This window comes from Aegilops tauschii, chromosome 2, assembly GCF_002575655.3.
Source record: "Aegilops tauschii subsp. strangulata cultivar AL8/78 chromosome 2, Aet v6.0, whole genome shotgun sequence".
Classification (NCBI taxonomy): Eukaryota; Viridiplantae; Streptophyta; class Magnoliopsida; order Poales; family Poaceae; genus Aegilops; species Aegilops tauschii.
The window spans coordinates 22,790,364-22,862,452 of record NC_053036.3 but is presented as its reverse complement, the minus strand read 5'-3'; the positions used below and the strand labels follow the sequence as shown (position 1 = coordinate 22,862,452).

Below are 72,089 nucleotides of genomic sequence, written 5' to 3'. Positions count from 1 at the left end.
CGCCTCTCCGGTCAATAACCAACAGCGGGATCTGGATACCCATGTTGGCTCCCACATGTTCCACGATGATATCATCGGATGAACCACGGTGTCGAGGATTCAATCAATCCGTATGCAATTCCCTTTGTCAATCGGTATGTTACTTGCCCGAGATTCGATCGTCGGTATCCCAATACCTTGTTCAATCTCGTTACCGGCAAGTCTCTTTACTCGTACCGCAATGCATGATCCCGTGACTAACGCCTTAGTCATATTGAGCTCATTATGATGATGCATTACCGAGTGGGCCCAGAGATACCTCTCCGTCACACGGAGTGACAAATCCCAGTCTCGATCCGTGCCAACCCAACAGACACTTTCGGAGATACCCGTAATGCACCTTTATAGTCACCCAGTTACGTTGTGACGTTTGGCACACCCAAAGCACTCCTACGGTATCCGGGAGTTGCACGATCTCATGGTCCAAGGAAAAGATACTTGACATTGGAAAAGCTCTAGCAAACGAAACTACACGATCTTTTATGCTATGCTTAGGATTGGGTCTTGTCCATCACATCATTCTCCTAATGATGTGATCCCGTTATCAATGACATCCAATGTCCATAGTCAGGAAACCATGACTATCTGTTGATCAACGAGCTAGTCAACTAGAGGCTTACTAGGGACAGGTTGTGGTCTATGTATTCACACATGTATTACGATTTCCGGACAATACAATTATAGCACGAATAATAGACTATTATCATGAACACAGAAATATAATAATAACCATTTATTATTGCCTCTAGGGCATATTTCCAACAGAAGCCTAGCAGGTTCACGCAACGGTTCTTCGTCATGTGCATCACGTCGATTGAAGAGCGGACCTCTAGCTCTTTCCAGTAGGGTAGGTCCCAAAATATAGATTTCTTCTTCCACATGGTTGCGTGTCCCTCAGCGTCATTCGGAACAGCTAGTCCGCCGGGACCCTTTCCAAAGATTATGTGTAAATCATTGACCATAGCAAGTACGTGATCACCGGTACGCATGGCGGGCTTCTTCCGGTGATCTGCCTCGCCTTTGAAATGCTTGCCTTTCTTTCGACATAGATGGTTGGTCGGAAGAAATCGACGATGGCCCAAGTACACATTCTTCCTGCATTTGTCCAGGTATATACTTTCAGTGTCATCTAAATAGTGCGTGCATGCGTGGTATCCCTTGTTTGTCTGTCCTGAAAGGTTACTGAGAGCGGGCCAATCGTTGATGGTTACAAACAGCAACGCGTGCAGGTTAAATTCCTCCTGTTTGTGCTCATCCCACGTACGTACACCGTTTCCATTCCACAGCTGTAAAAGTTCTTCAACTAATGGCCTTAGGTACACATTAATGTCGTTGCCGGGTTGCTTAGGGCCTTGGATGAGAACTGGCATCATAATGAACTTCCGCTTCATGCACATCCAAGGAGGAAGGTTATACATACATAGAGTCACGAGCCAGGTGCTGTGATTGCTGCTCTGCTCCCCGAAAGGATTAATGCCATCTGTGCTTAAACCAAACCATACGTTCCTTGGGTCAGCTGCAAACTCAGCCCAGTACTTTCTCTCGATTTTTCTCCACTTCGACCCGTCAGCAGGTGCTCTCAACTTCCCGTCTTTCTTACGGTCCTCACTGTGCCATCGCATCAACTTGGCATGCTCTTCGTTTCTGAACAGACGTTTCAACCGTGGTATTATAGGAGCATACCACATCACCTTCGCAGGAACCCTCTTCCTGGGGGGCTGGCCGTCAACATCACCAGGGTCATCTCGTCTGATCTTATACCGCAATGCAGCACATACCGGGCATGCGTTCAGATCCTTGTACGCACCACTGTAGAGGATGCAGTCATTAGGGCATGCATGTATCTTCTGCACCTCCAATCCTAGAGGGCATACGACCTTTTTTGTTGCGTATGTACTGTCGGGAAATTCGTTATCCTTTGGAAGCCTCTTCTTCAATATTTTCAATAGCTTCTCAAATCCTTTGTCAGGCACAGCATTCTCTGCCTTCCACTGCAGCAATTCCAGAACGGTACCGAGCTTTGTGTTGCCATCTTCGCAATTGGGGTACAACCCTTTTTTGTGATCCTCTAACATGCAATCGAACTTCAGCTTCTCCTTTTGACTTTCGCATTGCGTCCTTGCATCGACAATGACCCGGCGGAGATCATCATCATCGGGCACTGGTTCCTCTTAATCTTCAGCAGCTTCCCCCCTTGCAGCACCATTGGGCACATCGTCTGGTTCCTCTTGATCTTCAGCAGCTTCCCCCGTTGCAGCATCACCGTACTCAGGGGGCACATAGTTGTCATCGTCCTCTTCTTCTTCGCCGTCTTCCATCATAACCCCTATTTCTCCGTGCCTCGTCCAAACATTATAGTGTTGCATGAAACCCTTGTAAAGCAGGTGGGTGTGAAGGATTTTCCGGTCAGAGTAAGACTTCGTATTCCCACATATAGGGCATGGACAACACATAAAACCATTATGCTTGTTTGCCTCACCCACTTCGAGAAAATCATGCAAGCCCTTAATGTACTCGGAGGTGTGTCTGTCACCGTACATCCATTGCCGGTTCATCTGCGTGCATTATATATAATTAAGTGTGTCAAAAACCATTACAGAACATCATGAATAGATAATTAAGTGACCAAATTAATAGAAGTTCATCATCACATTAAAACCAAAGTACATACATAGTTCTCATCTAACAACATATATATAGCTCTCCAGAGCATCTAATTAATTAAACCATACATTGAAACTATGTAAAACATTTCAATGCGAAAACAAATGCGATCATAATCGCAACCAAGGTAACAATTGATCCAACGACATAATGATACCAAGCCTCGGTATGAATGGCATATTTTCTAATCTTTCTAATCTTCAAGCGCATTGCATCCATCTTGATCTTGTGATCATCGACGACATCCGCAACATGCAACTCCAATATCATCTTCTCCTCCTCAATTTTTTTTATTGTTTCCTTCAAGTAATTGTTTTCTTCTTCAACTAAATTTAACCTCTCTACAATAGGGTCGGTTAGAATTTCCGGTTCAACCACCTCCTACATAAATAAAATCTATGTCACGTTGGTCGGTATATTTGTCATAAACCATAAATGAACCAAATAGTTATAAAAAGATAATATATACCACATCCGAATCATAGACAGGACGAGGGCCGACGGGGGCGGATACCAAAACCATCGCACTATGTAATAAGAAGGAATAATAAAAGTAACAAAATTAGAAAAGTAACTATCTAAAGTAAGAATTTTTTTCCTTTCAGAAATAAGATAAGAACAAGAGGCTCACCACGGTGGTGCTGGCGACGAGATCGGCGCGGGCGATCAACGGCGGTGAAGACGGGGACGAGACGTGACGGACCGCTAAACCTAGACAAATCTCGGGGAAAATGGAGCTCGGAGGTCGAGTTTCGAGAGGAGAAAGATTAACTAGTGTGGCTCAGACATTTCATCGAACACCTCATGTGCATAGGAGGTGAGCTAGAGCACCCAAATGCCCTCCCCTCGCCGGCCAGAAAAAACAGAGCACTGTGGCGTGCTCTGCTGTGGCGATGGGGTATATATAGGGATTTGGTCCCGGTTGCTGCCACGAACCGGGACCAATGCCCCCTTTAGTCCCGGTTGGTGGCACCAACCGGGACCAAAGGCCTTGTGCTGCCCCGCGTCAAAAGTTTAGTCCCACCTCGCTAGTTGAGAGGGCTCGAGAGTGGTTTATAAGCGCTGTTGTGCCCACCCTCTCGAGCTCCTCTCAACTGCAGGCTTTCGGGCCTAACCGTTCTCTTTGCCTGTGGGGCCTACTGGGCCTTCTGCGGGCCTGAATCCTGGCCCACGGATGGGTTTCAAGTCGTATTCAGGCCGTGGTGGCCCAGTAGGTGGCATAATTTTTTTTCTTTGTTTTTTGTTTTCTCTTTTGCTTTATTTGTTTTGTTTTTGTTTTACTTACAACAAAAAACTTATTTATTTTATTTCTAATACTTATGCATTTTACTTTAATTATTTTATTTTTATTTATTTTACTGCTGCTATTTTTATTTATTTTACTGCTGCTATTTTTATTTAATTTATTAAGGTTTATTTATTTTAGTTACTATAGTTTATTTTATTTTATTTTATTAAGGTTTATTTATTTTATTAAGGTTTATTTATTTTATTTACTATAAAAAAATGAACATAGATACGCCTATAGAGAAAATTCAACCTAAACTCATAATAAATTTCTATGAAATTCAAAGAAATTTACTGTGAATTTAGGTCAAATTCCCTGTATAAGGGCATCTATTTTCACTTTGAGAGGAGCTCAACAAGGCAGAGAGGGACGGGCTTATAAACTGGTGTGAGCGCCCTTCGGTTGGCGAGGTGGGACTAAACACTGGTCGCAACTAGGACCAGCCCTTTAGTCCTGGTTTGTGGTATGAACCGGGACTAAAGGGTGGTGGGCCAGGAGCGTGGCCCATTGGTCCCGGTTTGTCCCACCAACCGGGTCCAAAGGGGCCGGACGAACCGGGACCAATGCCCCCACGAGGCCCGGCAGGCCCCTGGCCGCACGAACCGGGACCAATGCTCGCATTAGTCCCGGTTCGTGATTGAACCGGGACTAATGTGAATATTGCCCTGTGATCAAAGCCCAGTTTTCTACTAGTGCCTGCTGAAGGTGATGTATACGTCTTGCAAAAGGTAAAAAGGTTTTATGAGCCAAGCAAGTTGAGCCCCAGTTTTCCCTTGCTAAATATGTGGTTGTATCTCTTTTCCCTTGTTTACACTTCTCTCAATTTTTATCAGTTCACTTATCTAACATTCACAATAAACTATATATACCATATGGATAAGTTAGAGATAAAGCTTGAAGCAAGGACACATTTAGACTTGTCAAGTGTGTATTATTTCCAAGATGTACATACAGTCATTCAGGCTAGCGGAACCTTCACATGTATATTTTTTGTATGTAGTTATATGTGATGATATGTCAATATGAAGATTTATTCATCTTTTTCACCCAAATTATGGATGTAGTTCCGAATGCTCGCTGGACATAAAAAAGAGCTGCTAGCCTGCAACTTGAATGAATTAACATCCTTTAATTGTTCTTAGGTATGTGACTTGGCTCAACCAACATATTACTTATCTCTCTCTCTATATATAGAGCACTCGGATTGCATACGAGACAAATATTACATAGCAAAATTTAAATCCATTGCAAGAACCAATGAAAACTTGTCGTAGAAACATACAGGAAGAATCAACTAACTGACACAATGTGGTGGTATAACCAAACATGGAAAAATTATGAGTAATATTTCCTTATGTTTATGTACAACGTTAAAATCGCATCAAGCTTTGCATCGGCCAAGACATAAAAATTTAAGAGCAAAATTTTGTTATGTTTCGGTACAGCGGGCAGGTCACATCAACCAAGATATGAAATTTCCAAGATAAGAACAGAAAAACCAAGAAAGAAAACTACATGACGCGGTTCTAGGATTTAGAACCAAACCTGTAGCGTGGGGGCTCTGAATCAGCAGACGCCAAGAGAAAACTGGGATGAGAACCCATGGAGGGGATAGGAAGGGATGAACTCCACTGCTTAAAAGGAGAGCCACTGGGTCGATTACCCTTCAAGAGGAGGGAGCCATAAATCCATCAGTTTCTTTTGGCATGAATCCATCCATTTCTGCTGATTTAGTGCCGCGCATTTGTGGCATTGAGGTGGAAGGGATTGCGACATAAAAGCGGCAGCAGGAAGGTGAACGAATTTTATGGAATTAATGCTCATCTGTCGAGCTGCGGAAGGGCTGGTGATGCATCTCTGCAGAGGTTGCTCGCCGGGACCGAAGGCAGTTACGGCGGAAGGGTTAGCCTCAACAGCTTGGTGGGGGGCAAGCACGGGCGGTGACGGCTGCTAGTAGAGCATCATGGGCGACAACATCTGGCAGGGGAAGGGTGGGTTGTGGGCTTGTGGCACAGTCGCTGGAAGGGATCTCGACGACGGCGGCTGGATAGAAGAAGTAGGGTTCAGTTTTCTTGAGATAACGAAGGATTGGTCGTGGCACTGTCTTTTTTGGACGCTGTGAACAATGGACCTTAAGTATGGGCTTCTGATGGAATTTTGGTCGTGGCACTGTCTTTTTTTGTCGCTCGACAGCCCAACCAAAATAAATCGAGTCTAACGCAGCCAGCGAGCGGGACGACTGGAAAGCGAGCGGGGCGGCAGGAAAAGAACGAAGCCGTATCCTTCACTTAGTGGTGGCAGGTCTTTGTAATTTTGTCAAATTTTTGATCGGACGACTACAAACTACTACATCAGCGGCAATAACAATTCGATTGATGTGGCTTGATGAGAAGGCAGGAAAATCATTTAGTATGGTGCCCCTATTTAGATATAGAAGAACTTTTTGATTGAACGGCTGTAGACTACTACATCAACTGCAATAACAATTCGAGTGATGTGGCTTGATGAGAAGGCAGAAAATCATTTAGTGGGATGCCCCTATTTAGATATAGAAGAACTTTTTTGTCGGACGGCTATAGACTACTACATCAACGACAATAACAATTCGAGTGATGTGGCTTGATGAGAAGGAAGGAAAATCATCTAGTGAGGTGCCCCTATTTAGATATAAAAGATGGGTGATGCAACTTGTATGTACGGGACGAAACATGTAGCGTTGGCCTATACATACATGGCCCAATTTCGTCTGCGAATGCATGTCCCACTTGGCAAGGCTGTCTAGACAGTATGATGGTGAGACGACCTTGACCTCCGGGAGCACTTAACAATTTTTTTGAGTCTGAACACACTTTATTATTAGTCAATAATGTTCATGGGGCGGGGATCTCCTAACCGAGAGCGCCGGCTTGGCTTACTGGCACCTAAAGGCGATGGTACTAGGCCGGCCCAGAGAAATTTTAATAAAGTGCATCTATTCGTGGATCGAACTCACGCCGTGACCGCACAATTAATTATGGCTAACCACCTGACCTAACAACATGCTAGTGACCAATTCAAGGGCGAATTAATTAACAACATTTATAGCCATGCAATTTATTGCACATGTACCGATTATTGTAGAGCTTTGCTTTTTCAATTATTTGAAAACCTTTCGAAAAAAGTTCATGAATTACAAAAAAATCAGTGATTCTGAACAAAGTTCATTAAATTTTGAAAAAAAGTTCATTGAATTTCAAGAAGTTCTTGAAATTTGAAAAAAGTTCATCAAATTTGAAAAGAGTACATCGGTTTCAAAAAAAAGTTCACCAATTTTTAGATAAGTACATCGGATTTGAAAAAAGTGCATTGAATTTTAAGTTTACCGAATTTGAAGAAACATTCATAAAATTTGGTGAACTTTTTTCTATCGAACTAGAAAAAGGTTCACAAAATCGAAAAAAGTTCAATCAATTTTGAAAGAAAAGTTTAAAAACTTTTTAAAAGTTCACCGGTTTTGAAAATAGTTCATGAATCGAGAAAAAGTTCGTCTATTTTGGAAAATAAGTTCATCGGGTTTGAAGAAAGAAAGGTCTATTAAACATGAAAAATTATATAGGCTCTAAAGCTCTCGCGACCTACTGAAAAAATAAAAGAAGATAATGAATTATATATGCACAAGTGGGTTGGTGTCCTACTTGTATTGCGGTGCTCACTAAACTGAGGGATCCCGAGTTCGAATCCCCGTGTGCACACCCTGTTTTGCTTCAGATTTGAATGGAAAAAAATGCAAGATGGGCCGGCCCAACGTGGCGCGGGCTCCTATCCAGTTTGATGGACTAGCAAGTATCTGATGCCTATGAAGGAGCCCGCTAGGTGCTGGCTGGCATGAGATCCTGCTATCCCACGTTGGCGCTCAGTCCCCTCGTCGGGGAGACCCCTGGCGAGCGCGGGATAAAGAGCTACTTCGAGGAGGTCGCTGGAGAGGCTGATACGGTGTAAATCTCAAGGCGGTTTGTGGAAGATGTAAATGACTCTAGAGTGGGAGCCTGATACAGTTTATGTGTTTTTGCTTTTGTGAATGCATTTGTTTTATTTTATTGTTTTGAATGGAGCACCGTCCAGTTTTGCCTTGAGAATGACCCCCGATCAACCATGCCGTGAGCTCTGGTTTTGTGACGTAGGGAGCCCCTGTTTGAGTCTGGCTTGCGCATGCCGACCTGTGGTCAGTGTTGGCCCATATGGTTAGGGTTTGATTCCTTGCAGATTAGGATTTTGAGTTCGCAAACGCAAATGAAAGAGATGTGGTGGTTGTTAGCCCGTTTTGACACCCAAAGTCGCGCAGGTGTTGTGTACGCTAAAGTAGCCCCCGAGCAAGATTGAGTGGTCGGTGGATACAACTTCTGTGGTGACTCGGGGAGGTATGAATAACGATGTAGCCCTGAGCCCAGCCAATACAAGGATCTCTATGGCTCTCCTCTGAACCTAACGACGGAGAGGTCAGTGATACATCTCCGTCGTATCTATAATTTTTTATTGTATCATGCTAATATTATACAACTTTCACATATTTTTGGCAATTTTTTATATGATTTATTGGACTAATCTATTGATCCAATGCCCAGTGTCAGTTCCTGTTTGTTGTATGTTTTTGTATCGCAGAAAATCCATATCAAACGAAGTCCAAATGCAATAAAATTTTACGGAGAATTATTTTGGAATATATGTGATTTTTGGGACTTGGAATCAACGCAAACGGAGGCCTACACAGCCCACAAGACACCAGGGCATGCCCCAGGTGCCAGGCGCATGGTGGTGGGTTGTGCTCACCTCGTATGTAGGTTGGAGCTCTACTTCGGGCACAAGGAAGTTTATATCCGGAAAAAAATCGTGTTAAAATCTCAGCGCAATCGGAGTTACGAATCTCCGGGAATATAAGAAACGGTTTTCGGCCAGATCTGGGAAACGCGAAACAGAAGAGAACAGAGAGGGAGATCCAATCTCGGAGGGGCTCCCGCCCCTCCGCAGCCATGGAGACCATGGACCAGAGGGGGAACTCTCCTCCCATCTAGGGGAGAGGCCAAGGAAGAAGAGGAAGGAGGGCTCTCTCTCCCTCTCTCCCTATGGCGCCGGAACGCCGCCGGGGCTAGGACCGTGACGGCGATCTACATCAACAATCTTGCTACCATCAACACCAAATCTCTCCCCCTCTATGCAGCTGTGTAACACCCCTTCTCCCCGCTGTAATCTCTACTTAAACATGATGCTCAACTCCATATATTGTTTCCCAATAATATTTGGCTATCCTATGATGTTTGAGTAGATCCGTTTTGTCCTATGGGTTAATCGTGATCTTGGTTGGTATGATGGTGCGAACGTGAGGGGCCCCCGCTGTAGGGTGTTGCAATATGTTTATGATTTGCTTATTATCAGTGTTGCGGGGGTGACAGCAGCCTAAATGCGGATAAGTGGGTTCTGGCGTATGGGAGTAAAGAGAACTTGATACTTAATGCTATGGTTGGGTTTCACGACCTTAATGATCTTTAGTAGTTGCGGATGCTTGCTAGGGGTCCAATCATAAGTGCATATGATCGAAGTAGGGAAAGTATGTTAGCTCATGCCTCTCCCTCATATTCCCTCATATAAAATTACCAGAATGATTACCGGTACTTGTTATCGGTTGCCTAGGAACAAATGACTTTCTTGTTGACAAAAGCTATCCACTTTTATTGCCTTGCAATTTATCCGTAGTTTTATTCTTGCAAAGTACTCGTAGTTTTATTCTTGCAAAATAGTTTCATACTTGTTCTAGGTAAAGCAAACATCAAGTGTGCGTACAGTTGTATCGGTGGTCGATAGAACTTGAGGGGATATTTGTTCTACCTTTAGCTCCTCGTTGGGTTCGACACTCTTATTTATTGAAGAAGGCTACAAACAATCCCCTATACTTGTGGGTTATCAAGACTTTTTTCTGACGCCGTTGCCTGGGAGCAATAGCGTGGGGTGAATATTCTCGTGTGTGCTTGTTTGCTTTATCACTAAGTAGTTTTTATTTCCTGTTCTAAGTTGTTCTCTATCTTTAGTCATGGATATGGAACACGAAACACCAAAAAAATTAGTTGTACTTGCTACTTATGGAGATGGTTTACTACTATAAATTTGGTATAACTTTACAAAGTTTGACTTCAGATAAATCTAATACGCGACTAAAACAAAATGGAGGGAGTATTTCATGCGTATACATGGCCACAAGAAATGCCATGGTTCAAGAGTAAAAATTGGCAGTTAACCTACAACCCAAAAATTGGTAACTGTAAGGATGGAAATGAAATTATGAGGACCTTTCTATAAAAGTAGTAGTATACGTGAGGGGCTGAAAAGATGGCGTGCGAAATCCGAAAATTTTGGATCTCAAAATATGGAAATGAGAACTATGAGGATCTTTATATGTAAAAGCAGTAGAACTCATGAGGGGCAAATAAGTGTAATCGCCAAAAAATTGGTAGCTCCTTTCAATAAAAATAGTAGTATACGTGAGGGGCTGAAAAGATGACGCGTGAAATCCCAAAACTTTGGATCTCAAAATATGGAAATGAGAACTATGAGGATCTTTATGTAAAAGCAGTAGAACTCGTGAGGGGCAAAAAAAAGTTTAATCGCCAAAAAATTGATGGCTCCTTTCAATAAAAATAGTAGTATACGTGAGGGGCCGAAAAGATGGCGCGTGAAATCCGAAAACTTTGGATCTTAAAATATGGAAATGAGAATTGTGAGGATGTTTCTGTAAAAGCAGTAGAACTCGTAAGGGATAAAAAAAATCCAGGTTAATGTCCCGTCCCTCAATCCATCTATTTTTCTTTCGCGCTAGAACTCATGAGGGATAAAAAAAAGTGTAATCACCAAAAAATTGGTAGCTCCTTTCAATAAAAATAGTATACGTGAGGGGTTGAAAAGTTGGCGCGTGAAATCCTAAAATTTAGGATCTGAAAATAAGAACTATGAAGACCTTTATCTAAAATCAGTGGAACTCGTGAGGGGTAAAAAAAAGTGAGGCAAGGTCGCGAGGGGGTTGGGGGAGATGAGCGTGGGATGTGTGGGTAGGTGGGGGTTGTTTCTTCCTTTTCTTTCGTGTGAGGTATACGGTGGCAGAAGTAACTGCGGCGTGTAACGCGTTTTTACAAAAAAAATGTTGGCAGTGTCATCCTAATGCATGCAGCTGCAATGCTATTTTATTTATCATTCCAATTTACCGGGTGTCTCCGAAGGGACAGGTCTGGTAGGAGCGCGGGGCTTATAATTAAGCTGGTAATGCTTAACCTCGCTAGCCGATGTGGAATTAAACGAACCAGCGTTTTCTGTGGCGACTTCCCGAGACTGGCGATATGCCGTACTTTTTCCTCCTCACTGATTTATTATGCTTCTTTTCTGTTGAACATATGTACATGTATGTAGGTCTGGGTCTTGTACGCAGTACCGGTTGTGTCTATTATTCTCTATATGTACGTGTATCTTAGGAGACATGATACCGGCCACACCCCTTGTACCTATATATATATGTGCCTAGTGCACGATCAATGAGATATTGATGCACCAAACCATTCTCGACATGGTATCTATCGCACGTCGATTCTCTCCCGCTTCCGCCTAACCCTAGCCGCCGCCACGGGCCGCCGCCGCTGCCTCCCCGTGCCACACCTTCCCTCCTGCGCAGCGCCCGCCTGATCCCGCTCTCGCTCGCCCCCCGCTTCGCTCGCCGCCCACGCTCGCCTCGCTAATCGCGCCGCTGCCCAACCCGCTACTGCCCACTTCCCAACCCGCTAGCACCCGTGCGATCGCCCGGCCGCCCTGCTCGCCACCTCGCGCGCTCGCCCCAACCCGCTAGAGCCCGCGCGATCGCCCAGACGCCCTGCTCGCCACCTCGCGCGCTCCCCCCGCCGCTCGCTCGTCTGCCCGCACAATCGCTAGCTGCCACGCCTGCCCGATCGCTTCGCTCGCCGCCGCTGCTCGCTTGCATTGCTGCGCCGCACCACCGCCGAGCCACCATGTATTCCTCCGCCTCCTCCTACTCCAACCCCTTCGCCGGGCCGGACCCCGCTGACATCCGCGACATCAACATCCACGACCGCGTCCCCGTTGTCCTGGATGCCACCGACGCCACGTACTTCGCGTGGAAGACGCACTTCTCACTGCTTTTCCGCGAGAACAACCTCGTGGATCACGTTGACGGCTCCGTCGACTCCCGCACCATGGTGGGCGACTCTGAATGGACCGCGATCGACGCCGCGCTCATCCGGTGGTTTTTCACCACCATCTCGAAGGACCTGTTTCACACGGTCGTGAGCGATGGTGATGACGCTCGCGCCGTGTGGGTCAAGCTCAACGGCCTCTTCACCGACAACAAGCTTCAGCGCCTCGTCTTTTTGCAGCAGGAATTTTTTGACTGTCATCAGGATGATCAGTCTATCGATGACTACTGCCGCCGCCTGAAGACGTTGGCGGATGAGCTCCGTGACATTGGCGCCAAGGTTGATGATGACCTCCTCCTTAGCACGCTCACCACCGGCCTCAACGAGGACTTCGGTAACGCCGCCTCCAACCTCTCCCTTATACCGGAGCCCTCCTTCCTCCAGTTCGTGGCATACTTGCGGTTGGAGGAGCGCCGGATGAAGGGGGTCAAGAAGCGCGTGCAGCACCACGCCCTCGCCGCCGGCACCTCGCGTGGTGCCCCTCCACCGGCCACCCCGCCCGCGCCTGCGCCCCGTCACCAGCCGGCGCCCCGCACGCCTCTGGGGTTTTACCCCCTCCCGCCCGCGCCCCCCGCCCCACCCGCTGCCTCCCAGCAGCCGCAGCAGGGTGGCGGGCGCCGCGGCAACCACCGCGGGGAACAGGCGCAAGGGGGGCCCCTCGTCGTCAGCAGCAGCAGGCCACCCCGCCCGGGACTTACGGCACCAACCCATGGAAGGGTGTCGTACGCGCGTACTCGATGCCGGTTCCTCGGGCTCCCGCTCCGGGCATCCTTGGGCCTCGGCCGGGGAGCCACCAGGCGCTCTTCGCCGCGCAGGACGCCGCCACCTACAGCGGCTACGGCGCCGCGCCCGTGCCCGTGCCCGCGCCCGCCTACGGCGCCTTCAGCGTCGCTCCCGTGCCGGCCTACGGAGGGTTTCTCCCTCCCCATGTGCCGCCGCCGTGGGACCCGGCCCTTCTCGCTGCTCTGCACTCCGCCCCATCACCGAGATCCTACGGTGGCGGCGGTGACTGGTACATGGACTCGGGCGCCACCGCTCACTTGACTGCTCATCCCGGTAACCTCACATCCGCCACTCCTGTTCATACTCCCACTCGCCTCACCCTTGGTAACGGTTCCTCCATTCCCATTACACATGTCGGTCATATGTCTTTTCCTTCTACTACTCCCATTAACATGTCTAATGTTCTTGTGTCTCCTAACTTAGTTACCAATCTTGTTTCTGTTCGTCGCCTTGCTCGTGAGAACCCTATCACTGTTGAATTTAACAATATCGGCTTTTCTGTGAAGGACGCCCGTACACGGATGGTACCTCACCGATGTGACAGCCCGGACGAGCTTTACCTGGTGCATCCCTCACTACAGGAATCAGCTATTTTGTCGTCTGCCACAGCGGACGGCAAAGGCATGAACGGCGGACGGCAAAGGCCTTTGCCGTCAGCCGCAGACGGCAAAAGGCTCCGGCAAAGTAAGGTCCGGCAAAGAGCTACTTTGCCGTCTGCTTCCGGGCGGCTGACGGCAAAGGGCCTTTGCCGTCTGCAGCGGATGGCAAAGAGAGCAGACGGCAATAATTGTGTTGTCAGTCCGTTAAGTGGCTAACGGCAGGCCTTTGCCGTCCGCCGCTGACGGCAGGTCTTTGCCGTCTGCCACTGATGGCAAACTTTCTAGTGTCTTTGCCGTCTGCCACTGTAGGCAAACTTTCTAGTGTCTTTGCCGTCTGCCACTGTAGGCAAACTTTCTAGTGTCTTTGCCGTCTGCCACTGTAGCCAAACTTTCTAGTGTCTTTGCCGTCTGCCACTGTAGGCAAACTGACCAAATGGGTCAGCTCCCAGGAAGCACAGTTGGCTGCCACGTGGCTTCTTTGCCGTCTGCGGCTGACGGCAAAGAGCCCGTTGCCGTCAGTGGCAGACGGCAAAGAGCCTGCATATTGGCTCTTTTTCTGTTTTTTATTAAATACAACAATTTTCACAGCAAATATATATGACATATATAGATATATTTCACAGGCCTATTTAACAGCAAACATATCACATATATCCAGCACATAAGTTCCATCCATTCATACATAAGCAAGTTCCATCCATACATATTACATAAGCAAGTTCCATCCATCCATTCATACATAAGCAAGTTCCATCCATACATAAACAAGCACTCCATAGCAATCTAGCTTCCATGAAGTGAATGAAATCTGCAAAATGGCAAAATAAGAAAGTTAGAAATAGGTGACTAGAATAAGAAGACTAGAACAAGAAGAGTAGAACAAGAAGAAGACTAGAACAAGAAGTATATGTCATTTATGAGCTAGCTTACGTGAAATGGATCATATATGAGCTAACTAAGTTGAAATCGGTCGTTTATGAGCTAGCTAAGGTGAAATGGATCATTTATGAGCTAACTTAGTTGAAATTGGTCGTTTATGAGCCAACTAAGGTCAAATGGATCGTTTTTGAGGTAACTAAGGTGAAATGGATCGTTTTTTAGCTAACTTAGGTGAAATGGATCATTTATGAGCTAACTTAGTTGAAATGGATCGTTTTTGAGCTAACTTAGGTGAAATGGATCATTTATGAGCTAATTTAGTTGAAATGGATCTTTTTGAGCTAACTTAGGTGAAATGGATCATTTAAGAGCTAATTTAGGTGAAATGGATCGTTTTTTAGCTAACTTGGTGAAATGGATCGTTTATGAGCTAAATTAGTTGAAATGGATCGTTTATGAGATAACCTAGGTAAGATGGGTCATTTTGGAGCTAACCTAGGTGAAATGGGTCATTTATAGCTAACGTAGGTAAAATGGATCATTTAGGAGCTAATGTAGGTAAAATGGGTCATTTTTGAGCTAACTTGGGTGAACTGGATCATTTATAAGCTAACCAAGGTAAAATGGGTCATTTTAGAGCTAACTTAGGTAAAATGGATCGTTTATGAGCTAACTAAGCTAATTATGCGATTTTTGACATAAGTAAGCTAAGTACAGATTGTTTTAGAGCTAACTTAGGTAAAATGGATGGTTTTGGAGGTCAGTAAGCTTATTAAGTCATTTTGGAGGAGAAGAAGCTAAGTCTAGGTCATTATGGTAAGCATTGGAGGAAATAAAGCTAAGTCTAGGTCTTTATGCATGTGTTAAGCAAAACACTAGATAAACTTACCATGATCCAGGAGGTGTAGGAGCGGGCTGGCTCGTGTCGGTAGCTGGAGAAGGATCGTGCGATGCTTGTCTGGAGTTACGCTGCACCAAAGATCATTTCCAATGTCTTGTTAGCATGATGACACTCAAATGTTAAGACTAGCAAGTAATGTCCATTCAAATTAAACTCACAGTGCTCCCAGGAGCAATCACTGGCATCGGCGGAGCGGTCTGACCGATCTTCTCGCACACAGACTGCACATTTGGTTTTGACGACTCAGTCATACTAGTTAGTAATGAGACAAACACTACATGAATGTTTTGGCTAATCTGCAGAAGAAACTTACCACAAGGAGCTCGTACATGGCCCTTGCCTGCATGTCATTCCGTGCCCTCTCCTCCTCCAACATCTTTGTCGTCCTCGCCTCCAACTCCCGCTGCCTCTCCGCCGCCTCCGCCAGAAGTTTCTCCGTTCTATCTCTCTCACTCTGTATAGCAGCCTGCAACACCACTCACATGACCATTTGTAATCATTGATGGAAGCGCACACAATGTAATGGAGAAAGATAGCTGAGTACGTATCACTAACCTTGATGGCGCGTTGGACTGGCCGTTCACGAGGCCTTATCTCAGGAGCGGAGCTCGAATGGCGCGCCTTGATCTCCGGGAGAGTGCTAGGACAACGGATAAGTCCATCTCCAATGGCTATGCAGCCATGGGACCTCCCGCCACCAGATATCATCACCAGCTCTGGATCAATGGGACCCTGGCTCGGGTTAAAGTCCTCCCCTTTCCTCGCCTTCCCCTCATCTCTATATCTCACGATCTTGTTGTGGGAGGAGATGTTGGTGAAGTTGTTTGCATCATCGAGGTCAGACGGAGAGAATGTCTTGACTTTCTTGAAAGAGGCAGTGTGGGCCATGGCATACAGGTCGTACACCTCTGGCACCTTATCCACCTTATTGTAGCGTGCTTGAAAGAGAGAAACAATGTAAATTAGTAATTAAAGGGCTCAAGCTAGCATGATGAATGAATTGCATGAATCATGAAGCAAACTACATACCCAGTTCCGCCCGAACTGATATAAGTTGGAGCTGCCTTGATGGTGTGGCACACCTTCCATTTGGGCACGTTTGTCCTTGGCCTCGTTGTGGAGGGCTAGCCACTCTTTTGAGCACCACTCATTGACCAACACCTCCCACCAATCCATCCGATCCGCACACCATCTCGGAGGCGCCTAAGTTAGCAAATAGAAACTTGAGCGCTACGGCTAAGAATTACTAAATGAAGGAACTTAAGTAGATGACGATCCACCTCAGCTCGGTCACGTTGGGCAGATTCACCATGAAATGTCCACACCGTATAATCGGGCGTAAAACCACTCTTCTGCAGGTGTTTGCCCATTTCAGCCTCTGTCCTCTTTTCCCAATTGCCGCACCGTAAACAGGGGCACCAGGTTTTCCTCTGGCCATTTGCAAATGCGGCTTGCACAAACCCCTTGGTTTTTGTGAACCATTCAGTGCTCCATTTGTTCTGACCAGTGTGACCGGTGTACATCCACGCACGATCACTCATCTTGACTTTCAGAGCTACTAGACACACAACAAATATATATATATATATAATTCGCCATGTATATATTCATCAGTTGATCTACTTTGTCAATTTTATTACGTCCATGCAACCTACACTCTAATAGGTAATGATAGGTCCTAATCCCACCCGAGTATGTTTAGATTGGGTTCATTTTCCCATGCTATGCTCTCGATCCTACGCAAAATTTCTGCAGCACCTCCCCGCTGTTCTCCTGATACACGTCTCTGCAATAAACAGAGAGGATGTGTACCCGGAGAACAACAGGGGAGGCACTGACGAAACTTATGCGTCAGATCCGGAGCAAAGCATATGGGAAAACGAACCCAATCTAAACATACTCGGGCTGTCCATGGATAGCGTTGGACAATTCGAAAGAATCAAGGTTATAAATATGCAAATGCATGCATATTTATAACTATGACGCTTTCGAACGGGAGACACATATTGGTTACGCATACTGATGATTCAAGACACATATATAGCTAGCTATCAAGTTTCATCGGCACGAACACCGGAACAGAGCAAATAATTAACGGGGGAGGAGGACATGTCATTTGTGCTCACCCACGAAGGAAGGGGCAGAGCTCGTCAAACGCATGGCGAGGTCGTCGACCACCAAACCACGCAGCGATGAAACAACTACACATTTAAATCTACCCGATCAACACAATTATATATGATGTTTTCCTAACAAAATCGAAAAATATATGACCTAACTAATAATTCACAAATATATGACCCCATCGGCCTCTGCAAGGCCAAAGAACACCTTTTCGGGAGGTGTCGGGGGTCGGGGTGTCGTGTCGGTGTCGGGGTGCCGTGTCGGGGTCGGGGTGCTGTTTCGGGGTTGGGGGGTCGGGGTGTCGTGTCGGGGTCAGGGGGTTAGGGGGTCGGGTGTCGGGGTGGAGTCGGGGTCGGGTGTCGGGGTGTGGTGTCGGGGTTGGGGGGTCAGGGGGTCGGGTGTCGGGGTGTCGTGTCGGGGTCGGGGTGTCGGGGTGTGGTGTCGGAGTCGGGGTGTCGGGGTCAGGGGGTCAGGAGCTCAGGGGGTCGGGGGGTCGGGTGTCGGGGTGTCTTGTCGGGGTCGGGGTGTCGGGGTCTGGTGTCGGAGTCGGGGTGTCGGGGTCAGGGGCTCGGGGTGTCGTGTTGGGGTCGGGGTGTCGTGTCGGGTCGGGGTCAGGGGTCAGGGGGTCGAGGTGTCGGGGTCAAGGGGCCGGGGTGTTTCCTTCTATCCTTCTTCTTCTTCCTTTCTCTTCTTTTTCTTCTTCTTCTTCTTTCCTTTCTTCTTCTTCTTCTTTCATCTTTTTTCTACTTTTTTACTTCTTTTCGTTTCTTCCTTTCTTCTTCTTCTACTTCTTCTACTTCTTTTCTTCTTCTTCTTTTTACATCTTTTTTGTACTTCTTTTCTTTTCTTCCTTTCTTCTTCTTCTACTTCTTTTCTTCTTTTTCTTTTTTCATCTTTTTTCTACTTCTTCTCTTTTCTTCTTCTTCTACTTCTTCTACTACTACTACTTCTTCTCATTCTTTTCTAACACTAACACTAACACAATCTAGCACTAACAATTAAACAAAAAAAAGAAGTAGTCCCTCACCGGAGCAATCGGACGGTCGGCGGGGGGCGGTGGCGGGGGGGGCGCCGGGCCGCGGGGGAGGCGCCGGCGGCGGGGGCGGCGCCGGGCGGCGGGTGGCGGGGCGACGGGGCGTCGGGGGCGGTGGCGGGGGCGGTGCCGGGCGGCGGGTGGCGGGGCGACGGGGCGTCGGCGGGTGGGGTGGGGGCGGAGGGGTGGTGGGGCGACATGCCAAGCGGGTGTGGGGGCGAGGGCGGCGGGGTGCGGCGGCGGCGGGCGGCGGCGGCGGCGGTGGACGTGGGATCTGGTGGCGGGGCGCGTCGGGGAGGAGAGAGGGAGAGAAGAGAGAGTAACGGGCGGGGGTGGGGGCCGTTAGTTAGTCTGCTCTTTGTCGTCCGCCAATCTTTGCCGTCCGCCTTTATCTCTCTTTGCCGTCTGCTAGCAGACGGCAAAGAGGTGAGGCGTTAAGTTTTTCTAAACGGGCGGGGGGTGGGGGCCACCTCTCTCTTTGTCGTCAGCCAGCGGACGGCAAAGATTCTTTGCCGTCGGCTGGCTGACGGCAAAGAGCCGGCAGATGGCAAAGGCCTGTTTTGTCGTCTGTCGTTTCTTTCCCGTCTGCTTTTGGGTAGCTGATGGCAAAGAGCTTCTTTGCCGTCAGCTAGCGGACGGCAAAGAGCTGGCAGATGGCAAATTAGCTGATTCCAGTAGTGCCTCCGGCGCTACCACCACCCGTCGTCCCGCCGCCTTCGCTGCTAGTGTCGATCTTTGGCACGCCCGCCTCGGCCATCCCAACTCCACCGTTATGCGTTAGATTCTTCAGAGTTTTTCTTTCACATGTAATAAGGTTAACGACCACTCTTGTGAGTCTTGCCGTCTTGGCAAGCACGTTCGTCTTCCCTTTAGCGAGTCTACAAATATTTCCACTTTTCCATTTCAGTTTGCATAGTGATGTTTGGACGTCCCCGGTTGCGAGCAACACGAGTTACTTATACTATTTGGTGATATTTGATGATTTCTCTCATTATGTGTGAACATTTCCTCTTCGTTACAAGTCCGACACTCTTGCCACACTCACAGCTTTTTATTCATATGTCACCACACAGTTCATTCGTCCTATTCTTGCCTTGCGAACTGACAACGGAAAGGAGTTTGACAATGTCGCCGTCTGCAATCTTCTTGCGTCGCACGGCACCATCTTTCGCCTCACTTTCCCCTACACGTCACAGCAGAATGGTCGCCCCGAGCGCGGCATCCGCACTCTTAATGACTGTGTCCGCACGTTGCTCTTCCACTCCTACGTGCCTCCTCGGTTCTGGTTGGACGCGCTCGCGACCGCCAGCCTCCTGATAAACATTCGCCCTTGTCGTCCACGCTGGAACTACACTCCTCACCAGCTCCTCTTCGGTGCGGCTCCATCTGATGATGGTCTTCGCATTTTCGGGTGTCTCTGTTATCCTAGCACGACGTCCACTGCACCTCAGAAACTCGCTCCCCGGTCGCTTCCTTGCATTTTCCTTGGTTATCCTCCCAACACCAAAGGTTACCGGTGCTATGATCCAGTGTCCCACCGCGTTTTCACCTCGCGGCACGTGTACTTTGATGAGCTGGTGTTTTCGTTTCAGCAGGTACCGTCACCCTCGGCGTCCTCTGCGGTGCGGATCGCCCCTGCCTCCACCTCCGGCGAACCGCCCCGCCATGCACCGGGCTTGGCCCTGCACGTTCTCCCGGCGCAGGCGGCCCCCGTCGCCGCGGCCCCCTCGGCCGCCCCTGCGGCCCCCGCCGCCGCGGCCCCTGGCGCCTCCTCGGCCGCCCCCTCGGCTGCCCCTGGTGCCGCGGCCCCGCCGGCTGCCCCGACGCCCCGGCCGCTCCGGAGACCAGCCCGAGCTCAACTTCACCGGCCCCCCTCTTGGCTCCGCCGGCTGCCGCCGCACCTCTCACTGGTGTGGTCACTCGGGCACGGACTAGGACGTTCCATCCTAGCACGTCTCTCTCTCTCTCTCTCTCTCTCTCTCTCTCTCTCTCATAGTCGTGTCCCCCCAGTCCACCTGGCACTGGCTTGGGACGCAGGTGTGGGTACCTCCTACGGTGGAGGCGCCTACCCTGACTCAGAGACTGATGCCGGGCTAGGAGTCGATGGACTATCGTTGCTCCTCCTACCATGGCTGTGTGCGTTGTGACGTGGGTGGCGCACTGTATATCACAACAGGGATGCCGGGTAGGCGGCCCCAGATGGCGGGCCGTGTTGTTGCTCTTCAGTGGGCATCATTGTGGTGGTGGTGGCTCCTCTCCTGAGTTGTGTGGGCAACGGGAGGGGTGGCGATGGGTAGCTCGGACGTGCCCTATCTTCGGTGGGGTGGTGTCCTAATCCGGATCAGGGGCACTGACTTCGCCGCGCTCCTCTTGGCGGCCCCGGAAGACCATGCGTGTCGGCGTCAAGCACGTGCGCGAAGCCAAGGCGCAGACTCGCCGCTCGGAGTATGAGGCGCTCCGGTACAAGGACGGTGAGGGGATCGAGTCGTACGTGATGCGGCTCAGGACGATCCTCGACGAGATGCAGGCGCTCGGCGACCCCGTGGACGAGCACAAGGTTGTCCTCAAGGTGCTCCGTACCATACCACGCCCTTACTGCGAGATGGCCGTGGCGATCGAGTCACCCGTCGACACCAGGCAGCTCTCCCTCGAGGAACTCTGCGAACGGCTCCTTGTCGTCGAGGAGTGCGAGCGCGAGGAGACCCCGACGCCCGGCGCGCAGCTGCTGTACACCATTGACTTGTGGCGGGCGCACGAGAAGATGCTCGACCAGAGCGGCGCGTCCTAAGGCTCTGGAGCGGGGCATGGGCGCGGAAACGGCAAGCCGAAGAACTTCCAAGGCGGGGGCGGTCGTGGCCAGAGCGCTGGCCCTGGCAACGGCGGGCCAGCGACGCCTAAGCGATAGGGAAATTGTCGCTACTGCGGCATCCCAAGGCACTGGGCGAAGGAGTGTCGCAAGAAGGAACACGACCAGCGCGAACAGCCAGAGCAGTAGGCGAATGTCGCGCAGGTCGACGTCGAGCAGCCTGGCCTGCTCCTCGCCACCTGCATGGCAAGGAGCGGGGCGAGCACGGTCATCTGCACTGGTGAACCAGGCACTGAGATCTTCCTCAACGAGGCGCGGGTCGTGCCGATGGCGACGGACGACGATCGATGGTACCTCGACACCGGTGCCATCAATCATATGACGGGGCGCCGCGACATGCTCTCGGAGCTCGACGAGACGGTGCAAGGTACTGTTCGTTTTGGTGATGGCTCGGTCCTGCAGATATGTGGGCGCGGCGTTTTGCTGTTTACCTACCGCAACGGTGAGCATCGTGCACTCGCGGGCGTGTACTTCATCCCGCAGCTGCGCACGAGCATCGTCAGCCTCGGATAGCTCGACGAGAACGGGTGCAGGACCGTGAACGATGAAGGCGAGCTCTGTCTATACGACAAGCAGAAGCTGTTGCTGGCACGGGTGCGGCGGACGAGCAACCGGCTTTACGCCATGGCTCTGAAATTGGCCGCTCCCGTGTGCCTCCTCGCCGGAGTCCAGGACGAGGCCTGGAGGTGGCACGCCAGATTCGGCCATCTGCACTTCCGCGCGCTGCACGACCTCGGTGCGAAGAGCATGGTGCGCGGCATGCCAGCGATCGCGCACCTCGATCAGTTCTGCGAGGGTTGCACCATTGGGAAGATGCACCACATACCCTTCCCGCGCGCGTCGACGTACCGCACGGAGAGCGCGCTCGAGCTCGTACATGGCGACTTGTGCGGTCCAATCACTCCAGCGACGGCCAGCGGTAACAAGTACTTTTTGTTGATAGATGACGATTTCAGCAGATACATGTGGCTTCAGGTACTGAAGAGAAAGGATGAGGGGTTTTGGTATTTCAAGAAGATCAAGGCACATGCGGAGATGCAAGGCAACGCCAAGCTCCGGGGGTTCCGCACAGATAGATGTGGCGAGTTCACCTCGGACGAGTTCGCCACCTACTTCGAAGCGCTGGGGATCCAGAGGAACACGACGACGTTGTACTCTCCCCAGCAAAACGGAGTGGTCGAACGGAGGAACCAGTCCGTCCTGGAGATGGCGCGCAGCCTCATGAAGGCCATGGGCGTGCCGTGCGCGTTCTGGGGCGAGGCTGTGCGCACCGTTGTCCACATTCTCAATTGGTCGCCGACCAGAAGCCTGCAGGGCATCACGCCATATGAGGCGTGGTGCAAGAAGAAGCCAGCGGTGGACTACTTCCGCACCTTCGGCTACGTCGTGCACGTCAAGCTCGTCGGACCAGGGGTGACCAAGCTGGCGGACAGATCGCGCCCTGGTATCTTCCTGGGGTATGAGCCAGGGACAAAGGGCTATCGGGTGTATGACCCGATCGGCAAGCGCTTGTACATCACACGCGATGTGCGCTTCGAGGAGGACCGGCACTGGGACTGGGGCAACGACGGCGGCAACTCGGTGCACGCCCGCGAGTTCACTGTCGTGTACTCCGACGCAGGTGCGCCCGTAACCACAACCTACTCCGTGTCGCCCGGGGTGGCGGGGTCACCGCGAGCACCTGCAACGCCAACTGCGCCGAGCTCACCAGTCTCACCACAATCTCCTCGGACGCCCGTGTCCGGCGGGTCAAGCGTGGGCGCGTCATGTGCGTCGAGCGCGCCAGCCTCAGCGAGTGCCAGTCCATCTATACCAACAAAAAAAGTTCTTCGACCCTACCGACGGGTGGGTGACCACGCCCACCGGCGAGTCGTTCGACGCTGAGGGGGTGCCTGTCCACTTCAAATCGATGGAGTATGTGATCGATCATGCTCCGGAGTGCACGCTTTAATACAGTGGGCTCTGTCTCTCTGCTGCAGAGGAGCCTGCTTCCGTCGACGACGCTCTGGAGGAGCCAGCGTGGCGGAATACTATGGAGGCAGAGATGGAGTCTATCCCGGCTGGCCACCATGCGATCGGGCTGAAATGGGTGTACAAAGTGAAGCGAGACCCAGCCGGCAACATCATCAAGCACAAAGCACGGCTGGTGGCAAAGGGCTATGCACAGAAACAAAGGGTTGACTTCGATGAGGTCTTCGCCCCTGTGGCCTGGCTGGAGACAGTGCGCCTCCTGCTCGCTGTGGCCGCGCACCGGAGCTGGAGCGTGCACCACATGGGTGTCCGCTTGGCCTTCCTCAACGATGAGTTGGAGGAGGAGCTGTATGTACACCAGCCAGTAGGTTTCATCGACAACGACAATGCACACAAGGTACTCAAGCTGCGAAAGCGTTGTACGGTCTCCGACAGGCTCCACGGGCATGGAACTCCAAGTTGGACTCCACACTACAGTCACTTGGATTCACGCGGTGTCAGCTGGATCATGCTCTGTACAGGCGCGGAGACGACCAAGATTTCCTGCTGGTGGGGGTGTACGTCGATGACCTGATCATCACGGGCACCACTGCTGACGCCATTAAGAGGTTCAAGACCCAGATGCAAGAGCTTTTTCAGATGACAGATCTTGGGTTACTCAGTTATTATCTTGGCATTGAAGTGAAGCAAGAACGTGGCATGATCACAGTATGTCAGTCCAGCTACGCAGCCAAGATCTTGGAAGATGCTGGAATTAGTGACTGCAACCCGAGCTTCACACCCATGGAGAATTGCCTGAAGGTTGTCAAGAACACTTGAGAAGTAATTGATGCGACCAGGTATCGCAGTACCATTGGTAGTCTGAGGTATTTGGTAAATACGCGCCCAGATATTGCATATGTTGTGGGTGTGGCTAGCAGGTTCATGGAAGCACCCGGGAAGCAGCACTGGGCGATCATCAGATAGATCTTGAGGTACTTTCGGGGAACACTGAACTACGAGTGCACTTACAAGGCAGGAGGGGGAACTGTTCTGACAGGGTTCAGCAACAGCGACCATGCCGGCAATCTGACAGACAGAAAGAGCACGTCTGGTCTGGTGTTCTTCCTGGGCCCTAGTGTCATCACTTGGTGCTCTCAGAAGCAAAAGATCGTGGCTTTGTCTTCCTGCGAGGCTGAGTATATAGCAGCAGCTACGGCAGCAACACAGGCTGTTTGGCTCAGCAGACTGGTTTCAGAAATGCTTGGAACAGAGAAGAAGAAAGTACAGGTCAGGATTGACAACAAGTCGTTAATTGAACTGAGCAAAAATCCAGTGCACCACGAGAGGAGTAAACACATTGATTTGAGGTACCACTACATCAGAGAGTGTGTTGAAGAAAGAAAAGCGGAGGTGGAGCATGTCCGAACTGAAGATCAGTTGGCTGATATACTGACGAAGTCACTTGGGCGTGCAAAGTTCACAGAACTCCGGTGCAGGCTTGGGATCATTCAGGTCAAGGGAGAGCAACAGAATTAGGGGGTGATTTGAAGTATATTCCTCGTTGCTAGTTTCAGTTTACACAAGTTATCTTAGCTGAATAATCGGGCCGGTAGCGTGTGCATGTCCACGTCCGGTTCAGTCTCATTTTCTCTTTCAGTTAGTTTAGTTAGCAGATAGCTGTAGATACGCCGGCAAGACCGTATCCATGGGATGGCATGGAATCTCAGCGGGATTGACAGCGGCGTAGTGACTCGCGCAAACGTAGCATCGTCGGATGGCACGATCAGTAGGCTAGGTGTGTGTGGGTGTGATTTCCTTTGTATTCGGCAGATCATTTTGAGCTCTACATAAATAACAGAAAGAGCAGAAAAGCTGCGAGCAGTTAGCAGCGCAAAGACTCTGTCAGTCTAGTTCATCTATCTCCTCACGAACCCATCTTCCTCCCTCTCTCTCGCTCGGTTGGCCGGAATCTGCAACAACAACCATGCCCATTGTGTTTACATCACCCGACCAGACCAATTTATGAGTGAACTTGTGTTTATTTTTCAGAGTACGCCAATGCTGAACACTTGCTCTGTAACTTCCTGATCGCAGCACAACTATGGGATGTCTCTCTGATATATTCTTTCAATGCAGGATATATTGGTGTCGATGTTTCCATCTATTGACTGTCACAAGGCAAACCCTTAGCATTCTACTCTGAACACCACCTCTACAGCCGCTGTTTGGTTCTTACGGTGCGTTCGGAACGCTCTTTGTTTTCAGGGTGTCGAGGTGGCCAAGCATGAAAACAACCTAGGGCAAGGATGGTGAAGTTACTCATGCAGTGGAAGCCTCTCTGCAAACCATCTTTGACCCTCCTCGACAGTTGCATCCTGATGCTGACCTGAAGCCCCTCTCACCATTGCTGTCAGTTGTATATTTCCCCCTTCTTAATGAAAAGGCAGCACTCTTGTTGGTTCCTCAAAAAAATGCTGTCAATTGAGGAACGTGGCCAGAACCTCCTACTTGAAACCACACCTGTTAGAAGGGAATAGAGAGAGATTTGTGGAATCTGATGCATTTTTGCTTGAGCCTCGTGGGCGTATATATAAAAGTATATGGTTAACTTGGAGTACAAGACAAGACAACATATCCTAGTCTATCTCTTATTTGCTATCTAATCGTAATACTCAACATCCCCCAACAGTCACAATGGTAGGGATACAGATGGTGAGACCGAAGAAGAATCTGAAGGCAAGCCGACGGACACTCCCACAGTCGTAACGGTCGATGCATTGCTAAAGTCGTGGCTAGAGTGAAAACCGGCGAGGTTCCACAAGCAAGGCGGTAGCCCTTTGTGTCGTTTGTTAAGGTAGCCGAGAGCGTAGGGTTGTGTAGTCGTGGTCGAGGTAGTCGTGCGAAGAAACGCCATGGTCGATGTCGAGTCGGGGTAGACGGTGTCGAGGAAGTCGCCGTGAAGCTCCGGGCGCAAGGAGGTGCCGAATTAGTCATGGGCACGGTGGTGTCGAAGTAGTGGTGTGCCGGGAAGAAGACGTTGTTGATGAGGCGTCGAGCCTGGTTTGCCAAACCCAGTGACACGTCATAGACAAAGGCACGTGTCGGTCTTGCCAGCACCGGGCATGCGTAGACGGACGAAGACGAAGTTGACGAGGCGCCGCTCCAGGCTTGCCAGGCCCGGGGACACGTCGTGGATGAAGGCACGCATCGGTGTTGTCAGCACCGGGCATGTGTAGACGGGGACTTGCACGAGCTGTATGCCATGTCGAGGGGGCTAGCAGAGAAAGACTAGACGATGGTTGCGGCGTCAGCCGACGTGGGGTGCCGATGTCGACCACGGTTGTCGGACTAGATGAAGTAGTGGTTGGGTAAGATGACGGCGACGGTGGCGATGAGCTAGTGCTGGACGAAGACGAAGGAGGTGAACGGGTGGCGCGGCTTGGGTGAGCGAGTGGCAGGGGCGCCAAGGACGAGCGGCGGTGGCGACCTGCGGAGGAGGCGGCGGCTAGGCTAGGAGTGCGGCAGCGGCTAGGTTAGGAGCGCGGCAGCGGTGCTTAAAGTAGGCGACGAAAAACCCGACAGCGTGACGAAGACCGGCGCGGACAGTGGCGTTCCCACGCCGAGGGAGTCGGCGCGGCGCATACAACGTGAAAGTCAACGCGCGGGGACGACGAAGTGGACCGCGTGCCGCGACGCTATGGCCCAAAGAGGCGATGTAGCGGCAGCGCGTGGGTCGTGGCAATAGCTAGAAAGACCCCAGAGCGGCGTGGACCACGTGCCGCGGCGCTATGGCCCGAAAGAAGGTGAAGCAGCGGCAGCATGCGGTATCGGTGCAGCCGCAAAAAAAACCACGTTGCACTGGCGCTGCTGCCCGACGGGGCGACGTAGCGTCAGCCAATTTGATTGGTGAGGGGACGCGCATACTTGATGACGATCTTCACAAAATCCAACGAAGACGCACATAACAGTTGATCGGACCGAAGACGCAACGAGGGAGACTGAAAAGACGCAGATGAACCAAAAAGGACCTGTGACAGCCGGACGTACGAGTAGCGCACAAAGAGTACACGAGATCTGATCATGCATGTGCATGTGCATGCAACATGCGTGAGCAGCCCCTACTCTGCCTGGAACCGGACGCGCGAACAGCCACGCAGCTGCACGAGAAACGAAAGTGGTCTCGCAAAAATACTACACCTACGGACTGGTTCACACGGAAACAAATCGCTCTTCCCCCTGATTTCTATCGAGGACGCACAGCAGGACCGCACGAGCGGCGGCGGGCCAATGGTATAGTAGAGGCGCCTTGTGTCGACGGCGACGGCGGGCTACGCAGACCAATCTTAAATCGAAGAACTAAAAAGTAAACGTTGATTAAAACAACCGACGAGAGAGAGAAAATCTCAGATCAAAAGACCGGGAAAAAGACTCTTTAGGGCAACCGGTCAACACGACTAGCGGATGAACACTAGGTACGGACGGCACGGTCTCCGGTGACGGTCACAAAGGGCGACCGCCTTGGGGGCGGCGCAGAGCGGAAGCATCGGGCAGTGGCTAGGGTTGAATCGGGTAGGCTGATATCATGTTTGATGGGAATATAGAGGGATTGGTGAAATCTGATGCATTTTTACTTGAGCCTCGTGGGAATAGAGAGGGATAGGAGTACATGGATGTGACTTTGCTACTGTCAGTAAATTGCAAACTGATATAAACATACTGCAGTGCCTTCGGACTCATGCATCTATTTTAGAACTCTTCAAATATTTGGTCACAGATCATCGCTGCCACAGAGAACCTGCGCAAACATACGAAACACCGGATTCCAGCACACTGATGCTTGAAGCAAAAAGCCTGCACAAGCTTACAAAACATATTTTATTACATTTTATTTTTGATAGTAGCATACAATTAGAACACAATCTGTTCACTGAATCGTTTTGCCCTGGCCGCCTCCACAATGGATCGATGGTTAGTGGATGACGACGGTGAGACAAAATGGACTTCAAGCAGACAAGATAGTATGAGATACTCACAGCAATAACACGTACTCCATTGAGTAGAATAGGAATCAACGATGCTCAACCAACATGCAGATACACAGGCCACAGTGAAGGTCTTCAGAGCTGCATCTGTTTGGGGCTACATATATAATTCTGATCACAAATCATGGAGAAAAAAAACATTGCAATCTGGTCGCTGGATAATTGCTACTGTACTAGCTAGCATGATAATGAACACCCTGCATTCCATTGTTCTTCGAAAGAAATTACAAATTGAGTACGTGAGCTGAACTGAACAACATCCATATGCTTACAGCAGAGACCAGAGAGGTCAGTACACATGAACGACTAAAATGAATTATGCAGGGCTGTCCTCCTGTTTATTGACTGTTTTTATTTGGCGTAGGTGTTCTATCATGAGCCATACGATGGTTGTGAACTCACCACCGCTGCCAAGCATCTTGGCATGTGACTCCCTACTGCAACGGTTGGCTGCGTAAGCTAGAAAGTCAGTCCATAGGCTTAGCAGCAGATGCACCTTATCATATACCTTCTCCTCCTTAATTACATTAGCAATGTTGCGCGCGTACTTGAGCCGAGGATTTTCAGCATCAGAGGGCTTATGGTCATTCAGCTTCACTATGAGGTCAGCGAGCTTCTTCTCGAGCGCAGAAGGTTTCAAGTCCCAGTGATGATGCGGTTGGAACAATTTCTTGAACACAGTGCAGAAGCCGTCGCCAGGAGAACTGACAAGGTGGTTTTCTTCACATATCTCATCCAGATTGATGCAGGTTTGCTTGTACAGCCAGTTTTGAGGAAGGCCTGGAAGCATGTAGGGGCGGTCCACAAGAAGGAACATCATGTAATTGGACAGTGCCCTAACTGTCTCCACACGTTCGTCAGCTGTATCAAGGCCTTTTTCTTTTTCTTCCCTTGCGAGGATCAAGTCAGTAGCGATGTGCCAGGAGATGATGCTCTCATGGAAGTCAACTCCATGCCACGTCTTCAACTTCTTGAACAGCCCAGGCTTCTCGTTATTCAGTGCCGATTTACCCCACGTATGCCTGAGCAAGCCCAATGTGTTCACATCATACCGTGATACCCTCGTGTTTAACTCCTGTGCACGCTTCAAGACCGTCTCTGGGACAATGACAGTCCATGAGTAGTACCTCCTGTCCCACCACTCACCGAGTCCCAGCATCTTGAACAGATTAGCAAGTCGACGGCTTATCGGGTCCACCTGTCCGGCACGGAAACGGAGCATGTTGTGCTGCCCTATGGTGCCTGACCACCTCCTTGAGCTTCCTGTCATCATCATCTTGCCAGGCCAAGACTGGCGAAGTGAAATAAGTTTGCGCCGTAGCCGATGCCATCTTCCAGTGCACAGAGCTGAATGCCGGAGCCAATGCCATCGTGTGACACACAAGAAAGCAAGCGCCCAGCTCGACCCTAGTGCGCCGAGGAGCGATTTTGCCTCTAGAACCAAGGCACCACCCAACAAGGTGTATGTGATATCCACATCGACTCGGCTGTAATCATCTTTGCTGCTCAACCAGAACAACATGAGGGAGGCGGTGATGGCAAGCAGCGAGATGATACGGATGCAGTAGCCAACCCAAGAGTGTATCACACTTGCCTTGGTGTACAGGATGTCGTACATGAGGGAGAGCTCCATCTCCATCACCCTCCACATTTGCTTACGGTCTCCCCTAAGGCGCAAGATTATTTCCCTTTCCTCAGAATCCACCTTGCTCGAGCTATCTGAGTCATCCACCATGATCACCGAATCAACTATTCCGCGCTTGCAGATATGAAACAGGGAATGAGCACGCTGCAGGACGAGCTCATCCTCCAAATCATTGTACCAGTCTTGATGCTCAATGTAAAAATGTTGGTGATGCTTGTCGCGTGCCTGTAACTTGAGAGAGCTCTGGAGGCTGCTGAAATTGGCGAACCAGAGTGCACATGTCCTCTCTCCATACTTGGCAACACCAACAACAAATATTAAGATGGCAGCCAGTGTGAGCAAGATCCCGCTGCCGGCAATGTACTTGTAGAGGACATATCCGGCTCCTGCGACCTGCACCACAAGGTTCAGCAAGTGGCGCTTCCAGAGCTTGTTATCCTCAAGGGCATAGGCGGTGATGTTGTCCGGGCCGCCAAGGTGCAGCAAGAGGAATGGCGCCCAGAAGGCAATGAGTTGGTGGTCTTGCGGCGTGCTGCTGCTGTAGAGGAGCTGGCCAGCGGCGTATGTCGCAGTCGTGTCTGCCAGCTGATACGCCAGCCAGAGGGGAACCCTCAGCACAATTGAGCTACTACGCCGACGTATGTTGGCGAAGAGATGGAGGATGATTTGGAAGCCGAGGCTGGAGAGAACCCCGATCTGGCTCGCCCAGTCAATCCAGAAGTCCAACGGCCCTCCAGCCATAGTTGCGAGTTTGGTCCTGGAATGCGACAATTGAACATGGTAAATGCACAGACTAATAGCATACTATTGAGGTAGGAGATCGCATACTGGCAGTGTGATACTTCTCAACTCTGAAGAAAGTGATCACCTGCACTGCAGAGTATGACCTTGGTACCTAGCAGCGTTTTGGGTACCGAACGAAATTTCGTGATTTCACGCGGTTACCGGGTTTACCGTCATCCCTCGAGAAACACTCATACCGAGCAAAATATCTCAAATATTTTGAAAATTTTGAATTCAAACGCTCACTGTAGAGTTAAATAGACACCATCTCTTCTATGACAACAGAACTGGTAGTGGCCTAGTGGCAAAGGCATCCTTTCCTTAGCAGCGAGTCGCGGGTTATGTGGTCCAATAGCCAACATGCCAGGGCAAGGTTGGTGATATTTAAGAGTAAAATATCTATCTATATCGACGTCAGAAATATTTGAATTCAAATTTTGATTTTAAATTTCGTCCGACTTTTTTCGGTATTTCACGCTTACCGTGGTAACCGCAAATTCCGGTGACCCTCCAGAAAAAAGGTCCGCTTGGGATCCAAAACCTTGCTACCTAGAGTACCTAAAGAGCAAACTGAGCGAGTGGTAGTACACTGTCAAGTAAGCATACATGCGATTCTTCTTTTCATGTTGCAGGAGCTAGCTAGCCAACAAGGAGTGCCAACTAATCCGCCACTTTCAACAAGTAGCCAAAGAACCAAAAAAGTTAAGAATGCCAGTATGTGCCAACTAAGCCGCCACTTACACGGTGAGGAATCACATGCGAATGTACGAATTAAGTGGATAACTAGAGTATGTGCGTACTTGTGATTTGTCATGAGGTTTTTTCATTGTTGAGACCATAGAGTGTACCAGCTCCATTAAATCAACCAACAGTATTATACTCCCAGAGCATGTTATGGCAACCAGGAGGTATTAGTTAATAGATTGGGCAGGCACGGCAGGGAGGCAACGAGGGTGAATCCTCCCTCTGCGGCCTAGGCAGGAGCGTGGCTAGGGATGAAGAGCGGACGGGTTTGTGGCTACAGGCTGTTTAGTGTTAATTTTTGGCCAGCGGTATAAATCGATCGCTAGTTTAGTGTTAATTTTTCGGCCAGCGGTGAACTAATTCGCTGCGTGGCTGCAATGAGAAATCGGGGATTTGATTCCTGGCGAGAGGCACTGAACAGTGAACACATGGTCCCGTGAAGGAGATCGATGGAAACTAATGGATTTTCCACAATGATTCTTTTAACACTACCAATAAAACATATGCTCATTAAACAGGCCAAAACAAGTGGCATGGATACAATCAAAATCGAAATGCATATATACGAGTGCAGTGAAATACTGGAATATGGCAAAGTGGCAATACCTGCAACGGCAGGACTTAGTACTAGCTATGCCCAGCAGAGAGAGAGAGAGAGAGAGAGAGAGAGAGAGAGAGACTAGAACAGTGCCTGGCTGGTACTTAAATAGCAGAGTTCTAAATTGAAATAGTATGCACCCTTTTTCTATTTCTTAGAAAAAAAAAAAGCGATGCGCATGGAAGCCTCCAACCATGCTTAATTCAAAGTAATGTCACAGTGGCTTAATTAGTTAAGTGACGCACCAGTCACTCACTTTTGCTACATATGTACCTATACTCAATAGAGAAGATAGCTGCAAGAGCACTAGGTTATGAATTATAGCATGAGCATACCTAGGTTTGCATCGGAGTCTCATGGATATAACCTCATCATCACATACCTTCCCAACTCCCTCCAAAGAAACACCACTCCAGTGTCTTATATCTCTAGAGTCATATATCTCTAGTTTCAGTGTTCCACCACCAAATACTCACAATTCACGCCTGCAAAAACCAACAAAACATAGGAATCTACCATCAGAAATTATTTCTCAATGAACAAACCTTGCCCTCCTCCAGTTTATTTTTTTTCCCCGAACTAGTTCCTGTTCAGCATTTCTGTTCCCAACAGAGGGGCCCAACCAACAAGACTATATGCACAGAAATATAATTATTCACTCTGGGGTGGCATGGTTTGGGTATCAGAAGTTATCATGATTGTCATGAGCATTGTGATTATTGAGACACCATGCGATGCAAGGACCAACCAACAATATTATATGTGTGTGATCTTTAAGGTTCTATCCAATCAGCTAGTGCTTTAATACCATATCATACAATGCCTGTTGTACGAGGAGGTGGATGGCACTACAAAGTGGAGTAGCAGGTGTGCCAAGTGCAGAGCTTTCCTGTGTTTTTTCCTCGGAAGAATAAGAAATGGAAGCCGTACAATTTCAGATTGAAATACTGAAATCATGACTGTCATGACTCATGAGCGTTTGCTATTATTGAGAGAATGCAAGGACCGTCCAACAATATTATATGTATGTAATCTTTAAGGTTATATCCATTATCCAACATAGTTTTAAATAGCTGGCTATAGCGGAGCTATAGCCCGCTCTAGCCTTTTCAGCAGGGTGCCGTTAAATGGTCGCCTTCATAAATAGCCCGCTATAGCTCTGCTATAGCTTATTCGGAGGCCCGCCGCTATTTTCCATAGCCCGCTATTCAAAACATTATTATCCAATCAACTAATGCTTTAATTGCACATCATGCAACGCTTGATTTATAGGAGGTGGATGGCACTGGCACAACAAACTGGAGTAGCAGGCGTGCCAAGTGCAGAGCTTTTTTTGTTCAGGATCCGAACCTGAAACCTGAAGAATCAACAGTTAACTCTGAAGAATGGAAGACACAGCTACATCAAAATACAAGGCATGTGCCTACATCAAAATTCAGTGTACAAAGCGAATTAGGTGGATAAATACAAGGCATGTGCCTACATCAAAATTCTCATGAGAGTTTTTTGCTGTTGAGACCATGAAGTGTACAAGCTGCATTCAATCAACCAACAATATTGTACTCCCATAAGCATGTTATGGCAACCAAGAGGTAGTTAACAGACTGGCTGGGCCGAGAAATGGCAGGGAGGCAATGAGGGTGAGTCCCCATCTGTGAGCTGGAGCAGGAGCGTGGCTGCAGTTGGAAATTAAGGGTTGATTCCTGGCGACCCGTGAAGAAAATCGGTAGAAACTAATGGGTTTACCGCAATGTTTTTACTACTAATATAAAACATATGCTCCTTAGACAGGCCAAAATAAGTGGCATGGGTATAGTTAATAATCTAAATTCAAATACAAGTGCTGTTAAATACTGAAATGTGACAAAGCGGCTATACCTGTAACAGCATCACTTAATATTAGGTGTACTGAAGTCCAAACATGATGTAGCAGCAGAGAGAGATGGCAGCGAATAGAACAATGCCTGTCTGGTACTCAAATGCCAGAATTCCAAATTGGAATAATATGCAAAAAAAGAGCGATGCGCATGGAAGGCTCCAACCATGCTTAATTAAAAAGTAATGTCACAGTGGCTTAATTAATTAAGACATGAACCGCTCACTCACTTTTGCTACATACGTACCTACTCAATAGAGAAGATAGCTCCAACAAGACTACGTTATGAATTGTAGCATGAGCATACCCTGGTTTGCATTGGAGTCTGTCTCATGGAAATAACCTCGTCAGAAATTCAGAATAAACCTTCCCAGTTCCCTCCAAAGAAACACCACTCCAGCGTCTTATATCTCTAGTTCCAGTGTTTCACCACCAAATAATCAGAATTCACGCCTGCAAAAACCAACAAAAATTAGGAATCAGCAATCAGAAATTATTTCTCAATGAACAGCCTTGTCCTCCAGTTTTTTTTTCAAACTAGTTCCTTTTCGTCATTTCTGGTCCTAACAGAGGGGCCCAACCAACCACCTAAAATGCGTGGAAAAATAATTATCCACTCTGGGGCGGCATATAAGAAATAATCATGATTATCATGAGCATTTGTTATTATTGAGACCATTCGATGCAAAGGACCAACCGAACAATATTATATCTGAGTAATCTTTAAGGTTCTATCCGATCAGCTAATGCTTTAATTGTACTAGATCATATAATGCCTACGGTAGGAGGCGGCGGATGGCACTACAAAGTGGAGTGTAGCAGGTATGCCAGTTGCAGAGCTTTCCTGTATTTTTTTTCTCAGAAGAATAACAAAAAAAAAGTTGTACATGTGCATGCCTGCCTGGATGGATTCCATGAATGGTGACTGACAAGTTGCTAGGCTGAAACTACCATTGTGCTGGGCGAAACTTGCAGATTAGACCACATTTGCATTTACATGTTTCGATTAGATGAAGGAAAGTGCTAAATACGCAGCAAGATAAACTGAAACCAGTTCAGTTCAAATATACTGAAATCATGATTGTTATGAGCCTTTGCTATTACTGAGACCATGCAATTTGTGTGTAATATTGAAGGTTCTATCCAATCAACCAATGGTTTATTTCTAGATCATGCGACACCAGCTTTACGAGGAGCTGGATTGCACAACAGACTGGAGTAGAATGCTTTTTTTTTTTTTTTTTTGCGAAAATACATGGACTGAAACAAGTTGAGATTGAAATACTGAAATCCTGCCTCTCATGAGCGTTTGCTATTATTCAGACCATGCAAGGATGGACCAACAATATTATATGGATGTAATCTTTAAGGCTCTATCCATTATCCAATCAACTAACGCATTAAATCTACATCATACAAAGACGGACCAACAATATTGTATGTATGTAATCTATATAAGGTTCTATCCATTATCCAAACAACTAATGCTTTAATTCTACATCATGTAACGCCTGCTCTATGAGGAGGTGGATCGTACAGACACTACAAACTGGAGTAGCAGGCGTGCCAAGTGCAAAGCTATTTTTTTTTCAGGATCCCAACCTGAAACCTGAACAATCAACAGTTAACTCTGAAGAATGGAAGACACAGCTACTTTTGTTACAGCGCCGTCTACAACTTACCGATTCACGCCGCTGGGCAATCTCACTGCGATCGGAGATCATGCGCCTGATGGCTACAGGCTTCCTAAACATCACTGTCGACCTTGCTCTGTAATCGAGTCTATCTCTGTAAAATCACTCCAAAAGTTAGAGTCTTCCTAGTACATTTTCTCTGTGTTATTGTCTGAATCCTGCAACTAGGCTCTGAAATTCAGTTGCGAAAAAAGATAGAGAAAATGAAACCAGCTACTTTAGAATCCGAAAGGTCTCACTCTTGAAGTTGTTATGGCTCTTGAAGATTTGTTATGGCTCTTGAAGATTAGGTGGGAAAATGGAAATAGTCCAAGAAACTTATATGGCTTGTCACTAGTCAGTATTACTTCCTCCCTTCCTAAATATTTGTCTTTCTAGAGATTTCAAGAAGTGACTGCATACGGAGCAAAATGAGTGAATCTACACTCTAAAATGTGTATATATACATCCCTATGTGGTAGTCTATTTGAAATCCCTAAAAAGACAAATATTTAGGAACGGAGGGAGTAGTATATTACACAGGATAAAAGAAACATAGGTACCTGGCTGATATCACCCTCCCAAAGAAATTCCCATAACTTTTGACCCATACAGCGTTCTTTAATTGCTTATAATAATACCTGCAGCTGGAACAACAACAAAAATAACAGTGCAATCCATGTCAGTATCTCAGAATACTCCGAATAGAAAAGAAAATATGTGTACTTCAGTAACAAGAGTAGTCACGACTCACAGTATCTACTCTCTTTGCATCACTTCATGTTGTTTGAGAAACCATCTGGAAGAGCCCTTGCTGCATTAGGCTATTCCGTGATCTGGAGCCTCCAGGCATGGAGACTCAACAGTCAGTATTAGCAAAACACAATTTGTTATCTATCTGGAACCTGTAAGGCAAACCTCTACATAAGAAGGTAGCCACATGAAGTCTAGGCATGGAGAATTAATAAAGATCTTGTTTCCTATCTCTATTCTTTCTTTCTAGGCATGGAGAATTAATAAAGATCTTGTTTCATATCTCTACTCTTTCTTTCTAGGCATCGAAAGAAAGAGTAGAGATATGAAACAAGATCTTTATTAATTCTCCATGCCTAGACTTCATGTGGCTACCTTCTTATGTAGAGGTTTGCCTTACAGGTTCCAGATAGATAACAAATTGTGTTTTGCTAATACTGACTGTTGATTCCTATACATACACAACTAGGGCTCTCCAGAAGTGACTTTTCATCTTTTAATTAAATAGGATCGAATCCCTGATTGGATCTGCTGTCAGCCATATAGCCTGGCTAGTCTGGCTTCCCCCTATGCCTATAAGAGAAGACCCACATGACACCATCAATCATGCATGAGCATGAAGTGTCTTGGCTTAGTGCAATTGAAATCATGTTCGGAGAAGAAATTAAAGACTAGACAGCTAGTCAGCGGCTACTATATATTCTGACAGCGCTTGTTCCTGGCGGCCATGCGATGTGACCTCTGTATCTCACAGTGAAGGATGTCCACGCATGGACCTTGAATTTCCCTCTAGGCCTAACACTTCTGAAGAGAAGATCTTGCATGCTCATCATTTCTGGATCTTTAGGTCTGGTTTCGGCAGAACATGTCTCACCAAGCATTCACAGGAAGTTCCCTTTGCTCTCCTAAGATACGCCGGCTCTGCCATCTGCAAGGGTCGCTGAAATGTTCGCCATACAGCAGTAAATTCATCTGCATAATATTCCTGAGGGTTGCAAGGGGCATGCTCCAGAAACAAGGGTTAAAATTTGCTTTCAGTAGTCCACTGAAGATACTTCCACACATGAAGCAACCATGCATGCATCATCCTGGCCATGTCCATGGCCATTGCTGTGAGCTTCGGGTGGTCCTCCAAGCTCGTGCTCCCAAAAGTACGCGCATTGAAGAAGTACCAGTGGGAAACGGCACTACTCAACGGGCGATCCAAATCTGATCCCCTAGCGCCCGTCCCCCTTCTGCCGCCGTGCACCACTCCGGTGCCGGCGTCCACCCCCTCCCCCCGCCGGCGGTCACTCCGACCCCGGCGGCCACCTCTCTGGGCGAGCTCCCCCCCCCCCCCCCCCCCCCCCCCCCTCCCCTCACTTCTCTCCTCTCCGTGCTTCATGGCGTCCAGCCCGGCGTCGGTCGGCTCTTCCTTCAGGCCGAGCGGCGAGCGCCCCATCTTCTCGGAAGGCGTCGGAGGGGCGCGGTCGGGCGATCGACTCGAGGGCTGACCCGGCAGATCTGTCGGCGGAGCAGCCGGCGGCTCGTTGGTCGCAACCAAGGCCCTCCAAGAAGGAACTTTGGAGGCTGCGGCGGGAGGAACGCGAGCGTGCACGTGGATCGGCGGCAAATCAGCAGCAGCGACGAGAGGTGTCGCCGGAGATGGCCGGGCTCTGCTTCAAGTGCTTCGAGGAGGGGCATCGCAAGATCGACTGCACCAACCAGGTGGTTTGCCTTCGCTGCGGTCTGCCGGGGCACGAATCCAAGGAGTGCAAGCGCCCCCGCAGTCCGTCGCCGGAGGAAGAGCTGAGGAGGGCGGCCTCGGCCAAGGTGGCCAGGCGGGGCGCGGCGGGGCAATCCAGCCGCGAGGTTGAGGGGGCCAGAGGGCCCCCAGCACCGCCGCCCCCGCCGATGGTCGCGGGAAGTGTGGCTCCCAGGGTGGTGTGGCAGCACGAGGTGGTGTGGTTCAGGATGGAGGCTACGCAGCACGAGGAGCTTCAGCCTTCCGAGCTCTGCGTCGTCCGGCGGACGCGGTCCATGGAGGATTTGGAGAGGCAGCTTCAGTTCGCGATGGTGGCGTACGTTGGTGGCGCAAGGCGTGGCATTTCCCCGGAGTTCGTGGTTGAGGCGTTGGACGCAGAGGTTGGCATCTCGGCGGAGTGGTTCTCGGTGCACGAGTACAGGCCGGAAGACTTCCTGGTGGTCTTTGCGCGTCAGGAACATCCGCAACAGCGTCGGGGCGCGGCCATCGATCAACCACAAGGGTGTGCGGCTGTTCTTCAGACAGTGGAATCGCCAGGCTCAGGCGGTGCATTCTGTGATGAGATTCAAGGTGTCATTGGTGCTGGAAGGAATCCCGCCTCATGCTTGGGAGAGAGAGAGGTGGCGGAAGAGTTGCTTGGGTCGTCTTGCTTGGTGGACTTGGTGGAGCCGGAGACAAGTGCGCGGCTTGACCTCTCTGCGTTCAAGCTCTCGGCGTGGACGGCGGAGCCTGAGTGCATCCCGTCGCTGCGCTGGCTGGCAGTGCCTGAGCCAGGTTTGGTGGCGCCGCTCTCGGACCCGGAGCTGTTGCAGTATAAGATCTTGATTCACTTGGACTCGGTGACTGAATTTGATGGTGCGGACGAGCCATGGTTCCTGAGAGCTTCTTCGGACAGTGGGCAGAGCGGCATCCCCGATGCCGACGGCGGCGACTTGGGTGGCCCGAGTGAAGGGAGGCGCAGCTACACCCGCAATCTCAGCTGGCGTTTCGGGGTGCGAGATCGGCGCGGGACTGGCCCCGCCGTGGGAGCGCGGGAGGTGGACAGGAACAGGGCGGCGCTGTCGCCGGAGGTGAGCCCCGGTGTCGGTGCGGATTGGCGTCTCCCGCCAATGCCCCCAAAGCTCGTGCTGACGGAAGGTGGGGTCACGCAGCCTATCCAGAGCAGGCTGGCGAAGAGGGTGTCTGCTTTTGACCGTATCTCGGTCATGGAGCACCAAGTGGTTACAGCTGGAGGCCAATCGGCGAGATTTTCGAACGGGAGGAGCGGGAATGGGGGGAGTGTCCCCACGCAATCAGCTATGCCTACTCCCGTTGGGCGTTCTGATGCCCTTGCAAGGAATATTCCCCCCGTTCAGGTGGTGTTGCCCCGGGATCCGTCCCCTGGTGGCACGAACGTTGAGGAGATCGCGGTTCAGGTGAGGCCTCGGGATGCGGCGACGAGTCAGTTGGAGATTCAGCCTGGGGTGGCACTGTTGGAGGGGCCACCGCGGTCGGCCACTCGGGTCGAGCCCTCTCCGCTGGCCGCATTGGTGGACTGTGTTCCCGGCCAGTCTAGCGATGCGGAGAGGCTGTGGCTCGGGACTGCGGTCGACCCGACATGGAGACAGATGGGACCCAGGTTCTGATTGCACCCGTGGAAGATTCGTTGATGGACAAAGAGAAAGCACGGCCGGTGGACCCGCCAGTAGCCCAGGAGGGACATGCATTGGCTGGTGGGGAGCCCAGTGCCGATGGGAACCATGCAACAGTGATCTGTGGGTCACACGTTGATGAGAACCATGCAACGGTGGCATGCAGCTTTGCGCTCGTGGAGCTGCCTAGCCAGGGCCAAGCGAGTGTCGGAGAGGCAGGGGCGGAGACATCTGAGCCAAGGGAGTTGGAAACTGTGCAGAACGCTGTTGAGCTTAACAATGGAAGTGTGGTGCCCATGGGGACGGCGTCGGAGATGACGCCACAGGAAGCGGTGGCTTATGGAAGGCTCAAGGCTTTTTGCTCTCACATCATGAAGAAGCTTGCGCCACCAATTCTCAAGGAGATCCAGGCCTCCTCACTCAGACCGGAGGCAGAGCCGTTCACACCCAAGCGCACGACGAGGGCAGCCAAGAGAACTGCGGCGCTGGGCTCCTCCGCAGCCACACCGGCAGAAAATGTGCTGCTCAGGATGCTCGGGCTGGTCCCGGAGGATCTCCAGGTGGACGACTCGGAAGTGCAAGAGCTCAAGAACATATTTGACTCGCCGCTCCGTGAGCAGCATGTGCGCGTCATAGCGGCACTGTTTGGCAAGGCCTTGTCAAGGCAGATGCCTGGAGTGGGAGGGGTCGAGAGGATCTCTGCGCACTAGTTGCGCGCGCTTGGAGGTGGGTGTGACTTCGATTTCCATGAATGTCAACCCAGTGGTGACTTGCTGGAACGTTCGTGGTTTGAACAGTCTGGCAAAGAGGAAAGCGGTGAAAGAGTTTCTGGCTTCGGTGAAGCCTAATCTTGTGTGTTTGCAGGAGACAAAACTGGATGTTGTAGGCAATTTTCTCTTAATGCAATGTTGTGGTCCGTCTTTGGACGGCTTTGCTTACTTTCCAGCGGATGATACGAGAGGAGGGATCATACTTGCTTGGGATACAACGGTTCTGCAGGTAGATCGTATCCAGAGGGATACGAATTTCCTCACGGGGTTGGTGCACCCCAGGGCAGGGGAGGACTGGTGGATTTCGGTGGTATATGGCCCCCAAGGAAACGTGACGAAAACGCAGTTTTTGGAGGACTTGGCAGCCAGGCGTGCTCTCTGCAATGGACCATGGATGGTGCTCGACGACTTTAATATGATCTTGCGTGCAAACGAGAAGAGCAACACTAACATAAACCACACGATGATGAACAAATTCAGGAGCTTTGTTGACAGTAATGAATTGAAGGAGCTTTACATGCACGGGCGTCGGTTCACCTGGTCGAGTGAAAGAGAAAACCCTACTCTCACCAGAATTGACAGAGTTCTGGTTTCTGTTGATTGGGAGATGGCTTGGCTAGATTTCTTGCTTCAGGCCCTGTCCACGAGTGTCTCCGATCACGCGGCCCTGCACATCACCACCAGTGCCGCGTTCTGCCCCAAGAAACGCTTTCGCTTTGAGACTTTTTGGCCCAAGCTTGAGGGCTTGGAGCAAGCGGTCAAGGACGCTTGGGTTTGTGACCCAATGATCATTGACCCATTTAAGAGACATGATGCACTATTTAGAAATGCGGGAGTGGCGCTTCAGGCTTGGGGTCAGAAGAAAGTTGGTAACGTCAAGCTGCTCATGGCGGTGGCGACGCTGGTCATCCACAGGTTGGATCAGGCGATGGAGTCGAGAGGGCTCACTGAGCTAGAAACTTGGCTGAGGCGTACTCTCAAGTTGTCTCTGCTCGGGCTTGCTTCTCTAGAGAGAACCATCGAGCGGCAGAGATCTAGTCATAGATGGATACGTGAGGGCGATGCGAACACCAAATTCTTCCAAGTGGTGGCTAACGGTAGACGCGCGAAGAACTTTATTCCTCATGTGCGGGTGGGCAATGAGGTTGCCTTGGATCAGAGCCGCAAAGAGGAAATATTCGCGGACGCCTTCCAAAACCTCCTGGGCACAGACCATGTGAGAAGGCACACTTTGGACTTGAGGTATTTGGGGATGGAGGAATCTGATCTGTCCGAGTTGGAGGGCATCTTTTTAGAAGAGGAAGTTTGGAATGCCGTCAAAGAGATGCATCCGGATCGAGCACCTGGACCGGATGGTTTCATTGCTTTGTTCTGCCAGAGGGCATGGCCCGTCATAAAAAATGACATCTTGGCGGCGCTGACCAAGCTCGCAGTGGGGGATAGTAGAGGTTTTGCAAAGCTGAATTGAGCACTAATAGTGTTAATTCCTAAGAAACCGGACGCGATGGAGGTGGGGGACTTCCGGCCGATCAGCTTGCCGCATAGTTTCTCAAAGCTTTTCGCCAAGCTGTTGGCAAACAGAGTTCGCCGGCGCATGCCCGAACTGGTGGGTGTGAATCAGTCGGCGTTTATAAGGGGAAGAAGTCTCCACGATAACTATTTGCTAGTGAGGCACGTGGCGATGAAGATTCGTGCCAGGAAAAATCACGGCGTCTTCCTCAAGTTGGATATCACGAGAGCATTCGATTCCCTCTCTTGGCCTTTCCTGTTTGAAGTTTTGAGGGCGAAAGGATTCGGCCACCTCTGCCTTGCGAGGGTGGCAGCTCTTTTGAGGACTGCAAGCACGCGGGTGCTGGTTAACGGAGTTCCAGGGAGAAGAATATGGCATGCTAAAGGGCTCAGGCAGGGGGACCCGGTCTCTCCGCTCTTGTTTATGATTGCTATGGAGGCGCTTACGGCAGTCGTTGCTAAGGCCATGCAGGAGGGCGTGTTGAGCAGCTACACAGGCATTTCGGCAATGCAAAGATTATCTATATATGCGGACGATGTTGCTTTCTTTGTGAGGCCATCTAGAATCGAGCTGGAGTTTGTCAGGAGAGCTTTGGATATCTTCGGAGAAGCGTCGGGACTCAAGGTTAACTACAGGAAGTCCTCGGCTATACTCATCACCGATGACCCTGACGACAGAAACAGAGTGGAGAGCCTGCTGCAATGTGCCGTGGGCGAATTCCCTTGCAAATATCTCGGTTTGCAGCTGGCGGTGAAGAAACTGACAAAGGTGCAATGGCAGCCGTTGCTTGACCAGGTGAGGCACTTCATCCCTGCATGGCAGAGAGGCCTTATGCAGCGCTTGGGGAGGCTGGTTTTGGTGAAGTCTGTGGTGGCAGCTAGACCAGTCCATCATCTACTGGTCATGATGAAGGCGCCCGCATGGGTGCTTGAGGACATCGACAGTTGGATGAGAGCATTTTTCTGGGCTGGGAAAGATCGGGTCCATGGAGGCCAATGCTTAGTTGCATGGAACACAATATGTAGGCCCGTGTCTTATGGTGGTCTCAGTTTGAAAAACCTCCAGCTTCAGGCTATCGCACTTCGAGTGATATGGGAATGGCTAAGGCGGACAGACCAACTCCGGCCCTGGCAAGGACTGCACTTGCTGGTGGATGATGAGGCAAGGCGGGTGTTCGACAGTCTGGTGAGCATCACGGTTGGCAAAGGGGACAAAGTCTTGTTCTGGAAAGATAGATGGATACATGGGTTCGCAGTTAAGGACATCGCGCCCACGCTGACCCACGGAGTGTCTGCCAAAGTTAAGAACAGCAGGACGGTTGCTCAAGCCCTATGTAACACCCCCAGTATCATGATACAGTCATCTCATGCCTGATGATGCCATGTCATCATAATGAAGTTGCTAATCCCACTTTGATTCAAAACCAATTCAAATTCAATTTTAAAATAAAGTCAAATAAATTATTTCTCCCAAACAGTAAAACAAAAATGTTCGTTGGGTTGCAAATATTCACTAACTAAATGTCATGAGTGATTCAATATCATTTGAGATAGCCAATTTCCCCTGGAATTAAAGCAGTTCCAAATCAGCATTTTTAATACTTTTCCATTTGTGAAAAATCCAAATCAATTCAAACTCCTCCCAAACTTTTTGTGGCAGGTGCCAAATATTGTAATGTATTTATTTGGCCAAGTCCCACATTTTACAGAACTCCTTTTGACAGCTCAAATATTGCATAGCTTTTTTTTGTAAAAAGAAAAGAGCAAAAGAAAAGGAAAAAGACAAAAGCAAATTAAAAGGGGAGCCCCCCGGCCTAGCTGGGCCTCGAGCCAGCCAGTCGGCCCACCCCGCACTTCCCCTGGCCTATATGGCCCTATCCCCTCCCCGAAACCCTAGCTACTCACCCGATCCAGCACTTCCCCCCTCGTCCCCACTCCCTCCCACGATCTGGATCGGGGGCACGACCCCATCGTGCTCGCCCCTCGCCCCCGACGCCTGCGTTGACCGCCATCGGCGACCCCGCCGCTGATCCTCGACGCCAGCGCCCCGCGGCCCACCTCGCCGGAGAACCCCCTCCCTTGCCCGACGACCCGTCCTCCTCCCCGGACCCCTCCCGCTCGACTGGTTCTGGACCGGGGAGGGGCTCGATCCCGCGCCTCCCATCGCCGCCGTGCTCCACCACCGACGCCGCCGCTCGGACCCCCCCCATGCTGGACCGCCTCCTCGACCCCGCCCCGCCTCTCCATCGCCAGCGCCAACGGCTCACCGCCGCATCACCACGACCGTCCCCGACCTCTTCCTCGCCGGCTGACCTGGAGCCACGCCGCCCCCTTCCCTCCAACGTCGGTGAGGGCCTCGCCCCCTCCTTTCTCTGTCGCGAACGCACTCCGACGCCCGCTCCAGGTCACCGCCCGCCTGCGCTGCCTTCTCCCGCTCGCCGAGGCCTGCGCTCTCCCGTGCCCGGTTTTGGCCACTTTTGCACGCCGTCGTCGTAGTGGGTTCCGGCAACCCCCGCGTCGCCAGCCGCCGTGGACCGACGTGCGCCGTCGCCCCTGACCCGTAGCCGCTCTCGGCTGACCAAAGGGTCACCGGAGCGGCGAGTCCGGCGACCCACTGCCGCCCTCTGTACCCATCGCCGGCGTGCCCCTGCGCGTGTCACTGCCAAGTGGGCCTGCCGGGTTAGCCACTAACCACCACCACTAACCAGGGCCTAACCCCCGCCCACTGACAGCCCGTGCCCGCACACTTTTTAACTTAATTAAAATAGGATTAAAACCATGTTTAAATCTCTAGAGTATGACATGTGGGCCTCCCTGTTAATTAAACTGATTTTAAATAAATCTAGTAACTAACAGCCACTGACATGTGGGTCCCATTGGCCATGTTGACCAGTCAATGTTGACTTGCTCAACTGTTGACTGTGCTCCACTGACTCAGCACCCCTGGCCCACTGTCAGCTTCTGGGCTGAATAGCTGGGTACAGTTTTGGGTGCGCTTAGCTTTTTATCCTTTGTTTTCGAATTATTATTAATTCCAGGAATTCCAAGAAAATGTTTTAAACTTCAAAAAATCATTTAAAATAATCCATAACTCCGATGAAAATGTTTTCTACATGAAAGTTGCTCAAAAAATCCAACGAATCCGAATACGCGGTCCGTTCATCCGTCACATGCCCCTAGCATGCTGAACATGGAACATTCCCCCTCCGGTCATCTGTTTGATACAGGTCCGGAACCGGGAATACATTCCCGGTTGAATTCCCCTTCACCTTTATCGTGTAGCCATACGTTAGGTCACACCCGGCACATCATATTGCCATGCTATGCTTTGTGATACTACATTTGCTTTATATTTACTGTTTCTCCCCCCTCTTCTCTTCGGTAGACCCCGTGGCGGCTGCCGATGCCGCTGTGATCGACTACGTCACCGACGACCCCTCCTTCTTGTCTGAGCAACCAGGCAAGCCCCCCCTTTGATCATCCCGATATCGCCCATTCCATTCTCTCATGCTTGCATTAGATTTTGCTACTGTAATTGATTGCTCCTATTCTGATGCATAGCATGCTTTTGTAACCTGCTTATCCTAAACTGCTTAGTATAGGTTGGTTAGTGATCCATCAGTAACCCCCACCTTGTCCTTGTTGCCCCTGCTTCATCATCGAAGACCCGATCAACGGGATCGAAGACCAGGCCCGGGCACCGCACATCACTTTCCCCTTAGTTGCTCGACACTATTAGGTTACTATCGAGTGCCGAGGGTGAGACCTCTACAGCACTTCTGATGTTAACCCTGTAGTGTAGCTATTCGGTCGTGGTCATCGAGGGTGATTCCGCCTTAACCACTTCCGATACGACTCTATCGTGCAACCCCTCAAGTGTGAACCTCGGGGGTGATTCCTCTTATGTTCACCTTGATGATTACATCGAGTGGAATTCACCGGGGGTGATTCCTCGGGTTTTCCCCTTGATGTTTGGACACACAGTTACTATGGTTACCATGACTTTACACTGAACCATGTTACTAAAGACGGGTCGACCCTGAGGGGTACCCGCGCGAGCATAATTGCGAGTGATGTGGAGACGGGTTGACCTGGAGGGTGCCCGCGAGATAATTACGAGGCATGGCCGGGCATTCTTAGCCCTTGCCGCAAGTCCTCGAGACGGGGCGACGGGGTCACATTGAAGGAAATATGCCCTAGAGGCAATAATAAAGTATTATATATTTCCTTATATCATGATAAATGTTTATTATTCATGCTAGAATTGTATTAACCGGAAACATAATACATGTGTGAATACATAGACAAACAGAGTGTCACTAGTATGCCTCTACTTGACTAGCTCGTTAATCAAACATGGTTATGTTTCCTAGCAATAGACATAAGTTGTCATTTGATTAACCAGATCACCTCATTAGGAGAATGACGTGATTGACTTGACCCATTCCGTTAGCTTAGCACTCGATCGTTTAGTATGTTGCTATTGCTTTCTTCATGACTTATACATGTTCCTATGACTATGAGATTATGCAACTCCCGTTTACCGGAGGAACACTTTGTGTGCTACCAAACGTCACAACGTAAATGGGTGATTATAAAGGTGCTCTACAGGTGTCTCCAAAGGTACATGTTGGGTTGGCGTATTTCGAGATTAGGATTTGTCACTCCAATTGTCGGAGAGGTATCTCTGGGCCCACTCGGTAATGCACATCACTATAAGCCTTGCAAGCATTGTGACTAATGAGTTAGTTGCGGGATGATGTGTTACGGAACGAGTAAAGAGACTTGCCGGTAACGAGATTGAACTAGGTATCGAGATACCGACGACCAAATCTCGGGCAAGTAACATACCGGTGACAAAGGGAACAACGTATGTTGTTATGCGGTCTGACCGATAAAGATCTTCGTAGAATATGTGGGAGCCAATATGGGCATCCAGGTCCCGCTATTGGTTATTGACCGGAGACGTGTCTTGGTCATGTCTACATAGTTCTCGAACCCGTAGGGTCCGCACGCTTAATGTTACGATGACAGTTTTATTGAGTTTTGATGTACCGAAGGAGTTCGGAGTCCCGGATGAGATCGGGGATATGACGAGGAGTCTCGAAATGGTCGAGACGTAAAAATCGATATATTGGACGACTATATTCGGACTTCGGAAAGGTTCCGAGTGATTCGGGTATTTTTCGGAGTACCGGAGAGTTACGGGAATTCGTATTGGGCCTTAATGGGCCATACGGGAAAGGAGAGAAATGCCTCAAAAGGTGGCCACACCCCTCCCCATGGTCTGGTCCGAATTGGACTAGGGAAGGGGGGCGCACCCTTCCTTCTTTCTCCTTCCCCCTTCCCTTCTCCTACTCCCACAAGGAAAGGAGGAGTCCTACTCCCGGTGGGAGTAGGACTCCCCCCTATGGCGTGCCTCTCCCCTTGGCCGGCTGCCTCCCCCTTGCTCCTTTATATACGGGGGCAGGGGGGCACCCCAGAGACACAACAATTGATCCTTGAGATCTCTTAGCCGTGTGCGGTGCCCCCCTCACCATATTACACCTCGATAATACCGTTGCGGAGCTTAGGCGAAGCCCTGCGTCGGTGGAACATCATCATCGTCACCACGCCGTCGTGCTGACGAAACTCTCCCTCAACACTCGGCTGGAACGGAGTTCGAGGGACGTCATCGAGCTGAACGTGTGTAGAACTCGGAGGTGCCGTACGTTCGGTACTTGATCGGTCGGATCGTGAAGACGTACGACTACATCAACCGCGTTGTGATAACGCTTCCGCTGTCGATCTACGAGGGTACGTGGACAACACTCTCCCCTCTCGTTGCTATGCATCACCATGATCTTGCGTGTGCGTAGGAAAATTTTGAAATTACTACGTTCCCCAACACACATCTTTCGTGAGTCTCTGCTTGTTACCGCGCGTTCCTAATCCACTACGATTTGGATATTTGATCCGAGGGGCCTCTGGCCTGATAGCTCTAACCATCACGTGGACATAGTATGGGCGTTTTGCGTCGTATGCATCAGCCGAAGCTTAATAGACGTCAGCGGGCGCGCGCCGGGTTGGACTGGTAAGGTCCTGTCTTTTTAAGGAGGTAGGTAGGTCTGCTCACCGGCCGCCCACGCAACGTGCAGGAGTTCCCGGGGCGATGGCCCATGACCCCTGGGGGCATAGGTTTAGTCCGGCGTGCTGGCCTCTCTATTAAGCCTACGTCGGGTTGCGGCGTATTGTTTGGCCGGAGTTAATCGAGCGTGGTGGGTAAGTTGGTGCACCCCTGCAGGGAAGAAAACATCTATCGATAGCCTGTCCTACGGTAACGGACACTTGGAGTTGTATCCCGATCGATACAACTTGAACTGGATACCTGTGACGAGTAATGGATTGTGATGATAACTGGGTAGTATGGCTCTAGGATTGCTTTCTCGCAGGGAGTCGAGAAAGGATCTCTGGCCGAGGTTGGTAACATTACTACTACTTTACTTCATGCTACTCTACTCCCTCCTATTGATGGAAGATGGTGGTTTCCAGAAGATGCTAGTCTTCGATAGGACTAGGTTCTCCCCTCTATTCTGGCTTTTCTGCAGCCCAGTCCACATATACAGCTGTAACACCCCAGATGTATCTTTCCATATTTGTAACTCCAACTCTTGCCATTTTCGGCCATGTGTTATGATATTCCCTCTGTGGTCGGGTTTTGTTTTTCGTTTTGCTTTTTGCATTTTGCATTTTGTTCATGTCATGCATTTCATATCATGTCATCATGTGCATTGCATTTGCATACGTGTTCGTCTCATGCATCCGAGCATTTCCCCGTTGTCCGTTTTGCAATCTGGCACTCCCACCTCCTCCGGTGCACCCTTCTTGTTTCTTTTCGTGAGCGGGTGTTGAACGCTCTCGGAATGGACCGAGTCTTGTCAAGTGGCCTTGGTATACCACCGGGAGACCACCGGTCAAGTTTCGCTCCATTCGGAGGTCGTTTGGTACTCCAACGGTTAACCGGGTAACCACAATGTTCGTTTGTGTGTTGCAGCAAAACCTCTCTCTAAACAGCCCAAAACCCCTCTAAGTCTCCTCCATGCTCTAAGTCGTTCGATCACGATCGTGTGGGCGAAAACCGCACTCCGTTTGGAGTCTCCTAGCTCCCTCTACCTATATATACACCTCCTCTCCCGAGATATTTCGCAGATCAAACCCTAAAAATTCACCCCGCCGCCACCGGACGTGTCCGCCGCCACCGGACACCTCCCCGCCGCCGCGCCCAGCCACTCCCCGCCTACCACGTGGCGCCGTACGCCGCGCCGCCGCGCGAGCCCGCGAGGCCCGCGGGAAGCCCTCCCGGCCCGCGCGCCCGAGCCAGCGCCTCCCGCCTCCCGTCGCCCGCGCCCAGGGCGGCCCGTGGCCGCTCCGCCCCGCGGCCGCAGGAGCCGCCCGAGGCCGCCATCGCCGACCGCCCTCGCCGCCGGCGCGCCGTCTCCCCGCGCCGAGGTCGCCGACTCCGCCGCGCCACCGCCCGTCTCCGCCGCGCCACCGCCCGTCTCCGCCGCGCCCCGAGCCGCCGTCTCCTCCCTCCCCCTCCGGCCGGCCGATCTCTCCTTCCTCCGGCCATCCTCGAGCTGTGCGCCGACGAGCCAGATCTCGATCCGCTTCGGGTTGACTTTTCTCCCCTCCCGAAATTCTGTCTTTTAGTTTTTATAGTACATGCCCATGTTCATCGCATCATAACTCTCTGCATATAGCTCCATTTCGCGCGTGTAATATATCGAAATGTTCGTCTCATGATGCTATTCATTTTGTTCCATTGCACCATGTTCATTTGGGTCCATCTTGATGCCCAAATCTCTGGTGCAAGAGTGCTAGTTGCTGTTATCTGCTGTTACTTATCAGAACTTGAGGATTTGTTATTTTTGTTGCATTTAATCTGTGCATCTTATGGGCAGAGCTCTACATGTGTTTTGTTTTATGCCATACCATCTTTACAGAGGTGTATGCCATGTATTTTTGTGATCTCCGTGGTGACTAGCACAAGCATGCAAACTAGGCTCCGTAATGTTTCTGATTTCAGAGAGTAATTTTACCGTCTGTGACTGCTGTTATTTGGTTGCTATGTATCCATGTGGCTACAGAGAGATCTATACTCCTTTTGGAGATGTTCAGTAAGGATGTTTTGTAGATATTGTTGTAATTGATCCATTTCTTCCTTTGTTTTCAATTACGGAGTGCCATAGCATGACTCAATCTTGCTCTACTTTTGCTATAAAATATTTCTGGCAGATTGTTTACGTGTTATTCAATTTTGCCAAGGTTGTTGTAGTTGTTTTATTCATGCTATGTATTTGTTCTTGCCATGGCTAGCTTCATAAACATGCCATCTTGCTGTAGGTATGCTTGTTTTGTCATGCATTGCTGTGTGGTGAGTGCATCAAGCTCACCAAGATACCTTCATATTATTGTTTCTGCCATGCTCTGTTTTCTGCCAAGTCTGAAACCTGTTAACGAAACTTGCTATGTTTACATGGTTGCCATCATATCTTCTGGTCCTTTTTGGCTTATGGTTAGTAAGGGACTTTTGTCATATGAATTTAGTAGCATGTTCATTTCGTGCTCTGAACATTGCTACCTGATGCTGTTTCAGCCATGTCCAGTAATTTCACCAAGTCTGTGAACCTGTTATCTTTTGCACTTTTGCCATGCTTGTTTGAACCTGTTATGTTGTGAACTAGCCGTGGCTCAGTGTTCATCTTTTGTCAAGAATCTCCTTTAGATTGCTTCCATGTGCTTTGTTGCTATGTTGGAGTGCTGTAGCATTATTAATTGTTGCATTTTAAGTGCTATCATGCTGTTAATCGCAGATTCCTGTCATTCTTGTTTTGCTTGCCATTTGCAAACCGTGCATCCGTTTCCGGTGATCTTTATATCAATTTCGACCGAAATCATCTCATCTTTCCAATGGCATGCTTGGTTTGCCAAGTTACTGCCTTGTTCATCATTTTTCTTCCGGAGCACGCATATGCATCGCATATCATATCTTGCATATCATTCATGTATTGCCTCATGTTGCTTGTGCATTCCCCGTGATTGATTGTGGTTCCGTTGCTTGTGTTCTTGTTTTGGGTAGAGCCAGGAGATGAGTTCGTGAACGAGGAACCTGTTGAGTACGCTTACGAGGATCAAGCTTTCGACAACTCTGAGAACCTTGCAGGCAAGATGACCATACCCTCGAAATCACTTCTATCTTTGCTTTGCTAGTTGCTCGATCTATTGCTATGCTGCGCTACCTACCACTTGCTATATCATGCCTCCCATTTTGCCATGTCAGCCTCTAGCCATCCTTTCCTAGCAAACCGTTGTTTGGCTAAGTTACCGCTTTTGTTCAGCCTTTCTTATAACGTTGCTAGTTGCAGGTGAAGTTGAAGTTGGTTCCATGTTGGAACATGGATATTTTGGGATATCACAATATCTCTTATTTAATTAATGCATCTATATATTTGGTAAAGGGTGGAAGGCTCGGCCTTATGCCTGGTGTTTTGTTCCACTCTTGCCGCCCTAGTTTCCGTCATACCGGGATTATGTTCCTTGAGTTTGCGTTCCTTACACGGTTGGGTGATTTATGGGACCCCCTTGACAGTTCGCCTTGAATAAAACTCCTCCAGCACGGCCCAACCTTGGTTTTACCATTTGTCACCTAAGCCTTTTCACCCGGGTTTTCGCGAGCCCGAGGGTCATCTTTATTTAAACCCCCGGGCCAGTGTTCCTCTGAGTGCTGGTCCAAACTAGAGCCCTTTGCAGCGCCACCTTGGGGAAACTCGAGGATTGGTTTTAGTTGTACGAACTGCTCATCCGGTGTGCCCTGAGAACGAGATATGTGTAGCTCCTATCGGGATTTGTCGGCACATTCGGGCGGCTTTGCTGGTCTTGTTTTACCATTGTCAAAATGTCTTGTAAACCGGAATTCCGAGACTGATCGGGTCTTTCCGGGAGAAGGTTTATCCTTCATTAACCGTGAGAGCTTATTATGGGCTAAGTTGGGACACCCCTGCAGGGTATTATCTTTCGAAAGCCGTGCCCGCGGTTATGAGGCAGATGGGAATTTGTTAATGTCCGGTTGTAGAGAACTTGTCACTTGACTTAATTAAAATACATGAACCGTATGTGTAGCCGTGATGGTCTCTTCTCGGCGGAGTCTGGGAAGTGAACACAGTTTGAGTTATGAATGACGTAAGTAGGAGTTCAGGATCACTTCTTGGTCACTACTAGATGACGACCGTTCCGTTGCTTCTCTTCTCGCTCTCTTTTGCGTATGTTAGCCACCATATATGCTTAGTGCCTGCTGCAGCTCCACCTCATTACACCATCCTTTCCTATAAGCTTAAATAGTCTTGATCTCGCGGGTGTGAGATTGCTGAGTCGTCGTGACTCACAGATTCTACCAAAACAGTTGCAGGTGCCGACGATGCCAGTGCAGTTGATGATGCAATCGACCTCAAGTGGGAGTTCGATGAGGAACGTGGTCGTTACTATGTGTCTTTTCCTGATGATCAGTAGTGGAGCCCAGTTGGGACGATCGGGGATCTAGCATTTGGGGTTATCTTATTTTCATTTGGATCTTGACCGTAGTCGGTCTATGTGTGTATTTTGGATGATGTATGAATTATATTTATGTATTGTGTGAAGACGCGATTGTAAGCCAACTCTCGTTATCCCATTCTTGTTCATTACATGGGATTGTGTGAAGATGACCCTTCTTGCGACAAAACCACAATGCGGTTATGCCTCTAAGTCGTGCCTCGACACGTGGGAGATATAGCCGCATCGTGGGCGTTACAAGTTGGTAATCAGAGCCATCCCCGACTTAGGAGCCCCCTGCTTGATCGAATCACTGGCGTTGTTGAGTCTAGAACAAAAATGTTTTGAGTCTGAGGATTATATATATCGGAGAGTAGGATTCTTTTTACTCCTCAGTCCCTTCGTCGCTCTGGTGAGGTCTCCTGACGTAGAAGTTTTGACTCTTCTCTCCTCAAATTTCACAAAAAAAAAATTTTAGGATCACACGGGTATTTTAGAATCGTTCTGATGGTTTTGTGACGAGAACATTGTTCTTGGTGCCTCCTGACATTTAGGGCTTGTGGCAGTGTCCCGAGGAGTTGAGCTCCGAGGTGTTGTCGTCACAATTTTATCGTTGCAGTTTTGGAATACCTGAGTTTCGCCGACATCGAAATCTCTTTTATGCAGTTGTTGGTGAGATCACCTCGACGCCACCCAGTACCGGGGCGGGAGTTCGGGAGTATTGCCATAACTCATATAACGGATGCTTTTCGAAGGTTGAGGTAAACGATTTCCCAAGGTTTCTTGGTTATGTGTTGATGGATGGATACAGCTGGATCTAGGGATTGTTAGTTTGGGTGATATATTTTGTGTCCCCTGTATCCCCAACACCAGATTGCATAACCAGAAAGTTTCGGGAGTTTATAAGTGGGAATTCAAGTAGCTCCTAGGATATCTTTCCGACAGACGCATGATATGAGATTGGGGTTCGACGTCTAGTGGTCCGCCTTTCCACGGTTGGTTTTACAGTGGTCTCGTAGTGTCTTAAAGAGTCCTTGGCTATGCCGACTCGGGGACGCTTCGTATGTCATGTGCACTGCCTTGTACATGATGGTGCTGTACGATTGAGCCCGTGTGGGCCCCACCACGAAAACTTTGGATGAAATCTCTATAATATGTTTGGTCCGGCTTATTCTGCAAGCCAATACTTTGTTTTGTTTTGAATTGTGGTATTCGAGTTGCTTCAAAATCAAATGTTGATTCCATACCTTTTTCTAAGTGGCTTCTCAACTTAATGGAAGTGTGATGATTTACTACGGAACTCATTCGTTCATCCTCGTTCGAATGTTTATTGTGAAGACTATATGTTGCAATTTCTATTCGTTGATTAAACTTGACTATTCACTACTGGAATCAGCTAATTTGCCATCTGCCAGCTCTTTGCCGTCTGCTAGCTGACGGCAAAGAAGCTCTTTGCCATCAGCTACCCAAAAGCAGACGGCAAAGAAATGGCAGACGGCAAAGAAGCTCTTTGCCATCTGCCAGCTCTTTGCCGTCTGCTTGCAGACAACAAAGAATCTTTGCCGTCCGCTGGCAGACGGCAAAGAGAGAGGTGGCCCCCACCCCCCGCCCGTATGGAAAAAACTTAACGGCCCACCTCTTTGCCGTCTGCCAGCAGACGGCAAAGAGGCAAAAGGGCAGATGGCAAAGAGAGGCCGACGGCAAAGAGGGCACTACCTAACGGCCCGTACCCCCCCGCCCGTTACTCTGTTCTCTCCTCGCCGTTCTCTCCTCACCGCCACCTCTTCCCACCCCGCCGCTGCCGCCGCCGCGCGACGCCGCCCCCACCACTCGCCGCCGCCCCAGGGCCCCGCCGCCCCACCGCCCGTCGCCCCCGTCGCCCCACCGCCCGTTGCCCGCCGTCGACCCACCACCCGTCGCCCCCGCCGCCCCGTCGCCCCACCGCCCCGGCTCTCCGCCGCCCCACCGCCCCGTCGCCCCCCCGCCCCGGCCACCCGCCGACCCGGCGCCCCGGCCCCCCGCCGCCCCGCGCACCACCGCCCCGGGCCCGGCCCCCCGCCGCCCCAGGCCGCCCCCGCGCCCCGGCCACCTCCTCCACCGCCCGGCCCCCTCCTCCACCGGCCCTGCCCCAGGTGAGCCCCCCTCCTTTTTCTCTTTTTTTCTTTTTTTTTCCTTTTTAGTTTTAGTTTTAGTTTAGATTTAGTTTTAGTTGTAGTTTTAGGTTTAGTTTTAGTTTTAGTTTTAGTTTTAGGTTTAGTTTTAGGATTAGTTTAGTTTGAGGAAAGAAGAAGAAGAAGAGAAAAAGAGGAGAGGAGGAGAAGAAGAAGAAGAAAAAGGAAAGGAAGAAGAAGAGGAGGAGGAGAAGAAAAAAGAAGAAGAGGAAGAAGAAGAAGAAAAAAGAGGAGAGGAGGAGAAGAAGAAGAGGAAAAAGGAAAGGAAGAAGAAGACGAGGAGGAGGAGAAGAAAAAAGAAGAAGAGGAAGAAGAAGAAGAAAAAGAGGAGAGGAGGAGAAGAAGAAGAGGAAAAAGGAAAGGAAGAAGAAGAAGAGGAGGAGGAGAAGAAAAAAGAAGAAGAGGAAGAAGAAGAAGAAAAAAGAGGAGAGGAGGAGAAGAAGAAGAGGAAAAAGGAAAGGAGGAGGAAGAAGAAGAAGAAGAAGAAGAAGAAGAAGAAGAAGAAGAAGAAGAAGAAGAAGAAGGAAAAAAGGAAGAATAGGAAGAAGAAGAAAAGGAAAAAAGAGGGAAAAACCCGACCCAACACGGCACCCCGACCCCGACCCCGACCCGGCACCCCGACACGACACCCCGACCCCTAGACCCCGACCCCGACACCCCGACCCCTTACCCCGACACCGACACGGCACCCCGACCCCGACCCGGCACCCCGACCCGACACCCCGACCCCGAGATGGCACCCCGACCCGACACCCCGACCCGACACCCCGAGCCGGCACCCTGACCCGACACCCCGACCCCGAGACCCCGACCCCGAGCCTGACCTGACACCCCGACCCCGACACCGACACGGCACCCTGACCTCGACCCGGCACCCCGACCCGACACCCCGACCCCGAGACCCCGACCCCGACCCCGACACCCCGACCCCGAGCCTGACCCGACACCCCGACCCCGACACCGACACGGCACCCCGACCCCGACCCGACACCCCGACCCCGAGACCCCGACCCCGACCCCGACACGGCACCCCGAGACCGACATGACACCCCGACCCCCGACACCTCCCGAAAAGGTGTTCTTTGGCCTTCCAGAAGCCGACGGGGTCATATATTTGTGAATTATTAGTTAGGTCATATATCTTTCGATTTTGTTATGAAAAATATCATATATAATTGTGTTGATCGGGTAGTTTTAAATGTGCAGTTGTTTCATCGCTGCGAGGTTTGGTGTTTGACGACCTCGCCGTGCGTTTGACGAGCTCTGCCCCTTCGTTCGTGGGTGAGCACAAATGACATGTCCTCCTCCCCCATTAATTATTTGATCTATTCCGATGAAACTTGATAGCTAGCTATATATGTGTCTTGAATCATCAGTATGCGTAACCAATATGTGTCTCCCGTTCGAAAGCGTCATAGTTATAAATATGCATGCATTTGCATATTTATAACCTTGATTCTTTCGAATTGTCCAACGCTATCCATGGACAGCCCGAGTATGTTTAGATTGGGTTCGTTTTCCCATATGCTTTGCTCCGGATCCGACGCATAAATTTCGTCAGTGCCTCCCCTGTTGTTCTCCGGGTACACATCCTCTCTGTTTATTGCAGAGACGTGTATCAGGAGAACAGCGGGGAGGTGCTGCCAAAATTTTGCGTAGGATCCGGAGCATAGCATGGGAAAATGAACCCAATCTAAACATACTCGGGCGGGATTAGGACCTATCATTACCTATTAGAGTGTAGGTTGCATGGACGTAATAAAATTGACAAACTAGATCAACTGATGAATATATACATGGTGAATTATATATATATATATTTGTTGTGTGTCTAGTAGCTCTGAAAGTCAAGATGAGTGATCGTGCGTGGATGTACACCAGTCACACTGGTCAGAACAAATGGAGCACTGAATGGTTCACAAAAACCAAGGGGTTTGTGCGAGCCGCATTTGCAAATGGCCAGAGGAAAACCTGGTGCCCCTGTTTACGGTGCGGCAATTGGGAAAAGAGGACAGAGGCTGAAATGGGCAAACACCTGCAGAAGAGTGGTTTTACGCCCGATTATACGGTGTGGACATTTCTTGGTGAGTCTGCCCAACGTGACCGAGCTGAGGTGGATCGTTGTCGCACCGACGAGCATGGTACCGGGATGGAAAACATGGTGCAAGACTTTGATGATGCTCGGGATTCGGACGAGGAGATGGAGGAATCTGCAGAGGCCTTCAGTGAAATGTTGGAGTCTTCAAAACGTCCGCTCCATGAGCACACTGAGCTTTGTCAGTTGGATGCCATCTCACAAGTAATGGCTCTGAAGGCTCAGTTCAACTTGGGCAGAGAATGCTACGATGCAATGATGACAGTATTTGGACGCTTTCTACCCAAAGGCCATGTAATGCCTGCAAACCTATACCAGTCGGACAAAATCCTCCGTGCACTGAAGATGCCCTATGATAAGATACATGCGTGTGAGAAAGGATGTGTCTTGTTTAGGCTTGACTATGCGGACTTGAACTATTGTCCCATTTGCAAGTCTTCCAGGTATGTTGTGGTAGACAACGGTATGGGTGAGAAGACACAGACCAAAATCCCCGTTAGTGTTCTTTGGTATATGCCAATCGTACCAAGACTTCAACGTCTTTTCATGGTCGAAGAGACGGCCAGACAGATGACATGGCACAAAACGGGCAAAAGAACCGAACTACATGCAGATGGGAATCTGATGATTGTACACACATCGGATGGTGTTGCGTGGAAAAAGTTTGATGAATTACATGGTGACAAAGCGGCAGATCCGAGGCATCCTCGAGTCGGCATCAGCACGGATGGGTTCAGTGTGTTTGGTATGACGGCAGCCCAATACAGTTGTTGGCCCGTATTTGTCTTTCCACTCAATCTCCCCCCCCCCCGGACAGATTATGCAAAGAAAGAACATTTTCCTGACGTTGATAATTCCAGGGCCCAACTATCCGGGGAAAAATATGAATGTGTACATGCAACCGCTTAAGGACGAATTGCAAGAAGCCTGGGATAATGGGTTCAAGACATACGACGCCTATAGCAAACGGAACTTCATAATGCGTGTCTGGTACATGTACTCGACGCATGACTTGCCGGCGTATGCGCTATTCGTTGGCTGGTGTGTGCATGGAAGGTTCCCGTGCCCCACATGCAAGGGAGCTCTTGAGTTTCGTTGGCTTCAGGCCGGTCGCAAGTTTTCTTGCTTCGACATGCATAGACAGTTCCTGAATCCTCGCCATAAGTTCAGGAAAGACAAGAAGAACTTCATCAGAGGTAGAGTTGTCAAAAACTCTGCACCACCTGCATTGACAGGCCAACAGACCCTGGATCAGTTAAACGCTCTCGAGCCAGATCCAGAGCGTCCAGGGTACTTCAAGGGGTATAATTCTAAGCACGCCTGGACTCACAAAACATGCTTATGGGATCTGCCTTACTTCAAAGACCTCCTTTGCCCACACAACATCGACGTGATGCACACTGAGAAGAATATCGCCGAGGCACTTTTTGGTACATTGTTCGGCATAGATGGGAAGTCAAAGGATAATACTAAGGCTAGAGTCGATCTGGAGGCGCTATGTGATAGACCGTTACAAAACATGAAAGAACCGAAAGGAAAGCAGAACTGGACGAAGCCAAAGGCATGGTTCAATCTTGGAAGGCCAGCTATGAGGGAAATTATCTTGTGGGTGAAAATGCAGTTGATGTTCCCCGATGGGTATGCAGCGAATCTACAGAGGGGAGCCAGTCTTGATAAACTGAAGATATTTGGTCTCAAGAGTCATGATTGGCACATATGGATTGAGCGGGTAATGCCGGTGATGTTGCGTGGCTTCATCCCTGAGGATGAATGGCTAGTACTGGCAGAACTCAGCTATTTCTTCCGTGTTCTTTGTGCGAAAGAACTATTGCCTGGCGTGCTAGAAGAAATGGAAGAGTTGGCGCCGGAGTTGATCTGCAAGTTAGAGAAGATCTTTCCACCGGGCTTCTTTAATCCAATGCAACATTTGATTTTGCATCTCCCGACCGAGGCAAGATTGGGGGGGCCCGTGCAAAATCGTTGGTGCTACCCAACTGAGAGGATGCAGAAGACGCTTCGACAAAAATATAAAAATAAACGTAGAATTGAAGCATCGATGGCTGAGGCATTCATCACTGAGGAGGCGGCAAACTTCGTGACAGCACACTACGAAGCCAAAAATCGTTATTTGCATAATCCGAAGCCTCGGTACAATGCTGACGACCCTAAAAAGGGTGGATCCAACCTCAGCCTATTCAAAGGGAATCTCGCACCAGCCAGTGTTTCAAATCCAGTATCTTTGGATAACGAACAATGGCGGACCATTTCGTTGTATATCTTCAACAACCTGATAGAAGTGCGGCCGTACATCGAGTAAGTTCTCGGTACATAGTTTCGCAACTTCTATTTCCTTTGAACTGCTCTTATTCCTGGATATTTCATACAGTCGATACGTCGCCTTATTCTCGTATGGAGCGGTGATCCAAAAGGATTCTGTCGAAGAGTATGAGCTTCTCGCAAAGCAAGGAGGCGGCTATCCCGGTTTCATCTCTTGGTTCAAACAAACGGTAATTTCTATTAGACTTGTAGGCTAATTTGTAGGCGGCTATCCCGGTTTCATTCGCTAATTTGTGCGTAATGCAACAATCCTTTCATATTAAACTTGTAGGCTAATTCAGAGTCTATGGACGCCGAATTGAGACAAGTCGCTAATGGTTTTGACTATAAGGTCCGTTCATTTGACAAATACGACATCAACGGGTATCGCTTTCGTACCTATGGCAAAGAGCTATCTATGGTTGACCGAAAATCTACAAATTGTTGTGTATCTGCTATCGGCGAAGGAGGTACCGAGTATTATGGGAGAGTTGAAGCAATTTATGAACTTCTATTCTATGGTGAAAACCCACCGAATGTCGTAGTCTTCAAATGTTATTGGTTTCAGCCGAAGGAGACTAGAAGGACTCATGAACATATAGGGCTAGTTGAAATCAACCAAAGCACCCATTTAGATGTTCCTGATGTCTATATTACGGCTCAACAGGCGACCCAAGTATTCTATCTACCGTGGGCCTGCCAAACTAATCCAAATCTGAAAGGTTGGGATGTCGTTTATGAAGTGCCGCCACGTGCTAGACTATCTCCCCCAAAGGAAGAGGATTATGAACCTCACATTAACCCAGACACATATGAAGGAGAATTCTTCCAAGAGACACGTCTTTCCAAAAAGCGTTTCAAGAACCACTATACTTCACCCCAAAACATTGAAGTAGACAGCGACAGTGAATCCGACATCACCCCAGAGGAGGAACAAGAAGAGCCGGAACAAGAAGAGGTTACTGATGCGGATGACCTGTCATTGCTTGACCGATTACGTCAAGGTGGCCTTCCACATGTTGATGCCACTGAACCCTATGAGCCCGTCATTGATTATAGTGATGATGATGATTATGCATTTATTGATGATACTGATCGAGATTATTAGTAGTGTCAGGTATTAAATTTTTTAATGTTGTACTTGATGATGATACACTTAAGTGATACACATATTATTATTCATGTCGGTCTTTTTTTTATGTTGTACTAATTTCGTTTACTGTTTGTCATGGCAGGTGTTGAAAGATGGTGGGCGCTGGTCGGGAGCGCGCCAAGGCCCCTTCTTCATCGGCGCGTGGTCTGAGGTCTTCCATTCCAGACGCACCTCTCCGCCGAGCGTTGCTGGACAGTATGGCCACACCGCCGGGCCCTTCTTCGTCGACCGCGGTGCCCAGCAGGGGACGAGGTAGGAAGAGAGGAGGTGGGGCCCGTGGTCGCGGGAGAGGAGGTAGGGTGACTGCTACGGCGCCTTCCTCGCCGCCACCCCCAGCTGTTTCACCCGAGCACGTGACTGCTAGGGTGGACTCGTCCGAGGAGGAGGCTACACGGACTCCGGTCCACGAGCCTCCGGTCCACGGGTCTTGGGCCCACGAGCCTCGGGTCGACTGGCCTTCGGCCCACGAGAGTTCGGCCCACGAGACCCCGGAGGAGCACACGTCTGGATGGGATACCTGGACGGATCAGCCCGAGGAGCCGAGTGGCCATGCTGATGATGGCGGGGAGCTGACTGATCTTGTGGAGGAGGGGGGCACCGTCTACCAGCGTGGTGCTACACGGCTCCCGTCCGTGCCGGCGACCCGCGAGCAGAGGTGGTTGATTTTCCCTAATGGGGAGAGGTACGTAAGTGCATTTAAAATTTTTGTACCTTCTGCATTCACGTTTCTTCAAATAACTAATGTGTTGGCATTGTCATGCTGCAGGGGTTGGGACCACCATCATAGTGTCCGTCGGCCCAACTCCGTCCTTGGAGTTCTTTGCCGGCAAAACTTCCCGGGGTTTGTCACGTTGCGTGGTGAGGGTAGGCTTCCAGAGCTTGGATTGAGCTGGGAGCACTACGTGGCTGCCCTGGCCCCGCCGGATGAGATTATCGACGGTGTCGTGTGCGACACGAGGGCAGACATGGTGATCAGAAAGTTCTGGGTAGTTTCTCCTTTACACATTTAAAAATCTTCAACTAGCTAGTTATTAATTGTACTAATCAATATTGTCTCATTTGATTGCAGACATTCTACAGGTGTGAGGAGGGATACGAGGAGGACGCGGCACATGTTATCGAGAACGTCTGCAAGCGCCTATTCCAGAACTTACGACACGAGGCTCGGGTGCAGGCTGTTCGAGACTACTACGCCTTGTGTGGTATCAAGAAGACCAAGCCGGCGTGCCGCGATAAGTTCCTGAGTAAGGAGCAGTACATGAAGGTAATTCTTAAGGCCTTCTACTTAAGTTCCTTCATTTAGTAATTCTTAGCCGTAGCGCTCAAGTTTCTATTTGCTAACTTAGGCGCCTCCGAGATGGTGTGCGGATCGGATGGATTGTTGGGAGGTGTTGGTTGATGAGTGGTGCTCAAAAGAATGGCTAGCCCTCCACAACGAGGCCAAGGACAAACGTGCCCAAATGGAAGGTGTGCCACACCATCAAGGCGGCTCCAACTTATATCAGTTCGGGCGCAACTAGGTATGTGGTTTGCTTCATGATTCATGCAATTCATTCATCATGCTAGCTTGAGCCCTTTAATTACTAATTTTCATTGTTTCTCTCTTTCAGGCACGCCACAATAAGGCGGATAAGGTGCCAAAGGTGTACGACCTGTATGCCATGGCCCACACTGCCTCTTTCAAGAAAGTCAAGGCTTTCTCTCGGTCTGACCTCGATGATGCAAACAACTTCACCAACATCTCCTCCCACAACAAGCTCGTGAGATATAGAGATGAGGGGAAGGCGAGGAAAGGGGAGGACTTTAACCCGAGCCAGGGTCCCATTGATCCAGAGCTGGTGATGATATCTGGTGGCGGGAGGTCCCATGGCTCCATAGCCATTGGAGATGGACTTATCCGTTGTCCTAGCACTCTCCTGGAGATCAAGGCGCGCCAGTCGAGCTCCGCTCCTGAGGTAAGGCCTCGTGAACGGCCAGTGCAACTCGCCATCAAGGTTAGTGATACGTACTCAGTTATCTTTCTCCATTACATTGTGTGCGCTTCCATCAATGATTACAAATGGTCATGTGAGTGGTGTTGCAGGCTGCTATACAGACTGAGAGAGATAGAACGGAGAAACTTCTGGCGGAGGCGGCGGAGAGGCAGCGGGAGATGGAGGAGAGGACGAGAAATATGATGGAGGAGGAGATGGAGGAGAGGCCATGTACGAGCTCCTTGTGGTAAGTTTCTTCTGCAGATTACTTGCTAGTCTTAACATTTGAGTCTCATTACTAACTAGTATGACTCTGTTGTGAAAACCAAATGTGCAGTCTGTGTGCGAGAAGTCCGGTCAGCCCGCTCCGCCGATGCCAGTGATTGCTCCTGGGAGCACGGTGAGTTTAATTTGAATGGACATTACTTGCTAGTCATACCATTTGAGTGTCATAATGCTAACGAGACATTGGAAATGATCTTTGGTGCAGCTTAACTCCAGAAACGCATCGCACGATCCTTCTCCAGGTAGCGGCACTAGCCACCCCACTCCTACACCTCCCTGATCACGGTAAGTTTCTCTAGTGTTTTGCTTAACAAATGCATAAAGACCTAGACTTAGCTTTATTTCCTCCAATATGCTTACCATAATGACCTAGAGTTAGCTTATTTTCCTCCAAAATGACCCATTTTTACCTAGATTAGCTCCTAAATGATCCATTTTACCTACGTTAGCTTTAAAATGGCCCATTTCACCTAGGTTAACTCCAAAATGACCCATCTTACCAAGGTTATCTCATAAACGATCCATTTCAACTAATTTAGCTCATAAACGATCCATTTCACCAAGTTAGCTAAAAAACGATCCATTTCACCTAAATTAGCTCTTTAAATGATCCATTTCACCTAAGTTAGCTCAAAAAGATCCATTACAACTAAATTAGCTCATAAATGATCCATTTCAACAAAGTTAGCTCAAAAAGATCCATTTCAACTAAATTAGCTCATAAATGATCCATTTCAACAAAGTTAGCTCAAAAACGATCCATTTCAACTAAGTTAGCTCATAAATGATCCATTTGACCTAAGTGAGCTAAAAAACGATCCATTTCACCTTAGTTACGTCAAAAACGATCCATTTGACCTTAGTTAGCTCATAAACGACCCATTTCAACTTAGTTAGCTCATATATGATCCATTTCACGTAAGTTAGCCCATAAATGACATACTCTTCTTGTTCTAGTCTTCTTCTTGTTCTAGTCACCTATTTCTAACTTTCTTATATTTCATTTTGTAGATTTCATTCACTTGACGAAAGCTTGCATAGATGGAGTGCTCCTTATCCCTTTCTCTGTTTCTTTTGTATCGTTGAACTATGCATGTATCGTTGGATGAAACTATTGTATATGGTTGGATGCCTCTATGTTGAACTTGCTATGTATGATGGAACTATGCATGGAACTATGTATGATGAAGTTATGTGTTGGATATCTTATATGTTTGCTCTGTAATGGCCTTGTGAAATATATCTATATATGTCATATATATTTGTGATGAAAATTGTTGGATTTAATAAAAAACAGAAAAAAGAGCCAATATGCAGGCTCTTTGCCGTCTGCCACTGACGGCAAAGGGCTCTTTGCCGTCTGCCGCGGACGGCAAAGAGGCCACGTGGCATCCAGCTGTGCTTCCTGGGAGCTGACCCATTTGGTCAATTTGCCTACAGTGGCAGACGGCAAAGAGTAAAAGAGTTTGCCGTTAGCGGCGGACGGCAAAGGCCTGCCATGTGGTGACGTGTAGATGACATCATACGGCGAACGGCAAAGACACTAGAAAGTTTGTCGTCCGCTGGCGGACGGCAAAGGCACTAGAAAATTTGCCGTCCGCTGGCGGACGGCAAAGGCCTGCCGTTAGCCACTTAACGGACTGAGAGCACAATTTTTGCCGTCCGCTCTCTTTGCCGTCCGCGGCTGACGGCAAAGGGCCTTTGCCGTCAGCCGCCAGGAAGCAGACGGCAAAGTAGCTGTTTACCGTAGCCTACTTTGCCGGAGCCTTTTGCCGTCCGCGGCTGACGGCAAAGGCCATTGCCGTCCGCCGTTCATGCCTTTGCCGTCCGCCGTGGCAGACGGCAAAATAGGTATTTCCTGTAGTGATTTGTCTATCAAGATGCTAACGGATGTCACCCTCTTCAGGATGGCTCCACCAACGCTTTAGAATCCGGATCGCAATGAAGGGAGTCAGGCGAACCCTCCGCCACCACCTCCGCCTCCGGAGGCATGGCAAGCTATCATGGCAGCCACCAACGCCAATGCTCAGATGATTCTGCAACTCCTGCAAGAACGCACCCAAGGGCAAGGCAATCAAGGAAATCAAGGTCAAGGCAACAACCAGTCTCACTTTGCTACCCTCAACCAGTTTCTCGCAAATCAGCCCAAGTCTTTCAGCTACTGTGCCGAGGCCACGGATGCCGATGATTGGCTCATGGACATCAACAAGCATTTTGAATGTAGCAATGTCAGGCCTGAGGACTATGTCAAGTTCGCTTCTTTTCAGCTCAAGGACCAACTTGCTGATTGGTATCAACAATACAAAGATTCCAGAGGAGGTCGTGTGATCACGTGGACTGACTTCTGTCGGGATTTCAAAGCGCACCACATTCCACAAAGTGTTGTTGAGAGCAAGCGTGAGGAGTTCCGCAATCTCAAGCAAGGCAACATGTCTGTGTATCAATTCAACATCCAGTTTCAGAAACTTGCTCGTTTCGCTAAACAAGACGTTCCTGATGAAAAGAGCATGATCTATCACTTCAGAGGTGGCCTTAGAGAGGATCTGCAGTTAGCTCTCGTTCTTGTTGAGCCTACTCAGTTTGATCAATTCTATAACATGGCACTGAAGCAAGAGGCTGCTCAGCTCAAGTGTGATCTAAGAAGAGAGTCAGAGACGTAGTTCAGTCTTCTTCTTCCTCACTTGTGGCAGCTAAGCAACAGAAGTTCTGGTTGCCTCCTCCTCCTCCGTTTCGTCAGCCTTACCAACAGAAGAACAAAGGTGGCCATGGATCTTCCCACTCTTCCAACCCTGGCTATCAGAACAAGTCTCAGAATCAAGCTCCAAAGTCCAATGCTCCTTATCATCGTCCACTCTCAGAGGTGACTTGCAACAAGTGTCAGCAGAAAGGTCACTATGCTAACAAGTGCTTCAACCAAAGGCGTCTTCCGCCTCCTCCTCCTGTCAGATCTTCCAGCAATGCAGTGGTCAAGCATAATCCCAAGTCTGCTAAGGTGAACATGATGAATGCAGCTCAAGCAGAGGAATCTACTGATGTGATAATGGGTAACCTCTCAGTTAATGATATTCCTGCAAAAGTTCTTTTTGATACTGGTGCATCGCATTCTTTCATTTCAAGACCTTTTGTGGCTATGCATGATCTGGTTACTGAAGTATTGCCGAGTCCTTTGTCTATTGTTTCCCCGGCTCGACAAATGACTTCTCGAGCATTCGTTCGGGATTCCGTTATCAAGATGGGCGACTATAAATTTCTGGCCAAACCAATTGTTCTTGGTGACTCGGATATTGATCTTATTCTCGGGATGGACTGGCTTTCTAAGCACAAGGCTCAACTTGATTGTGCTGCCAGGGAAATTCAATTGACACACTCTTCTGAGGATGTTATTATCTATGCCGCTCGTGATGAAACCATTCGGTTGTTTTCTCAATGAGAAGGGCGAATTGAATGCCATCTCTCAGATTCCAGTCGTTTGTGAGTATCAAGATGTCTTTCCAGAAGAGCTTCTGGGTATGCCTCCTCACCGGCCAGATGAGTTCGTTATCGATCTTGAGCCCGGCACTGAACCCGTTTGCATGCGTCCATACAAGCTTGGACCCAAGGAGCTGAAGGAATTGAAGAAACAGCTCGATGAACAAGAGCGTCTGGGTTTGATCAGACTGAGTTCTTCTCCATGGGGTTGTGGTGTTCTTTTTGTCCAGAAGAAGGATGGCACGGAACGACTTTGTGTCGACTACCATCCATTGAACAAGAAGACAATCAAGAACAAGTATCCACTTCCCAACATCAATGAGCTATTCGAGCAACTCAAAGGTGCTAAAGTATTCTCCAAGCTTGACCTTCGCATGGGTTATCATCAGATTCACATTCGTGAAGAAGATATTCCCAAGACAGCATTCAGAACAAGCTTTGGTTCTTATGAATATACTGTCATGTCTTTCGGTCTTGTCAATGCTCCTCCAACATTCTCTCGGATGATGAATTTCATGTTCAACCCCTATACCAATGAATTCGTCTTGGTGTATCTCGATAATATCTTGGTCTTCTCCAAGAATAAGAAGGATCATGCCAAACATTTGCGATTGGTGCTCGACAAGCTCAGAGAGTATCAATTCTATGCGAAGTTCTCAAAATGTGAGTTTTGGCTTGATGAAGTTCTTTACCTTGGTCACATCATCTCTGCCAAGGGCATCGCTGTTAATCCCGAGAAGGTGTCCGCAATTGTGAATTGGGAACCTCCTCAGAATGTCAAGTAGCTCCGCAGTTTTCTTGGTCTTGCAAGCTATTGCCGAAGATTCGTTGAGAATTTCTCTAAGATTGCAAAGCCTCTTTCCGACCTCCTCGAGAAGCATGTGAAGTATGTCTGGTCTCCTGAGTGTGACGTTGCTTTCAACACTCTCAAAGAGAAACTTGTCACAGCTCCTGTCTTAACTCCTCGTGATGAATCCAAGCCTTTTGAAGTTTTCTGTGATGCTTCTCTCCAAGGTCTCGGTGCTGTGTTAATGCAAGAGAAGAAAGTTGTGGCCTACACATCTCGTCAGTTGAAGCCCAACGAAAAGAACTACCCCAATCACGATCTTGAGTTGGCGGCAGTTGTCCATGCACTAATAACGTGGAGACATCTCTTGTTGGGAAGACAAGTGGACATATTCACCGATCACAAGAGTCTCAAGTACATTTTCACTCAGCCCAACCTCAACCTCAGGCAGACTCGATGGGTCGAAATGTTTCAAGAGTACAATCCGAGTATCGAATATACTCCAGGCAAAGCCAATGTCATTGCAGATGCTTTGAGCAGGAAGGCTTATTGCAACAGCTTAATTCTCAAGCCATTCCAACCGGATCTTTGTGAAGCTTTCCGCAAGCTGAATCTCCAAGTTGTTCCTCAAGGCTTTCTTGCCAACCTCATAGTCTCTCCTACTTTGGAAGATCAAATTCGTGAGGCACAACTCCTGGATACCATGGTGAAGAAGGTGAAACGTGGTATCGACAAGGGTCTTTCCAAATACAAGTGCTATCGCATTGATGACAGAGACACTTTATTCTTCGAGGACCGGATTGTGGTTCCTAAAGGTGATCTAAGGAAAGTCATTATGAACGAAGCGCACAATTCTCTCCTTTTCATCCTGGAAGTACGAAGATGTATCATGACCTCAAGCAGTCATATTGGTGGACTCGAATGAAGCGAGCAATCGCTCAATTCGTGAATGAATGTGATGTCTGTCGAAGAGTGAAAGCAGAACACCAACGACCAGCTGGTCTCCTCCAACCTCTTGCTATCCCAGAATGGAAGTTTGATCATATCGAAATGGACTTCGTGACTGGTTTTCCCAAGTCCAAGCGCGGAAATGATGCTATCTTCGTTGTCATCGACAAGCTTTCTAAAGTGGCTCATTTCCTTCCAATCAAAGAGTCTATCACAGCAGCTCAGTTGGCAGAGCTATACACCTCCAGAATTGTCTCCTTGCACGGCATTCCACAATTGATTTCTTCAGATCGTGGAAGCATCTTCACATCTAAGTTCTGGGACTCCTTCCAGAAGGCCATGGGCACAAATATTCGCTTCAGCACAGCTTTCCATCCTCAAACTAGTGGCCAAGTCGAGCGAGTAAATCAAATTCTTGAAGATATGCTCAGGGCTTGTGTCATTTCCTTTGGCATGAAATGGGAAGATTGTCTTCCATATGCCGAGTTCTCCTACAACAACAGCTTCCAAGCAAGTTCGGGCAAGGCCCCATTCGAGATCCTCTATGGCAGAAAGTGCCGTACTCCTCTCAATTGGTCAGAGACTGGTGAACGCCAACTTCTTGGCAATGACTTAATCACAGAGGCTGAAGAAATGTGTAAAGTCATCCGTGAAAATCTTAAAGCCACGCAATCGCGCCAGAAGAGTTACTATGATAGTAAGCACCGTGATTTGGCATTCGAGATCGGAGACCATGTCTACCTCCGCGTCTCTCCTATGAAAGGCACTCGTCGCTTCGGTATCAAAGGGAAGTTTGCCCCTTGATACGTGGGTCCTTTCAAGATCATTGGCAAAAGAGGCGACCTCGCCTATCAACTTGAGCTTCCTTCCAACTTCGCGAACGTGCACGATGTGTTCCACGTGTCACAGCTCCGCAAGTGCTTCAAGACGCCTGAGCGCACAATCAACTTCGAAGAGATTGACCTCCAAGAAGATCTGTCTTATCATGAGCATTCCGTTGCTATTCTTGAAGAAACTGAGCGCAAGACTCGCAACAAGTCAATCAAATTCCTGAAAGTGAAGTGGTCGCACCATTCCGACCGAGAAGCCACCTGGGAACGCGAGGACCATCTCCGTTCCGAATATCCGGAGTTTCTTTCAGTCCTAGATCTCGGGACGAGATCCTCTCGTAGTGGTGGAGTGTTGTAACACCCCGGATGTATCTTTCCATATTTGTAACTCCAACTCTTGCCATTTTCGGCCATGTGTTATGATATTCCCTCCGTGGTCGGGTTTTGTTTTTCGTTTTGCTTTTTGCATTTTGTTCATGTCATGCATTTCATATCATGTCATCATGTGCATTGCATTTGCATACGTGTTCGTCTCATGCATCCGAGCATTTTCCCCGTTGTCCGTTTTGCAATCCGGCACTCCCACCTCCTCCGGTGCACCCTTCTTGTTTCTTTTCGAGCGGGTATTGAACGCTCTCGGAACGGACCGAGTCTTGTCAAGTGGCCTTGGTATACCACCGGGAGACCACCGGTCAAGTTTTGCTCCATTCGGAGGTCGTTTGGTACTCCAACGGTTAACCGGGTAACCACAATGTTCGTTTGTGTGTTGCAGAAAAACCCCTCTCTAAACAGCCCAAAACCCCTCTAAGTCTCCTCCATGCTCTAGGTCATTCGATCACGATCGTGTGGGCGAAAACCGCACTCCGTTTGGAGTCTCCTAGCTCCCTCTACCTATATATACACCTCCTCTCCCGAGATATTTCGCAGATCAAACCCTAAAAATTCACCCCGCCGCCACCGGACGTGTCCGCCGCCCCCGGACACCTCCCCACCGCCGCACCTGGCCACTCCCCGCCTGCCACGTGGCGCCATACGCCGCGCCGCCGCGCGAGCCCGCGAGGCCCGCGGGAAGCCCTCCCGGCCCGCGCGCCCGAGCCAGCGCCTCCCGCCTCCCGTCGCCCGCGCCCAGGGCGCCCCGTCGCCGCTCCGCCCCGCGGCCTCCCATCTCCGCGCGCCGAGGTCGCCGACTCCGCCCCGCCACCGCCCGTCTCCGCCGCGCCCCGAGCCGCCGTCTCCTCCCTCTCCCTCCGGCCGGCCGATCTCTCCTTCCTCCGGCCATCCTCGAGCTGTGCGCCGACGAGCCAGATCTCGATCCGCTTCGGGTTGACTTTTCTTCCCTCTCCCGAAATTCTCTAAGTCTTTTACTTTTCACAGTACATGCCCATGTTCATCGCATCATAACTCTCTGCATATAGCTCCGTTTCGCGCGTGTAATATATCGAAATGTTCGTCTGATGATGCTCTTCATTTTGTTCCATTGCACCATGTTCATTTGGGTCCATCTTGATGCCCAAATCGGTGATTCTCGAGGAGGAACATGTTGTACCTCTGCTCCTACCGCGCCTGCCGGAACACCGACATAGGAGCAGGCACATGCTGCTGCTCGTCCACTATGGCGGCGTCGTAGTGCGCCTGCGCCTGCTCCATGCGAAAGCCGGCACGCAGAAGCCCGGGCAGCGGCACGGTGTCGTTGTCCGATCCCGTCTACATCGTGGGAATGTCTTCCGAGACCTCGAGCGAGCTAGCCGACATGCCTTGCTGGATCTGCCTTGCACGGCAGGACTACCAGGCGGCTGCAAGGGCGGCCACCTCGTGCTTCATCTCCGACGAAAGACTAACCCACAAAGTGTTTCCGCTCGCAAAGCATGGCGGATGTGGTGTAAAGGGAGGTGCATGTGGAGCGGATGTGTTGTGATGTGGAGTTAGCCGGGTTTGATAGCCTTTAAATAGCGGATTCCGATGAGGCCAAGCGTCCGGGTGTGTCAATGCGTGGCGCCAGAGTTGGTTCCGTGGCGTCATATGGACGGACATGCTTTGCATGGACGTTGTTGAGTATACTTGTTGTGCATATTTGTGTATTGGGCCCACCTCCTAGTTACCTTATATAGTTGAGGTCGTGGCCTACTCCTGTCCATCGTATATACGTGCGTTTGCACGTGAGGAATACAACGTGCAATTCCCACAACATACATACGTGATAGATATCCATCCCGTCTTGTCCAGTAAACTTTTGTCTGGCATTAAACAAACACTGACAACGGGAACGCGTTGCGGGCAACGCTCTCGGCCGGCGTGCTGCATGAATGCCATCGCCAATGAGAGGTTGCGTCCGCTCTGGGCAGCATCCATATTAAGCGGCCACTCTATAGCGACATCAACGCGACCAGGTCTCACAAGCCATCCCGTGAGACCCGACCCGATGGATAACACATGGCGATGCCAATCTCAAAACATGTAATCCCACTTTGTCTAATTACCCATTACCGATTCCAATCACGGATGTATCCTTGTATGAGATACCTATACGAGTAACTCATACCACCACAAGAGCTAGGGTTCGCGTGCTACTCTCATCCCTGGCGGCGCCGGATGACCTCGTCGCCAGCGGCCGGACAGTACCACGCGACCATGACCTGTCGTCCATGGCCATGCCGAACGAGCTCATGCTAGCGGCTGCGTGGCTTCATGTTACCACGACTCTACATCCATGGTCGCTCTGAACGATCTTGTCGATGGTGGCCATGTGCCGAACTACCTCGTCGCCCGTGGACGCAAAATGGCGACCGTGCGGCAAGATGCATGCAGCTGCTATGCGACGCCGCACTCGTCTACCATGGCAAACAGTGAACACTGGACGCACAGGATTGACTGAAACCAAAGCACACCCAGACCTGGTAGTAGTTTTCAGGAGAGAAAGAGGAATAGCAGCCGGCCGAGACCGGCAGGATTGACTGAAGCTCTCCCTCCCGACCGCGACCGCATCGCCCCCGCGGGCAGCCGGCCGCGCCCAACATCCTCTTCCGCGCGCCTTCCCCTCCCCCTTCCTACCTGCCGCTGTCGCCGGTGCCCGCCATGGGCCTGGCCCGGGCGACGCTGGTGGCGGCGGCCCCCTGGTCTTTCCCCTCTCGGGTGTCCTCCGGCGCGGGACGGGGCGATTTCGGGCAGCGTCTCTGGGCAGCGGCGGTCCTACGCGGCGGCGGGGGTTTCTGGCGCGAGCTGGGGTGGGCTACTAGCGGCGGCGTCGCGGTCTGGCGGCGCCCGCTCGACCCAGATCTGGGCCCTTCGGGCCCCAACTTGGGCCTGGGCGGGCCGGCGGCGGGGTGGGTGTGCTCCGTGGCTTCTGGGAGGCGGGGGAGAGGCGATGAGCGGCTGGGTGCT

The 72,089-nt window shown here is 49.8% G+C and overlaps 2 protein-coding genes across 2 annotated transcripts; one reads left to right on the top strand and one right to left on the bottom strand.

The window, feature by feature from the left end:
* Positions 1 to 28,119: 28,119 nt before the first annotated feature.
* LOC141040648 (uncharacterized) lies at positions 28,120 to 30,779 on the bottom strand. The gene is made up of 2 exons (XM_073506767.1): positions 28,902 to 30,779; positions 28,120 to 28,146 (listed from the first exon to the last, which is right to left on the bottom strand). The coding sequence occupies exons 1-2, from the start codon at positions 30,777 to 30,779 to the stop codon at positions 28,120 to 28,122; spliced, it is 1,905 nt and encodes a 634-aa protein (XP_073362868.1).
* A 10,225-nt stretch (positions 30,780 to 41,004) lies between these two features.
* LOC141040647 (uncharacterized) lies at positions 41,005 to 42,078 on the top strand. The gene has a single exon (XM_073506766.1). The coding sequence runs from the start codon at positions 41,005 to 41,007 to the stop codon at positions 42,076 to 42,078; it is 1,074 nt and encodes a 357-aa protein (XP_073362867.1).
* Positions 42,079 to 72,089: the final 30,011 nt, after the last annotated feature.

What these genes read in the sequence shown, in the direction of transcription:
- LOC141040647 (XM_073506766.1), top strand. Translation starts at nt 41,005, where the DNA reads ATGGTGCTCGACGACTTTAATATGATCTTGCGTGCAAACGAGAAGAGC.
- LOC141040648 (XM_073506767.1), bottom strand. Translation starts at nt 30,779, where the DNA reads ATGGCTGGAGGGCCGTTGGACTTCTGGATTGACTGGGCGAGCCAGATC. An exon ending in ATGTAATTAAGGAGGAGAAG is followed by an intron (nt 28,147 to 28,901) that starts GTATATGATAAG and finishes ATGTTTGCGCAG; the next exon opens with GTTCTCTGTGGCAGCGATGA.